Genomic DNA, 72,089 nt, shown 5'->3' on the forward strand with positions numbered 1-72,089 from the left:
CAAAATCTTACACATCTCTTTATACTAATGATATTTAGCATAAAGCATTGTTCATGGCATGGCATGTCTTATTAGCATAATGAGATTATTATATATATGAATATAACATAACATAACATAATATAATACAATATAATATAATTATAATATAATATAATATAATATAATATAATATAATATAATATAATATAATATAATATAATATAAAATATAATACCATACCATGCCATACCATACCATACCATACCATACCATGCCACAACATACCATACTATACTATACGTATAATACCATAAACATGGCAAATCTTATTAGCAAGAGACAGGCAAAAGGAGAAAAAAAATCAGTAAGAAGTATTAGGATTGGGGAGGTTTTATCCCATTTTGGAGAAACTGAGATCCAAAGGTTTTCATTGATTTACTGAATATACATAACAAATCACTGACACAAGTGCACAACTCTTTTCTATCCTGAAATAGAACTCTTTCCCCTTGACCATAGTTTACCTTACCTGGTTAGATGCATTTGGGTAAACACATAATGAAAAATCAACCATCAGTATTTGAAAATTGAACTACTTAAGCATACTTTTCCCTAGATTTAATTAAGTTCAATTAAACATAATTTTGTTAGTCAGCTATTATATGTATGCTGGGAATCTGCAAATGTAATAAATAATAATAATAGTCTAGCATTTGTATAACATTTATAGTTTACAAAGTAGTTAACAAGTATTATTTCATTATATCTAGGATAACAATCTTGGAAGGTAGGTGCTATCAGTATCTGTATTTAACAGATGAGGATATTGAAGAATGCAGAAGTTGTGAGTTGTCCATATCATGTAGTTAGTAAGTATCTGAGATTATATTGAGTTTCAAATCTTCCCTGATTTTAGGTCTACAGCTCTGTGCCTTGCTCCACCTAGCTACTTACAAAAGGTAAATAGTAAAAATAATACCCCCAAGACAAAACACATGGGAAACAGTCCCCAACTTTAAGGAACTTATGTTCTGTTTGGATGACATAGCAATGTAAGAGCTACCTATTCCCTTCAGAAACTTTATTGTTTACCTGGCCTCTAGGCAAGGGGTTTAACTGTTAATTAGGCATTCTCCAAAGACAATAAGGAGAACTGACAATGACATTCTATCATGTTTTCTATGTGCATATGACCATACAAGTAGGCAAGTTACTTTCTCTACTTCCTTTTCCTGCTACCTTGGCCCATTTCCCTCTTGTCCACCTTTCCTATTCCCAGGAATGACTGCTCTATTTTTGCCATTTTGTGATTGAGGGTTCTCTGGTGGTCCATTAGTCATGATAGGACAACTCAAACTGCACATTATTGCCATTGGAGAGTTCAGATGGAATGACCTGGGCCACAATGAGAGTTTTCCTGTTTCATGCTTGGTTTTGTTTTTTATTTATTTTTTTCTTTTAAGTGGCACTTTCAGTCAGGTAAGTGTCTATTATACTCAAACCTTCAAATCTCCTGGAAAGGTAGGTAACTCTTCCCTCCCAATTGTCTGCTTGTTTTCAAAGCTTTCAAGTGGCACCTGATTGTAGTTGTTATCCTGAATGCTCATTATTTTCTGAGTTTATGCTGATCTTTGTCCATTTCAATTTTAAATAGGACTTCCTAGGCTAATTTTAGGTCTAAAGACCTGAGTCTGCCTATTCAGGATTCTTTGTGTGTATATATGCTATTTCCAAATTAAAAGAGAACCTAACAGAAAACAAATAAACAGTCTTTAATCTTCTGTAATATTTTGTATTTGACAGGTCAATCAATCATGAAGCACTTATATCTAATATATGCCAAACATTATTTTTTTTCATTTATCTGTAAATATCTTCTACATATCTGGTTATTTACATGTTGTCTCCATTAGAATGTATGCTTCCTGATGTTAGAGACTTTTTTGTCTCTCTTTCTCAGATACTTAGCACAGTGCTAGCACCTAGTAAGTGATAATAAATGTGATTGACTGGGCCATAGTCTGCAGCCTCTATTTAAACATTAACTTTATGCTTCTGAGTGGCTCTGTATTGCTTTAGGTTAATTAGTTGAGTTCATGGCTTGCCAAATATCTATCTGATCAAATTTTTTTCTTTATCTGAAAAAATATTTAAGTCCAAAGCATAATAAAATCATTTTTAAAGTGTAGAAAACTATACAATCATATGGACAAGGAAAGTGATCATTCAAATAATGTTACATTAATCCTCAAAATAAATCAGAAATAATGAAGCTAACATAAACGAAAACTAGACTGGCTAAAATTCTGAATGCTAATAGTATTTATAAAAATAGCATTTCCATGGTGCTTTAAAGTTTACAAAGCACTTTATATATATTCTTGTTTGATCCTTACAACAATCCTGGGAGATAATTGCTATTATTATCCCTCATTTTACAAATCAAGAAACCAAGACAGACAGAGGTTAAGTGACTTGCCTGGAATAACACAACTAGAAAATATCTGACGTCAGATTCAAACTGAAGTCATTCTAACTTTAGGTCCAGTGCTCTATCCATTGAACCATCTACCTCCCTCCTCAGACAAATACTAATGTGTTAAAGACAACATTCTGTTTTGATGAGAAATAACCAGAAAATCTTTTTGCTTTCAAATGTTGTTAGCTATATATCTAAAATATCTGATTCCATTCTCGTCCCTCAGCATGTACAGTATGATGCGTCCTTTGATGATTGAGGCATTTGCAAGATCATTTTTCTGAACATTATTTTTATTTTGTAGGACCCCAAATATACAGGAAAATGAAATGGGAGAAAAGAACTAATCCCCATTGACTCTCAGGCATACTTATGAAATTGCTTTTTAAAAATAATATATGAACTCATTGTCTTGTCATTTGCTTCTTTCTCATAAAAGTAGAGTGCACAAAAACAATAGAATTGATTGTTGTGATTATTTGGGTTCTATTTAATTCAGGTCTCCTTGTACCTAGGGTTTATTTTTACAGTTGGTACTATAGACGAAATGCCTAAAGGAAATACTGTAATAGGTTAACTGAACAGAACTTGTTAGACTGAAAGTCAGTTGGCCTCTATTAAACATTCTCCCTAAAATTTTCCCAGAGAATAGTATATAATGCTATGGTTTCTCAGATACTGATTTCTAGGTCTTCATGGAGACTGCCACCCTTTAGAAATGAACTGGATTATTTGAGTTAAAGGGAAGAGAAAACAAAGAAACACACCAGATGTGCCAGCTCAAAATGGGTTAATAAGTGGACTACACTAGAAAATCTCACTCATTGGTACACTCAGAACAATAAATGAAGAGGCACGAAAGGATATATATTGAAATATTGTATCAGCAAAATCTTCAAATGCTACTATAACCAATAATCAGGTACTTCAAATTAGTTTCTGTTTGTCAAGTATTTCTGACCACTTACTCTGAACTTAGTACCGTATTTTGAGTTTCTGTATAATGGTATCCAAAAGAAGACAATTTACCTTTTCTCTGCCAAGTACTCTCTCCTGTAGTTACTCCATTAGCCTTTGTGAGAAAATTTTGAGCAGCACTAATAAAATATGCTAAACCAACAGGTTGTTAGTTCTGGGAACCAGAGTGGTGGGTGGTTAATTTTATTTGAATGAGTGTCAGGGATATTCCCCTTGTGTCTTGCTGGACTTCTGAGAGAGAGCACAAACAGAATAATTTTAGAAATCTCTTCTTTGTCAACCAGAGATAAGGAATTGGATGTTGATACTTTTACTCTATTGATAAAAGCCCCTGAGTCTGTGCAGAATTGCAGAATTTTAGAGATCAAGAGGACTACATTGGCTATCCAGAACCTCTCAGACCTAAAAGAGAATCCCTGTTACAACATGCCCAATATGTTGTCTCATCTTAAAGACCATCTATAAGGGGGAAAGCACTTCCAAAGGGAGCCTGTTTTATTTTTGGACAGATCTAATTATTAGGGAGGAAATTTTCCTTTTTTTTACACCAAGAATTCTCTCCTGGAGCTCCAGCAACAAGTAAGAAATCTTTGATCTCAATTGGTGTGCCTGAGGTGCTTATGGCAAAGGTTTTAATCAATGGTACTTTACTTCCTCTGAGAAAACCAAAGAGATATGAAAATTTGTGGTGAGGGAATATAATCTTACTGTCTTGCTACAGGTAAATGATCTTGCTAAGGGAAATACAGGAACACTTGTCTTCTGTGACAAACTTATAGTACTCTATGATAGCATCTGGTAAATTTACATGCATAATTATAGTTTATGCCATCAATTCTAACCCAGAGCATTTTTTCAAAGTCTTATTCTCCAACATCTTTTTCTCTTCACTTCCTTATTCTCCCTAACAGCCACCAGTCCACCACACCAACAGAATTGATAGAAGAGTGAACAAGAGTAAGGAGTGGCATTATGAAGTTGTGGCATAATAACAGATTACATTTGTATGGTACCTTATGACTAACAAAGCACTTTATATACATTGACTGTTTTGATCCTTTAATACCATTGTGAAATAGTTACTATTCTTATCCCTATTTTAAGGATCAAACACCTTAAGGTGGAAATTGTACAGGGTCACATAACCAATAATAGGCAACATTATACACTAGAAAAGAAAGAAAATCTGAAGTCAGAGGATGTGGTTCCAAGTATCTGCTTTGCCACTTAATACACATATAAACTTGAGCAAATCATAAACTTTCATCATCAGTTTCCTCAATAAAATGAAGGAATTGGACTGCATGATTTCTGTATTCTCTTCCAACTATAAATCCTAAGGACCTTTAAGGGTCTTAGAGGGATTTGATTCCAAATCTTCCCAATATACATCCCCTCATTTTATCCACTACAGCACTATGCATACTCACTTTGTTGTGGGAAGAAAACGACTCATTTCATTAATAGCTTATTTGGATACTATACTTGTACTATATTCAGTAACTGTGATAAATCTATGAAATTTTATTTCTCTCATATATTCTCATAAATACTGTTTGGTATGAGGAGAGAATCTCAAAAGAGAGTAGCAATTTTAAGTTTGAAAATAGTTCCATATACAATATGTACGTGTATATCAATCTATCTCTGTATCTGCACATAGACACAAACACACATATATGTATGCATGTGTGTATGCATATATATGTAAATGTTTGTTTGAACCTTACCCCAAGCCCTGTAGGATAGGAGCTATTATAATTCCCTTTTTTCAGATGAGGAAAATTAGATTAAGAGAAATTAAAGAAATTAGCCAAGTTCGCATAAAGAATAAATGTTTGAAGGAAGATTCACACACAAGTCTTCCTGACTTCAAGGACAATACTAGAATAACTAGATCTTATATATTCATAGTATGGTGGTTTTTACAGGTTGGGAGACCTTGGTGTTTAGCTCAGTTCAATTTTTTTTATAACTTAGAGATAAAATACTGCTTTATTCAGTGTTATAATCGTTAAAAATCAATTTTCTAGTGGCAAGACTCGATGGAGCCAAGGTCAAATTGCCACAGTGGCTGACTGATTGGCAGCCTGTATTTCCCAGAATTAACTTGTGAAATTTGTCTGAGCCTTAGGGAGCATTTTAGATGAGTGAATTCTTTTGTTTTTAGCTTTTTGGAGGGCAGGGCAATTGGGGTTAAGTGACTTGTCCAAGATCACAAGGTTAGTAAGTGTTAAGTGTCTGAGGCTGGATTTGAACTTCCTAACTACAGGGCTGGTGTTCTATTCACTGCACCATCTAGCCTCCCTGATGAGTGAATTTTTGATGTTGGATTTGGTTAAGCATGTATTTTAGCCCTCTAAAATAAGAGGTTAATAAAAAATGTGGGTTTCGTCCCCTCCTACAGTGTTAATTAGGCCAAAAAAGCCCTATAAATAACCCCAAAACAAACAAACAAAAAAACAAAATAAAACCAAATCTGTAAACCCTACTAGGTTTCAAACCAGTTTGTTGTAAACCTCTTACCTATCAAACACTTTAGGTTCAGGTCAACTGGTTCCCTTTCCATACACCTACTTCTCAGCTCACTGTCCTTGAGAATGTTAACAATTTGGGCTGGGAATATTTAATGGAAGTTAGGAATGGCTGTAAATAAGAATTAATTAGGGCTAGCTTTTTTTTTTGACAAGAAGGAAGAAATTGCAATTTTCTTCCAAAATTTCTATATGGTTATCTGGCACAATGCCATGCAAAGAAAAAATATACTTTTTTCATCTATGAAATGAAGCAATGTGGGCTCTGAAATTTTAAAAATAGATTTTTTTTCCTTCTTGCAGTATCTTTTGATACATCATAATTTTATGTTTGTTTTTTGTTGCGAATATTTGTTCTCTCTCTCTTTTTTTAAGTGCTCATTGGAGGTAGAAGAAATGGTGTTTGAACCTGTGCCTGAGATTTCTTCAAAGGAACTCCTAATATGGATACTTCCTCTACTGATGCAATTCAGCATCGTTTTTGTAATTTAGAATAGTAGTATCAGATATCTAAATCTAGCAGACAATTCAAAGGCCATATGCATAAACCTCTTCATTTTACAGATGAGGAAACTGAAACACAGAGTGATTAAGTGGTATGAGTATATAGGGATATACCCAAAGAGATTTAAAAAAAGGGAAAGGGGCCTATTTGTACAAAAATATTTATCGCAGCTCTTTTTATGGTGGCAAAAAATTGGAAATTGAGGGGATATGCATCAATTCGGGGTTGACTGAACAAGTGGTGGTATATAATTGTAAGTATATATATATGTATTATTATGATATATTGTCCAATAAGAAATTATAAACAGGTTTTCAGAAAAACTTTTCTGAGATTTATATAAACTAATGTGAAGTGATCAGAACATTGTATACAGTAACATTATTAGATTATAATATTAGAAGATATAATAAATAATAAATATTAGAAGAATCATCAGCTGTGAAAGACTTGGCTACTCTAATCAAGACAATGATTCAAGACAATTCCAAAGTATACATGATGAAAAATTCTATTCACTCCCATAAAGAAAGAACTTATGAATTCTGAGTGCAGATTAAAGCATACTCTTTTCACTCTATTTTTCTTTTGTGTTATATTTTTACAATAGAAATAAGAATACACATGTATATATGTACATATATATGTATCTGTATATACACATAAATACATATATATACATATATATAATGTCAAAATATAAAATCTGATCCCAGATAGACTTTCTACCCTACTAAGCTACTACTTAGATAATTACTTGAAAACATTAAATGATTTTTCTTTTTTTAAAAATAATTTTTATCTTTTGTTTCTTTTAAAAAAATTTCTACTTACATGTAAATACATTTTTTAACATTCTTTTTAAAATTGAGTTTCAAATTTCTTCCCTCTCCTTCCACCTCATTAAGAAGGCAAGCAATTTGATATAGGTTATACATGTGAAGTCATACAAAACATATGTCATCTTGTAAAAGAAAACATACACCAAAAAATAAACCCAAGAAATATGAAAAAAAAGTTAAAAAAGAGTTATTTCATCTGAATTCAGCCTCTATTAGTTCTTTTTCTGGAGGTGGATAGCATTTTTCATTGTAAGTCCTTTGGAAGTGGCTTTGTTCACTGTATTGCTGAGAGTAGCAAAGTCATTCACAGTTGATCATTATACAGTATTGCTTTTACTGTGTCTAGTCTTTGCCTGGTTTTGCTCACTTCATTTTGCATCAGTTTGTGTAAGTCTTTCCAGGTTTTACTGAAATTATGCTGTTCAACATTTCTTTTAGTGTAATAGTATTCTATTACAACCATAAACCACAACTTGTTCAGCCATTTTTCAATTAATGGTCATTCCCTCAATTTCCAATTCTTTGCCAAGACAAAAAAAAGCTGTTTTCATGCATTTGTTTATGAGGATTTTATGACCTAATGTACAATCCTTTCCTGTATATTTTGCTTTGAACTCCTAAGTGTCATTAAATATCTATTTTTTCCCCTAAAGGATTTTATTCAGTTTTGTTCAGCAGGTGACTTTACCCTCCAGAATATTGTATTCCAAGCCTTTTAAACCTTTAATGTAGAAGCTCCTAAATCTTGTTTTTTTCCTGACTGAGGCTCCACAATATTGAATTGTTTCTTTCTGGTTGCTTGTGTTATTTTATCCGTCAACTGAGAGCTCTGGGATTTGGCTTTAACATTCCTGGTAGTATTCATTTTGGAGTCTCATTAGGTGATTAATTAATTCTTTCAGTTTCTATTTTATCCCGTTTCTAGGATATGAGTGTCATTTTCCTTGATAATTTCTTAAAATATGATATCTAGGGTCTTTTTTATCATGGCATTCGGGTAGTTCAATAATTTTAAAATTATTTCTCTTTGTTCTATTTTTCAGGTTAGTTGTTTTTACAATGAGACATTTCAGGGGTTGCTAGTTGGTGCAGTGAATAGAGCACTGACCCTGGAGTCAGGAGGACCTGAGTACAAATCTGCCCTCACACACTTAACACTTAGTAGCCACGTGACCTTGGGCAAGTCATTTAATCCCAATTGCCCTGCCCTACCCCCTCTAAAAAAAGAAATAATATAAAAATGCAATGAGGCATTTCATATTTTCTTCTATTTTATGTCATTATTTTTATTTTGTTTTATTGTTTCTTGATGCCTCATGGAGTCATTATCTTCCACTTGCCCAATTCTGTTTTATAAGGATTTCTTCTCTTCCAGGAATATTTATGTATCTTTTCCATTAGTCCAGTTATGCTTTTTAAGGTGTTCTTTTCTGCAGTGGAATTTTGTTGTCTCTTTTACCAGTTGACCTGCTTATTTTTTCATATTTTATCTTCTTTCATATATATTTTTTCCCTTTTTTTACCAAGCTGTTTATTCTCTAAAATTATTTTTTTGCATCTCTCGTTTATTTTCTTATTTTTTCTTCTACCTCTCTGATTAAATTTTTTTTATCTCTTCTAGGAATCATTTTTTTAGACACATGAATTCACATTTTTCTATGAAGTTTTTCATGTAGATGTATTGACATAGTGTTCTTCTTCTGAATTTGTGTCTTGATCTTTCCTGTCACTATAGTAACAGGTCAGATTCTTTTTCAGTGTTTTCTCATTTTTCAGCTTATTTCTTGAATTTAACTTTAGGTTACCTCCAAGGGTAGAGGGGTCGCTATCCTGTGATTCAGGGTTTTTTGTGATGCAATTTTTTAGGCAAAGTTTGAGGAGTCTGTAAGTTTTCAGGTCTTTCAAGGTTGCATGATCTAAAGAGAGGTGTGGCCGCTGCACTCCTGACCTATATTTTGGTCTGTGAGTGACTACAAGTACTCTTTTCTACCCTGGAATTGTGACTAGCTTCCCTGCTTCTGATAGTGTTCCTCTTTCCTCTGGGACTGTGACCCATAATCATGTATGGACAACAGAGTCCTTCTCCCAGTGCCAGCAAAAGGTTCCCTTTCAATATTCTTCTTACCAGTTGTCTGACCCCTTTACCTTCAGTGGGCTGAGACTTCTTGAAGTCACAGCTGCTGACTCAGACAGGCATGGCCAGTGCTGGACTATACTCCACTCTCATTCTAGTGAGACAGAACTTGCCCGCTCACCTTCTAAGTTGTTTTGGACTAGAAAATGTTTCATCCTGTCCTTTCATTGATTGTGCCATTTCAGAATTAATTCTGACGGTTTATTTTGACATTATTTTTGGAGGGGAATTTGTGCAGAACTCAGATGAGTCCATGCCTTTACCATGTCTCTGCCTTTCTAAGTGATTTTTCCAGTATCATATGCTGTATGAATCAAAGCAAGATTTAAACCCAAGTCTACTTGAATATAAACTGAGTCTTGGCTTCTATCCACTATGCCAGTCTCCTTTCTTGTCCAACATTAGGATCCCTAAAAGAGAAGAGTTGAGTCTGCAGTGACCTCCATGCCAATGAATAATCCAGTCTTTTTTTTTTCCTCTGTGCAGTTTCTAAGAAAATTTTAGAGAAAAAAATGTATATCTACAGAGTTCTTGTGTGGAATTATTTTCAAAGTTATCTGTAACCTGAAAGAGTTCTTTCATGATGATAAAGAACATTGTAAATGTAATAAATCCAAAAAGAAAATTGTTTAGTTGCTGACAGTGAGACATCTTTTTTGACTCTTTAATTATCTGCATGGTATTTGAAAAAAAAAGGATTTAACCAAAAGGCAGGAAACCTGCATTTCAGTAGAAGTAAAGGAAAAGCAATATATCTTTCAAATGATTTTGCATCCAAATACAACTTTCTAGTGAGACTGTGATAAGAGGTGGTCCAAATTTTCTTTTTTTTTTAAATTTTTTTTATTAATTTGTTTGTTTCCTTTTAGTTTACAGGATTCAATTCCACAATTCCTTGAGTTTCACACTTTGTCCCCCTCCCTCCTCTCCCCCCCATGGCGGCTTATAGTCAAGTATAGAATCTGTAAATACTTTCACATTATACATTAGTCAGGTTATAAAGACGGATTGTACCAGCTGGAATGAAAAATGGTAAAGAGGACATAAAACCAAATAAAAGAAGGAAAAAAGATCAGGTATTTTGCTTCCACTTGGATATAAACTTAGTTCTTTCTACTTCTTTCTCTGGATGCACATATTTCTCTCCATCATGAGTCTTTTTTGGGATTGACTTATATCACGGCATTGCTGAGAAGAGTCCAGTCTATCAAAGTTGGTCATCACACATACGTTGTGTCTGTAATTGTTTACAAATTTCTCCTGGTTCTACTCTTCTCACTCAGCATCAGTTCTTTTAAGCCTCTCCAGGTAAATAAGACTGCCTGCTCCTTATTTCTTATAGCACAATAGTATTCCATAACATGCATATACCACAACTTGTTCAGCCATTCCCCAATTGATGGGCAGCCCCTTAATTTCCAATTCTTTGCTACCACAAAAAGAGCTGCTATATACATTTTTGTACATATGGGTCTTTCTCTCATTTCTATGATCTCTTTAGGATATAACCCTTACAGGGGTATTGCTGGATCAAAGGGTATGAAAGTCTTTATAGCCCTTTGGGAATAATTCCAGATTGCTCTCCAGAAAGGCTGTATAAGTTCACAACTCCACCAGCAATGCATTAGTGTTCCAATTTGCCCACATCCTCTCCAGCATTTGTCATTTTCCTGTTTTGTCATCTTAGCCAATCTGACTGGTGAGATGTGGTACCTCAGAGTTGTTTTGATCCCTTCCTATAGATTTCAGTCTGCCTGCTATATTGCCAAAGAGACTGGTGCCACTACACAACTATTCCTCCCTAGGTTACAAAGATTACCCTTGGTACCCCCTCCCATATTTCACTCAGTCTTCATTGACAGACTCATCTTAATAGATGGAAAAAAACACAGGGAGATCATCCAGCTGAAGACTAAAAGACTGAGAAAATAAAAATTAAAAACTTTTTAAGAATTGTAGAGCACCCCTGACTCAACCATTTCCAAGCCCTTGCATGCATTGTCCTCTATACATGTAATGTACTTCTTCCTCACCACTCTAATTTCCTTTAAGCCTCAGTTTTTATGCCACCACAAACCCAAGGCCTTTCCTGCTAATCAGCGTTATCTATATTTATCCCCAGTTAGCGTCCCCTACCCCCACAAGTTAGTGTTCTCTTTCTTTAGAAATCACTTTGCATCTATTTAGCTTTTATCTATTTGTGTAAATGCACAGCTCCCTTGAAAGAATGTAAGCTTTTTACAAGGATTTATTTAATTTTTTTCTTTGTATTCATAAGGCTTAACACAGAGACTGGCAAAAAAAGGCACTTGGAAAATACTTGCTAAATTAAAATCAATCAATTTATGGTGCCTACCTCACCTGGTAGGTAGGAAGCAAACACTGTAAGCTATAATAGCTAACATTTATATAACTCTTTAAGGTTTGCAAAGCACTTTACAAATATTCTCTCATTTGATCCTTAAAACAACACTAGGATTTAGGTGTTATCCTCCTTTTATGGATGAAGAAACTGAGGCAGGCCAAAGCTAAGTGACTTGCCAGCATCACACAGTTAGTAAGCACTCAGAAGCTGACTTGAAGTTTTGACTTTCCTGATTCTAGGCCCAGTGCTCTCTCCATCGTACCACCTCAGTGCATATAAGATATGATATAGGTATGATTTATTATATAATCTCTCTAGTGATTTACAGGGGAAAGGGTGCCAATCCTGCCACTTGCCTTTGTGTCCTTGGACAAGTACCTTAAATCATTCTGAACTATAGTCTTTTCATTTAAGTGAGATCCCTTATGTAGTGCTGGCCTTAAATCCAAGTAGACCAGGTTGAAGTCCCATTTCTGTCTCTGTGACCCTGGGCATGTTATTTTATCTTTCACTTCTCTGAGACTTTTGTGAGAGAGAAGGTACTGACTTGCATTTGTAGAGAAAATTCTTTGCACAAATCACCACACAGACCCAGCCTCAATCCCTATCCTAAAATGCAGGACTTGGTCTTCATTACCTCCAAATTCCTTTCTAAGTCTAATGATGATCCTATATGGAAAGCTCTGTGAGAAATATGCACTCCAAAAGTTACATAGAACTATCAGAAGCCCCAGTTTTATGAGTATGCCTATCCTAGTTCCATTTCTCCTATGTGGGCAGCTTTATTTATCTTTAACCTGCTACTTCATAAAAGTTCGCCCTATTCACCACCACTGCAGTGGCCTAAAGCATTTGCAAACCAAGCATGCTTATACGGCTCTCCTACGAGAAATCATCCCCACAAAGGAGAAAATGAAGGCTTTCTATCCCCTATCAATTCTACTTCACTGAAACCTCCAAATAATTCTTTAGCATTTTGTATCTTATTTTGTATACTCCACATTCTTCATGGAAGAATGAACCTGAGAAAATACTGCAGATCAGAATAGGCAAAATGCAGTTTTGTTCTTTGAATGGAGGCACTGGGCTGTTGTTCTAGCCCAGAAAATAAATGTCTGCTTTGACAGCCCCTGAATCTCATCAGCTTTATGCAAAGAGAGCAGGGGTGGGGTAGGGAAGAGAAATATATAAATAAAAATAAATATATAATGTACATTCAAGTGCTCAGTATACAAAAAGAAAGATACTTGTGTCTTACTTAGAGAAATGACACTGCTGAATATTCATGAGAGATACATTTATCCCCCCTGCAGGCACAAAATATTTGTATAAATATGAAATCTGTGCATAATTATATGAAAGCAGACATCCCCCAGAGGTTAAATATGCTAACTTAGCAAGAAAGGTCCTGCCCTCCTGTAGATTTTATTAAATTAATGCAAGTGTTTGAAAGGATGTAAACACTGAGGAAGAGAAGAATTGTTTAGGGTAGTCTAAAGGGGTAAAACTAGGAGTAATGAGACTGAACTAAGTAAAGAAAAGTTTAGGTTGAAACATTTTTTTTAACCATGCTGTGCTCTGCTCCCCAGTGATGCTGTTAGAAATGCTTTCAGCCTTAATTTTAGAGCCTAATGAAATCTATTAAGCTGAAATTACCTTTCTGGGAAAGTGGCAAAAGCCCTATTCCTTGGCATGCTGTATGTGATTGGACTTTTAAGATTTTTCCTGTCTTTGGTGTGGCTGGATTGCTAAAAGGGAAAGAGGACCATATGTCTAGTTTTCACAGTTTTGTTGTTGATTGGTATGTGGCCTTGGACACTTGATTCAATGATTTTATATTCTTTATCCTGACTCTGAATGCTCAGCTTAGTTCTGCCTTTCAGGTAAAGGACTGTTCTATGTTGTGCTCACCAAAGTCAGTGAAGAATAAAAAAAAGACAAAAAACAAAAAACGCAAACCTACTACCTTCCAACTTTTCTTATTTATGGGCTTCCCCATGCCATTGATCAATCTCAAATATAAGAGACTGGATTTGAGACTGGATCTATGATTTCACTGGGATAGGGAAGGCCCGGGTGAGGCAGTTCATTCTACCAATCCAAATTGACGCCTTAGGAAATGGCTGCCTAGGACACTGAGAGCATCAGTGTTTTCCAAGAATGGCACAGCCACTCTCTGTGTCATCTATGGCAGTTTCAAGTGTATAAAGAATCACATGCTTTCTTGCCCATGTACCAAAATGAGCAGAGAAAACTCTGTCTGGGGTCACGGGAGGCTAAGAAGTTCCCCTGCAGAATATAAGAGGATGACTTTTTTCTCATTAATTTTATTTGCCTTTTCCATCTCTCCCTTTTTTCTATTTCCTAAAACCATGTTTTCTCAAATCCTGGTATTCTTTCCTTTACACAGGCTTTTTCTACAGTAGCTACATTCTACTGTATAGTCAGTAGATTCCCACTTGTCTCTTTAATATTCACATTGCTGTTCATAAGGGGAAGAGTAAGAACCCATTGGAAGGATCTAGAGTTAGAAGTCCTTTCTTTACCTCTGTGTGACCTCTTGGTCCTCTGTGACTGCTTGGCCACAATTTTCTGTGGGAACTTGTCACACAGGTGACCATATCATGACCTTACCAATTTGGGCCTCATTTTCCTCACCCTTAAAATAAGAGTCAAACTAAATGACCTCTACAGGATGTTTCATGTCTAAATATCAGTTCCTATGATGGCTAGCCACATACCTATCTTTGCTACTGGAGAAAATAACTCCCTGAAACCATCATAGAATCCTAGAATGCTATTACTCTAAATGATTGAGAGGCCAAATTTAGTGAAATCTCCTTGTTTTACTGAGGATGCTGAAACAGACAGAGGTCAAGTGACTTGTTTGAGTCTCACAGCTAGTTAATAGTAAAGCTACTTTCTAGCCCTGCACACTCATTAGTGAATTACACTCTTTCACATGTAGGCATTTTGACATTCGTGTCTTCTTATGAGTTAGCATTTTGACCTTTCCTATTGCTGTACTAGCTTTCTATGGTCAAGGCGCTTTTCTGTTTCTTACTCATTTTCACTCTTATTTCATGACTTTTAAAGTTAGGTTCTACTCCTGGGACACAGGGGGCACTATCCCAAGCTTCTTCTGTTGGGGGGCGGGATAGGGTCACTGACTTTCCATGCCATCTCAGGTGCTTGTGGTTTGCCCACTGTATTGCAGGTGGTTTGTTCTACTTAAGCTTGTTATCTCAGTGTTACAGAGCTCACAGTTTGCCTTCTGTGCTGAGACTGGAGGCCTCTGTTGGCCTGCTGAGCCAGCATTGAGGTGTGTTGGTTGCTGCTGTGTGCTGTGTCTAAGAACCTCCTGTGGGCTTGCCTGGATACTGTCTGTACTGGCCTGTGCTCCCCTTTTACACAAGTGAGACAGACTTTTCCTGAAATCCTTCCAAGTTATCTTAAGCCAGAAAATTGTTTCACTCTATTTTTTTGTGGGTTCTGTCAATCCATAATCCTTTTAGAGTCTTGATGTTACATTGTTTCTGAGGGAAACTGGGGAGAACTCAGGCAACTTCCTGGATTTTCTCTGCCATATTGGCTTCAGCCCTCAAATATACTCTTTTTCAATGGAGATTGTAGGTCTTTTAAAAAACCTTAGAGTTGGAAGAAATTTCAGAATTCATTCTGTCTCACCCTTACCTGAACTATGAATGTTCAAACCAGCTCTTATTGTTTTGGTGTTAAACTATACCATCTTCATATGCAGAGGACAGTGCTAATCAAAAAACTAGTTAATGATTTAATTAAATTAGAAGATGTAATATGGCTGTCAAAGGAATATACAGCTCTTTTCCCTGCTATAAGAATGTGACTTAAGTTGTTTAGTTATTTGTGAGATTGTCAGAATGTTTAAATAGCACCAATGTTCACAAGTAAAGAAAATTAGGAATAGTTGAGGAATGTTGGAAAATTTTTGAGGTGAAACTGAAAGACATCAACCACATCTTTCCATGAAATATCCAGTACACCTGTCAGAGATGTAGACTTGAATGTATTGGTCCACTGGTCTGACCCAATGATGCACTTGTGAAGAGCTAATCAGTGAAAATATGTCAGGAATCACAAGACCATCTTGCCTCAACAATTCAGCTGAAGTAGAACATTTAAGTAGAGGAGGCAATATTACCAAGTCCAGCGTTCCTATTGACAATTGTTTGATTATCTCTGAAGGAAATAATGAGAGGCAAGAGCTTGAAGTTAATGAAAATTTATCTAATTCAAAACCATATGAATAGGCAATAGACCCAGAAAATTTTCTTTTATTTGGACCAAATTAAACCATCTGAAGTTTTTAAAGTATCATCCTATTCAACCTTTGGAAATGAAAGCTTACCTTTTAATGGAAAATCTACATTTCATCATAAAGGTGAAATATGGTGACCGTAGCTAAGTTATTCCAAAGAGAAGTAGGTTCAATTTTTTGATTACAGACATAGCCCGGCCTAAAAGTAGCATAACGAATTATGGAACTATTAGCCACATTTTGAAGCTTTTTATATTTTTAGCCAGGGCAGTCTCTTGGGGGAGTGGGATCCCCACATTATAGCCGGAATTAGCAGTTTGGTATAGTGGTTTGAATATTGGTCTTCCACTAAGCAATACCTGGGTTTTGAAACTCATCTCAGTCACTTCATAGTTGTGTAAACCTGAACAAGTTAACTAACCTCTCAGAGCTACAATTTTCTCATTTGTAAAAATAGGATAATAGCACCTAAATTATGATTTTTGTCTCAAGTGAGATAAAATATGTAGTATTTTGCAAACGTTAAAGTGATACATGAATGTTCGCTCCATTCATATATAGGCTCCTTGTGCATAGGGGATATTTTGGTATAGGTAATTGTATTCCTAGTGCCAAAAACAGTGTCTAGAACATAGAAGGCACTTAATATATACTTGAATGATTAGCTACTATTTATTACCTGTTCAACAAAGTATCACTTTCCATTACTTTTCCTAAAATGATTTTCTAAACCTTTAAAGAAAAAAAACAACTTCCAACTATCTGGTAAATTTCCATTTTTTTTCTGGGTCCTTACATCTCTCATCCAGGGAAGCAATTCCCATGGGAAAAGCACCAGCCATTCCCACCAATTGCAAACCAACTGCCAATCACAGGACTGGTAAATCAGCCTAGCAGAAGCATTAAGGTACTCAGAGAAAGAGATAGGAAGTAAGTCAAACCACCACTGCCACCACCTTGATCACCATCTGTTCTTAGACCCTGACAAAGACATCTCAAGACCTTGAATCAAGAATCTTGGCAATAGCATTGCTTCTAACCCAATAACCTTAGACATCATCCTTGGCAAACAATCCCTGTGGAGATGCAGCCTGGTAAATGTTCCTGTGGTACTGTAGCCACAGCTACTGAGGACCTAGAAAAGAAAGTTGTTCTCAAAGAAGTCCTTGGAATTTTCAAATCATTCAAAAAGTAGGAATCAATACACTTTTATCAGTGGAAATGACATTAAAGAAGGGGAATTATCATACATGCTTTGCCAGTGCACCCTAAGGACAATGGGACTTTTCTATCTTATTTGCTACTGAAATTTTCTGTGTAATCTCCTCTAATAAAATGTGAGCTCTGTGAAAGAAGGAACTATTATTTTTCTATTTGTATCCTCAACTTCAGCACAATGCTTTGATTGTAATATATACTAAATAAGTGCTTTTTTCATTCATTCAGTAGTCATTTTTTACTCTGATATCTCATAATGACATGGAAGTAAACCTATTTTCTGGAAGTGTATATAGAACACAAATTTTACCGGATCCTGCAAAACTGAAAAGGCTTAGAACAAAATGGGACCAACCAATTTATCAACCAATGAACATTTATTTAATTATCTACTATGTGCCAGGCATTTTCCTAGGTGCTAGGGATACAAAAATTTAGATGGCAATGACCTTCCTATCAAGAAACTTACACTCCATAGAGAAATACACAATAGAAATACACAATAGAAAATACACAATTCTCCATAGAGAAATGCACAATAGCAGCACTTTAATAGAGTCAGTTCCTAATGGGTCACTAGAGCCAATTGTTAAATTTTCAGTGTGGGCATTTCAGTCTTGGAAATGAACAAATGCTACCTATCAGAGCTTTCTATTATTATTATTATTTTGCTTATTGTATGGATTTAAAAATGCAGAAAATGTTAATCATTCAGATTAAAATTTAAAAGATGTGTGTATTTTCTTTTGGAGAGCCACTTATTAAACATTTACCATCACACTCTTGAATTTAAGCATATACAAAATATGAATAAAATAAACACAAGATAATTTGGGGAAAGTAGGTACTAGAAACTCACACAGGAATACATTTGGCAATTTTGTAGTCAACCCCAAATTCCAAGAGTTGGAGGGGAGAATGAAGTGCTTTGTAATCATGAGAGTCAGCCTATACAAAGGCAGAGAGATGCAAGATGGACTATCTTATGAAAAGAGTAGCAAAAAGATCAGTTTGGTTAGATCATAGAATGTATGAAGAGTAATACATAGTTACATATGTGTGTATAGTGTATATTTTAAAATTTATTTTCAAAGATCAGTCATTTCTCCTTTTAACTCTTTCACCTATGATGATAGGTAGCAGAAGGGAAACACGTATCATATCATTATATTTGAACATAAGAATTTTACCCTTGTTTAGTTTGTTGTCATTGCACATTCATCTTTATAATGTTTTTCTTTACCCCTTTCTTTGTACTTCAATGTTTTTCATGAACTCTTGTCTTTTCATTATGAATGCTTGGAAGTATTTCTAATTAATGAAAGGTCCATTTCCCTACCTCTCACATTATATTCAATTTTGCTTGGTAATTTATTATTGGCTATAATTTTTTTATTATTGGTTACAAGCCTTTGCCTTGTGGAATATCATTTTTATCAGTTTTGCACTCGTTTGTCATGGTGGCTACTGAATAATGTATGATCCTGACTATGGCTACTCAGTACTTGAATTCTTTTTTTTCTAGCTGATTGGAATTTTTTGTTTGTTTGTTTTACTTAGAAACTTTGGATTTGGGCTGTGATGTTTCTGGGAATTTTCATTTTGGGGTTTCTTTAAGGAAGTGATTAGTAGATTCCTTCTATTTCTACCTTGTCCTATACTTCTAAGAGATCTGGGCAATTTTTTTTAAAGCTATCCCAAAATGTGATGTCTAGGTTCCTTTTTGTTCATGACATTCAGATGTTCTAATGATTCTTATTTTTTTCTCAAATTTTTTTTTTACCACGTTAGCTATTTTTTGTTGTGATCTTACCTTTTTTCCTGTCTTTTCAGAATTTTGATTTTGTTTTGATATTTTTGTGGCTAGGACACAAATTATATTTTCTTCTATATTTCTACCATTTTGATTTTGTTTTATTATTACTTTTCTGTCTCATTGAGTCATCATTTTTCTATTTGGTTCATTTGAATTTTCTAGGAATTTGTTGCATGGGCAAAATATTGTACCTCATCTGCCAAACTCTTTATTCTCTTTCCAATTTTCTCTTTTATACCTCTTTCTTTTTCATTTATTTTTTGATGTGCTCTCTTTCCATTTATACAATAGGAAATTCTTCAAACTCTTTTTGTTATTTTTGATTTATCTCTTGCAGGAATTCTAGTTGGGTGTGTGCCCATGCTATGTTTTTCTTTGATTCATTCCATGCTTAGAGATGTTTTGGAATTAATCTCTTTTACATTTATGTCTTTACTTTCTTTGGCACCGTAATCGGGATTCATTTTTTATTTGGCCATTCTTCCAGCCTTCTTCCTGACTTCAGACTTATTGTTAGGGTTAGACTCTCTGGCACTTCTGGAGGAAAGGTCCAGGCTGCTTCTATTACTGCTTTTTGGGTTATTGATTGTTGTGTAGAATTTTGACATACAGGCTTTCGGTCCTGCTCAAATGGTGCAGTACAGTGTAAAGCCTGTTTTCTGATCCCATTGTCTGAACTCTGCCAATTCCTTAATTGGGTTTGGGTCTGATAAGTACTAGATTGTTGTTGAACTTTGCCACTATCAGCTGATTGGGAATCTCTGTTGATTTAGAGCAGCAGAATTATAGACTCCTCTTTCATCTAGAATTCCTGACCTGGTTGTTATTTTGCACTATTGCTCCTGCTGCTTGGGGGTGGGAGGTGGGGTGCTGCACTTTCTCCTTTCTCATTTTCTCCAGGGCCTCTCTGCTTTGGAAAGCAACTGCTTGAACAGGACCTTTTCTCATTCTGTTTTGGATCTGCCACTCAGGACTGAGTCATGGGAGACAAAGCTGTGAGATGGAACCTGTCCCTATCACAATACCTTATCAGGTCAGAGGGTGTCCAAGTTTGTATTTTTTGCCCAGTTCTTTTCCTAAGTGAATGAATGCTTTCCAAAGCATGTTTCTGGCCTGATCCAGTCCCCAAATGTCTACAGACCTCTTTGTCTCTCTATGCTGAACTGTGCTGTACTAAAAACCCACTGCAACTTTTTCTCAATTTCTATATCAGGATTTGGTCTCTGATGTATTTTCTAGATCTGTTAGGAGTTTTTGGAAGGGAGTTCACAGCACTTCTTCTAATCATTGTACCATCTTGGCCCTGCCTTGAAGGGAGTGATATGTGATAAGCCTAGAACGATGTTTTGGAATTAACCTGTTAAAGATTTCAAATGCCAAACAGAAGAGAGTGAATTTCATTCAAGAAGTAATAAATTTCAATTTATTGAGCAGGGGAGTTATAGGGAGTGACTTGATCATATCTGTTCTTTAAAAATATCTCTTTGGCAGTTGTTTAAAGGATGGATAGGATTGAGGAGAGACTCAAAGCCAGGGGGTGATTATATTAGTTTAGGTAAAAGGTGATAAAATAGAAATTCTCAAAATAATGGTGGGAGGTAGGTGTTGTTATTATATCCATTTCCCAGAAGAGGAGTGACTTAACTAGGGTTGCAAAGACAGTCCTAGGCCAGATTTGAATTTAGATATTCTTGACTACAGACTCAGTGCTTTACTTACTTGGCCTCTTACTTGCCTAAGTGATAAAATGGAATGGTGGCTTGATGAGTGACTAAAAAAGAGTTGGATATGTGACCTCTTTGAAACTGTAGTTTGAGATATTGGTCATTATAATCTCGTGTTTCATCTCAAAGGAACAGGACAATAAATTCACCTTTGAATTCTAAGGATCTTCCCAGTACAGGAATGGAATACTTATTTGTTGTTTTAGCATAATTCCCGCTAAATATGAAGAGGCTCATCAAAACCAGAAGTTTGATCAACAGGTGAATTAATTAATTTTGATTATGGCAACCCATAAGTTCAATAACATTACAAATAGCTTACATTTTTATATTGCTCAAATAATTCTAGAGTTTATAACTTTCATTCAGCATCTTGCTATTTGTGGATTCTAGCTCCCCTCAGCCATCCAGTATTCATCTTGAGCAAGTGCATCTACCTCTCTGGAAGTCAGTTTCCAAATCTGCAAAATGAGCACTTAAAATACATTATTTCTATGGACCCTTCAGTATGAGCTAGTGGAATAAAGTGCTAATCTTGAACTCCTAACACCTGAGTTTGAATTCCAGGTTTCTTACTAATTAGCTGTTTAATCTTGGAAAAGACTTTTGATCTTCCTGAGCCTTATTTTTTTTCATCGGCAAAATGGGGATAATCAGTTTCATGAAGTATTGTGAATATTGAGAAATATCTAATAGACATGCTAAAAAATGATCCTTCAAGTTCTCTCCCTGTATTAACTCAGATCATCAAACATAAAATCATGGGACTGTAGTCATTCAATTCCCAACAGAAATGTTCTCATTCATCTATGATTTACCATTATGGCCTCAACTCTTATAAGCTTGACACTGCAGTCACTGAATAAAATCTGTGCCTTTGTGAAATTGTCATTAGTCCTATTAGCCACTGCTAATGTTCTTTATACAAGGATCCATGAGATGAATTTCTCCATGACTTCTATACTTTCCAGTTCTAAAATTTCATAAGCCTGTAGTCCTTCCTTCCATTGCCATCTCAGCATTCTTATTTGAAGATGACTCAAACGCTGACGTGGTTCTAAGCATCTTCCTATCCTTTCTGCACTTGACTGTGTTTGTGTGTGTGTGGTGGGGTGCTGGGGGTGCAGGGAGTAATCCTGTGCTTTTACTGGTATAGGGAGAGTTTAATAAGGATACTACTTCATCAAATAGGCAGTCTCTCTTCAATTTATAGTCTCAGAGAGCTGCCTAAGGGACTAAGAGATTAAATGAATTGCCCAGTGTCACTAAACCAGTATGAGTTAGAGGCCAAACATGAATCTATACTTTGTTTTTCAGTTGTGTCCAACTCTGTGACTGAATTTAGGGTTTTCATGGCAAAGGTACTAGAGTGGTTTGCTATTTCATTCTTCAGATGAGGAACATCAGATGACAAAACTGAGGCAAAGAGGGGTAAGTGATTTGGCTAGGGTTGTATGTCCAGTAAATGTCTGAGACAAGACTTGAACTCAGGGAGATGAGTCTTCCTGACTCTAGGACTACCATACTATCCATGGCACTACCCAGTTGGTTCTCTATTGACTACCTCTGATGTCTTTCCCCGTTATCTCCCAGGCAACGCCCTTATTGTTTTATCTTGTATCTTGAGGGCTCCTTCCACTTTTGCTTCCCATAGTAGTGGTACTTTTTTGACAGGGGTGTGCTGGAAACAGCTTTAACCAACTTGCTATAACCCATTGTTAAATTTTCAGTGTGAACATTTATTCACCAGAAGTAGGCAGTCACTATAAATCAGAGCTTGATTTTCTTGACAATCTAGACAATGTAAATAATGAAGTCCAAATTTAAAAATGTATATGCAAACATTCTATTTTGTTAAACATTTCCCAGCACAGTCAGGCATTTATCTATAAACATTGATTGAGCTCAGCAAGAGTATATTAGGAGGTTCAGGAAATGAAGTCATCACCAGACTGAAGACCTGGTTCTTATAGGCTAATAATAATTATAATTATTTATTTTAAGATTTGCAAAGGGCTTTACATTCATTATTTCATTTAAGCTCACAACATTTCTATAGGATGTTGCTTCTTGATACCTAATCTATTCACTATACTCTGCCTAATCTTTGCTGAAATTTTAAAGAGCAAGGTAAAGAAGATTCCTGGGTGGGGTGTAAGGAAGTCAGTGATTGCTATTTTGCCTGATCACTGGTATTTTCCTTCAAGTACTCAATAAGGATTTCTTCTAGGTTTATCTTCCTGCTACTCTGAGCAATTTATTCAAGTGATACTGATCCCAACTACTGTATATTTGAAAAGAAACCTTAATGGGAAGAAGCTGAATACAATAGATGTTTATCCAGCCCTTGAGTCATTGGGGCACTCCATTATTGCCCTTTAGCTTTGTACATTTCTGGTAGTCTCTGAAGGTTATGACAGGGGGGAGAGAAATTTAATCCATTCCCTTTCACACAACTATATTGTATGTTAGAATAACTCTCATTAAGTCATTGTAATTCTCCTTAATTTCCTATGAGAATAAGTATGACTTTTTCCATTTTGATGAGTAATATGAGATTCAACTTTACAGCCAGTAAATTCTAGAGCAATATTCCTACCACTTGTGATTTATGTTTTAGTGTTTTTTTAATAATATACTCAAGTAACTTGTGTGACATTTTCATTACATTCAATATTCTTGGGGTTAAAGAAGTAGCTGGGATACTAGACAGTATCTCTGTAAAGCATAGGTACAGTAAGTATACTTTGACAGAAAATTTTTGTGTCCATTTTAAATTCAAGAAGGTTATGAAAGAAAAAAAATCTAAAAAGTGCAATGTTTTATTTTTCTTAGAGAAGAAGAAATTTCTATTTTTTTTATCAGAGGACCCTTATTTGTGAAAATTTTGAACAATTGTGTTGTTTGTGTTTTTAAGTTGTTCCCTAAATTTAAAGCCTCTGTAGGGTGGGCTCATTTTGACATAGTAATTTTGTAGCATCCAAATCTTATTGTACATTCAACGAAGGTGCCTTGTTGCAGAAGAAATTCCTTTTAGATTGTTCAAAGTGCTTAGCCTCTGAACAGACTTCTTCATTTGTTCTCTTATTCAGAGAACTCTCAGCTTTCCTGTGTGGCAAGGTATTCCATCGCTCTAAGCATTTCCTTAAGGCACAAGCAGAGCCATCAGAATGGAATTGTGGTTGGGACATTGCCTCAACCTGGTTCTAAATTTGGTTCTGTGAAATTTAAGGTGCATAGACATTTATTGCATGTGCCCTTTTGTCAGAGAAGGAGGTGAAGGGAGGGGAGCATGATCACATATCATGGCTGAGAAGAAGGAAGTTGAAGTTTGTATTCTGTCCAGCTATTGAGATGGCTAACAGTTGTAGCACCAGTCATGGCTGCACACCTGAGGACTGCTGCTGTGAAAAAATTTTAAGGTCTAATCACATACTATAATGAACTCTCGAACTAAACATTATTCAGTAAAGAAAAACATAACATTCATAGCAACGTCCTTTGGCAAAACACATTCAAAACATACATGCATAAATACATACATATGTGTACGTATGTGTATGTACATGTATATGTACATATATATCAAGTGTACATATATATCAGTGTGTCTGACTGTGAATGATAAGATCAATATGAACTTGAAGGGTTCTTATATGAACATATGGTGAAAATATCTTTCCTAACCCATAGGGGTCCCTCAAGCTTCAAGCTAGTATGTCCATTAGAGAATCTTAGGGATAGTCCGATATCATTATAGTTTCAATACCTATCACAGTTCTGCAATTCTCCCAGGATCTTATGAAATCCAGGAATGTGGGGAGAAACCCTTTAAATTACAAGTGATAGCACCATTTTTTCAGCATATACTTAATTGCCTGACATCATTTGTGACTTTTATGATGTCGGGAAGAGAAGCTAAGCATCTCTGAACTCAGGTTAACTCAGGGGTTGACTCTCAAATAGGCAATGGGCCCATCAAGGTACTTTGACAAGCATGGTTTCTTTCAATGTAGATGATGATCCAAGTTCAGGGAATGAGATGTTATGCTCTGCAGTGGACTACATGTGGGAGGGGGAGACAATGGCAAAATTCCTGTGATATGGTACAGAAGATGATCTATAGCCTAATGAAGCAGAAAGGGAAAAGCTGTAAGAGGTACAGGGTGAATATCAAAATTATGCCACCTTAAAAATGCTGATATAAAATAGCATGTAAAAGTAAGGAAATAATTAGTTCAGGACACGGATGGGGAGAAAAAGTTTTGACATTGGTTTTCTACTCATAATATCCCTTACTTTCTTTAGAACTGAGGTTTTAAAAAACAAATATGATTATATATTTTATAGATTTGTATCTAATGACAGTACGTAATGTCAAAAGAATGTCTACTAAAGTTAAAAGGATTACAGAAATTTTTTTGTATGGGTTCACTCCTACTATTGTCATATAAATGGTGCAGAATATAGTATATCAGGCCTAGAGGGAGGAAGACTTAGTTCAAATCCAGCCTCAGACATGTATTAGCTGTGTAATCCTGGCCAAATCACTCTGTCTCATTTTCCTCAACTGTAAAATGGGGGTAGTATTTGCACATAACCTCCCAGGGTTGTTACAATGATCAAATGAGATAATACTTGTAGAGTACTTGGCAGAGTACCTAGCTTATTAAAGTAAGTACTTAATAAATGTTTGTTGGGGCAGCTAGGTGGCACAGTGAATAGAGCATTGTCCCTGGAGTCAGGAGGACCTGAGTTAAAATTTGACTCAGACACTTGACACACTTACTAGCTGGTCCCAATTGTTCTGCTTTCCCCCCTCCAAATACATACATACATACATACATACATACATACATAAGTGTTAGCTTCTATCCCTCTTTCCCTTTTCCCCGTATTGGCAAGGCATTGAGCTGCAGTAGAATGGAGAAATAAAACTTTGTTACCTATATACTTTATGTTCCAGGGAATTCTCTTGCAGCATGGAAGAAAATCTTATTTTCTTTCAGGCAAAAAAAAAAGAATGGATTCTTATAAAGTGCCAACAACTAACTAACAAGCTTCAATTTATGAAGGAAGTCTAACTGTGCCCGAAATCAGGTGCTTGTTAAGCATTTAGGGCCTTCCTGAAGAATGTCTTCTCAGGTTAAAGATCTTTGCTTTTGGAAGCAAAGTATAAATTTGAATTTGAATTCTGGCTTTACCAGTGACTTTGGGAAGGTCACTTAGCCTAACTGTGCCATAGTTTCCTAATAGGTAAAATGAGTGTTCTGAAAGAGATGACTTTAAGGTTAATTCCAGTGCTAAATCTATGATTATAGAGACAGGAGGAGCCTGATGGACTAATAGAGGAATCTATGGAATCCTAGTAGTTCCTGAACTAAACCTCTCAGTCTCAGCAAAAAAATGGAAAGGTTCATGGAATGAATGTATCAAATGAGATTCTTTTTTTTTTTAAAGCAATCTGGGTTAAGAAACTTGCTTAAGGTTGCACGGCCAGTTATTTCTGGGTGTGGTGCTGAGTATCTGAGCCAGGATTTGATCCAGGTCATCCCAACACTGTAGCCGGTGCTCTTACTCACTGAGCCACCTGGCCGCCCCTAAGCAATTGGGGTTAAGTAACTTGCTCAAGGTTACACGGCCAGGTGTTTCTGGGTGGGTGCTAAGTGTCTGAGCCCGGGATTCGATCTCCAGGTCGTCCTGACACTGGAGCTGGTGCTCTTACTCGCTGTGCTACCTGGCTGCCCCAAATGAGATTCTTTAATCAAATAAAAACATTCTTCCATCAAGCAAGAATGGGAGCTAAGGAACAACAAAGGACACAGTCATGATGTGGCCCAATAAACAAACCAAGAAATCTTAAACTTTTTCTTTAAGTGATACTGTGGGTTACATGAATTTTTCAGGTTCAGACAAGAAGGTCAATTATGTATTGAACTCAAGTTACCTCTTATTAGGGCTTGAGGAGGAGTAGAGATTTTCAAAGGTCTTTGGAGGCAGTGGGGCCTATCAGACCAGAGAGGTGGTTGTTTGACTCTTTAGAGACTACATGTACTTATTCCTTATGTAAGAGAACCTCAACCACAGGGCATATTTATTTTAAGGATTATATGAATTTCTGTCTGGATACCTCATTGGTGAAAGTTCCAATTTATTTCAATTCTACTAGTGTACTTTAGGAAAATTGATGGAATTTTACTGAACTTTCATGTTTCAGCTTGATTTTGTGAACCCAGTGGGTATGGACCAAATAATACATGTTATTCCCTTGTGTCCTTACTTGTCTTGACAACATGAGACAAAATGGTTCATTTTCTCAGTATTGTAAATGTATTAGGGAAGCATACTGGTCCTTACAATAGAACAAACAGCTATGGATAGAAAACATACGTTTCATCAGTAGGCTCTCCAAACAACATGTAAAACACAAAACCTTAACTGTAGTCTCATTAGGCAAAGGAAAACTTAGTTCCTTCCTAAGCAGAAATTATGAGAGTGATATTTTTGAGGCTCTGAACAGCAGGTGTGAGAGTATAACAGCAATAACATTTTACCCAATAAAAACACTTAGAGACAGCAGGTAGGCATATAGAGGTGGCCTATTTTTGTACATTAGCTGAAATTTGAACAGCTATGGCTTTAAGAGCAAAACAAAAGAAAATAGTGTAAATCATCAAATCCTTTCTGAGTTGATTGGACCTTTCTACTAACATGATGATCCTAATAAACAGACACATATCAGACATGAGAGGGCTGCTTCCTTTTCTTCTATCTTTAAGATAGCAAGACCAATACTGTGACCAGTTTGATCCTGGAAACTGTTGTGGACTAGAAAGATTCCTTGGAGTCATAAGTCCTCGGTTCCAGTACTATCTCCAACAACTAACCACAAAACTAGGTGTCATGCTAAGCCTCCATTTCCTTATTATAAAAAAGAGATAATATTCATTCTCTTGCCTACATTAAAGGGTTGTTGAGAATAAAGCATTCTATAAACCTTATGAGGCAATAGAAATGAGTCATCATTATGACTAAATGAACAGCTCATTAGAGTTTTGAATAAAGTAATGGACTTGTATTAAGGTATCATTTAGTCTGCCAACAAACAATAAAAATTAAACACTTATTCTGTGTTAGACACTGTCCTAAGCATTTACAATGTTTCTGTTCTGGTAGAAATCTTGAGGATCTTCCCCTCTCAGAATGACTTCTTTTGAGAAGGTGAATGAGGTCATCGTTGGCCTCAATTCTTACGTAGCCTTTAATCACTAAATGGGTGTTACCTCAGAAAAGCTGAGAACTGTGAAAGACCTTAGCTTAAAAAGGCCAAGGCCATCTACAGCATCTGGTGCCATCACCACTCATTCTGGACTCTGGATGACTCTGGAGGAGAGAGTGAGGATGCTGATTTTACAGAGCCCTGCCTTACTTAAATCCAATTCACTTGCAAGTCAGGACATCACCCTCCTGATGTCTTTGGACCTCTTTTGAACCTATTCTTTAAGAATGAAGGAGAAACAACAGAAATCTGGAAAACAAGGCAAGAAACAACATCAACAAAAGCAAGAACACTAGCAACAATAGTTGTCCCTGCCTTTGACACTTACTAGTTGTATGAATTCAGACAAGTCATTTATCATTTAAATGAAACAGGAAACAGCCTAGGCCTTATCTACTGAGTTAGAGACAGGTTTTAATCTGCTTTGGGTTTTTTGGGAATTCCCTATTCTTATGAAATCATGAAATTCAGCGGCAGCAGCAGTAGTAGCAGTGCTCGTGGTGGTGCCTGCTATACTGTCACCATTAAATTAAAGTATTTTGAGTTATCATTATTGTTGTTGTTGTTGTTGTTAATGCCTGGTACATAGTAGGTACTTAATAAGCTCTCTTGGACTTATCATTTTTTATTTGTTCTTATTAATATTTGTGTTCAGAGCATAGTAGAAGTTTAATAAATGTTTCTTTGTTCTTTTTTTCATTATTATAAAGAACAGGGAGGTAACAAACAACATGGATTAAGTTACAGGGAAATTAGCATAGTTTTTGACCCCAAAGTAAGTGATCCATTGAATTATTTAGGGTCAAAATATCAAATAAAAATGCTTCTAATTGAAGGGAAACAGACTTGATTAGAATATAATTTTGACAAGTTAGTACAATATTGTTAATAGAAAATCAATAGAGAAAATTCAAAACCTTATCCTTGTTCCACTTTAGAATGTGAAACTCACTGTGCTTAAAAATAAAACAAAACACCTCCAATCACATAATGTCTCTTGTAAAACTTTGTGATCATTACTGATGTCTTATAGAATAAAACTGTAATCAGCTAAGGGCAAATATATTAGCAAAACCATATGGATGTGGCAGCATTATATGATCAATTGACTGCAGAAGTCTGAGGGGAAAAAATTATTCAGGATGCGATCAGTTCCAGACATTGAATTCTTGGATCATTGGTTCTTCTCTTCTAAGCTTCCACATGCTTTTTGAGCAGCCCAGATTGATCATTCCAAATGCTCACTCTGGCATACTGGCTAATACTGCTATTGCAGCAGGAGCAAGTTCCTTAAGAACATCTGGCACAGCAGGATCTTGAGCAACAGGCTTGTTGGCAGTTAACTCTTCTTGACTTCAGTCCTTCCAGTTCTTCCTATTTTTGCAGATTGATCCAGATGTCAAAACTTAAAATGTTGCTAATTGTCCAGCTAAATCACTGATGATAACATGCAAGAATGTTCCCCCAAGATCAGAAGCATAATGGTAAATGTTTAATAACCCTCTCAAAAAAATGCACCCACAAACACTTTTAAGCTTAAACAGCAATATTAACATTCTCTCCATGTCTTTATTAAGTCTGGACAGTCAAGAAAATATGAAATTGAGCCCTGAGCTGTAGCATTCACCATTTTTTAAAGGCATTCATGCTCAAGTGGAAAATTTAAAAATCAGCTCTAGCCTGCTAGTTCAAGCTGGTTCTAGCATATCCCTGTCCAATGTCCTGATCAGAAGTCACAGAATAGCATGTAGTTGAATTCATGAAACTTTTGTAAAGAGAACACTAGGGCTGGCAATTTCTACCTAGATAGGTAGACTTTGCATTAATACAGGCCTAATAATACTCCTGGCATTCAAAGACCATCCAAGCTAAATTTGGAAATACTCATCACTCAGCACCTGGCCACCAGATGTCTTTTTTTTTTGTCCCAGACACAAGCTCCTCAGCAAGCTTGTCTACTGAGTCACAGAGGGGTATGATATGTTTCTGTGAAGAAATTAGCTCCAAAGATGGAACAATTAATCTCTTGAAGTATTGAACTAAGTATGAAATAGTCCCAGAAGGCAATAAATATTCAGTATGTGCCTGCACTGCTTCTGTACATAAAGGAATTAGGCTTAAAAATTGATAGGCAATTCATCATCCAGACCTTATATTGGCCATTGGCTACACAATCATGATGAATTTAATTGGTACTGCAAAATACAATCAGCCTGGCTTGATATGCCTCAGCTACACAGCTGAATGATACTTCTGGAAACTGAAAATACTGCTTTGGTTTCTTGTAAAAATGAGTCCTAGAAAACTGGTCTAATGACCACTCATAGTCCACTGTTAAGTATACCTCTGGTATTTAGATATAGCCATAATCTTTACTGGATTCATAAAATACTGTTCTGTTCACATTAAATTCATCTTTTTTTTTAGCATGGGTCAAGGTTGAGAGAAAGATTGAAGAGAAATAGAGAGAAGAAAAAGGGGGAAAGGCAGGGAGAAAGAGGAACAGGCAGTGAAAGAAAGGTGAAGGGACAGTGAAAGGGAGGACAAAACCAAAAGGGGAGAAGAGAGGAGAGAGACAGAGAGATAGAGAGACAAACAGACAGACAGAAAGAGAGTGAGAGAGACAGAGACAGAGAGTCAGAGAGAGACAGAGAGACAGAGACAAAGAGAGACAGAGATGGAGAGACAGAGACAGAGAGAGAGACAGAGACAAAAAGAGACAGAGATGGAGAGACAGAGGGACAGAGAGAGAGTGATAGAGAGAGACAGAGACAGAGAGACAGAGAGAGAGACAGAGACAGAGAGACAGAGACAGAGAGAGACAGAAAGACAGATACAAAGAGACAGAGACAGATAGAGAAAGAGAGACATAGACAGAGAGAGACAGAGAGAGAGATAGAGACTGAGACAGAGAGAAAGAGAGAGACAGAGATAGGGAGACAGAGAAGGAGATTGCTCATGTTGCCACTCAATTACTTGACTTTTGAGCTTTATGCCACAGTAGAACTCTGCTTCCAGAGAAGAAAACTTTGTCCCAAATCGCTGGGGTTTCTCAGCTGCTGGAGCTATTACTTGGGTGCTCTCTCAGAAGCCTCCACTGGCTCTGGCAAACTGGTCATGCACCACAGGGCCTCCACCCTAGACAGAAATCCAGATCCAAGCATGTTAAGGCAATAACAATTACCCCTCAGACTGGTCACTTGGTCCCCCTACAATCTGCAGGCCAGGAACTCTGAAGCAGCCACAGGGCAGTGGCTGCATGACCATTGCCCCTCAGCTGCTTTTTGCCCTGGGGGCAGAGGCCAGACCACACTCCTGGATGCCCTGTTCCCAAAGTCCACTGACCTCATTTTGTCTTTGGCATTTATGGGTTGATAATTCTAGAAAGTGCCACAGCTGCTGGTGATCTACTCTCCCAATGTCCCTCTAGCCTGGGCTGGTCAGGCCACCCTAAGGCTAAAACTGAGGATTCAGGCATGGACCTGGGCTCTGCTCCCAGTGAGCTGCAATCAACCCTTCCTGCCATTCTGCTGGGCTGTCTTCAGCAGGAGGTTTGTTTCTGTCTGTCACTTTGTGGGTTCTGTAGCCCTACAGTTTGTTTAGAGTCATTTTAATAGGTATTTGAGCTGGTTATGGGGGGAGCACAGGGAGTCTTCCTGCTTCTATACCGCCATCTTGGCTCCTCCCCCTCAGTGAATACGTTTTAAAGGTGCTTGTGAAGAAGTATGCAAATTGAAATCATTGCAAAGAAGTTTGGGGAAAATAACTGAAAATCTGAAGAACAATCTTCAAGTACATTTTTCTGCTAAGGCCAATTTCTTGCTGTCCCAAATACAAAGTAGTCTCATTGGTAGAGAAGGTTAAGGTGAACTCTTTTCCACCTTCCAGTTCTTCAGGGCTAAAGAGATATTCCTTTAACAAAAAGAAAGAAAAGAAACATGGCAGGTGGGGCAATAAAACCAAAAAGGAAACTGAACACTACATAATTATAATCACCAAGCTTGGCACTAAAGAAAACATGTAAGATTGAACCTCACTAACTTCTTTGCAGAGATGATAGACTATTGAGATGAAACATATCATATATTATCAGACCTTACTGATATATTGGTTAGTTTTGCAGAACTGTTATTTTTTCTTTCTTTTATATCTTTTGTTATAAGTTTCATTTTTTAGAGAGGGGAAGGGGAAATGATATTTTGGGAAATAAAGGTGATCCCCAAATAAGAGATGTTAATATTTAAAAACCTGATTTTGATGAAATGATTTCTAAGAAAATAATATTCAATGAATGAATAAATATCTATTAAACACTTAGTATGTACTAAACTCTGTGCTTAGTGCTGGAGATACTAATAGCAAAGTGTAATGTTCTCTGTTTTCAAGAGGCTCACAATTCCATTAGAAGAAATAAATACAGTAGAGCAATCACCTCAGGGATTTGCTGTAGTCAGTTCAGCTTCGTTCTCTAGAGCCCATTGTTAAATTTTCAATGTGAGTATTTATACTTCAGAAATCAAAAAAACTATAAATTGGGGCTTGACACATGTTTTGTTGTCTACTTACACTTAAAAAATGTGATGGAAAATAGTAATACAGATATATATATATATATATATATATATATATAGAGAGAGAGAGAGAGAGAGAGAGAGAGAGAGAGAGAGACAGAGAGACAGAGAGACAGAGAGACAGAGAGAGAGACAGAGAGAGACAGAGAGAGAGAGACAGAGAGAGAGAGACAGAGAGAGAGAGAGAGAGAGATTTAAGTAGATGGTTCTGCCATTTGTGCTGTTGCTGTACCCTCAGGACCAATAGGATCAACTAAAGTTGAACCCCAGTTATCCAGAATATATACTGGTAGTGGTCATATGGGAATAATAAATGGTTGATGCTAATATGGGTGATGGAAAATCATATTAATACAGATAGATATAGATGTATTTAATGTAGATATGTATATATTTATCTATGTCTGCCTTAGTACCATTTACCATCACCCATATTACCATTAACCATTTAACATTACTGTATGACAATTACCAGTATACAATTTGGGTAATTAATTGTCAAACATTTACCAGCAAACCCCAGGTTTACCTTTAGTTGGGCCTGTTCATCCTGAGGGTACAGCAGTAAAACAAATGGAAGACCCCAAAGATCCTTCATGGACATCAGAAGTTTACATTACAATTAATCAGGACTGGAGGGTATAGTGTTAAGGCAGATGGTTGTTCATTCAAGTAGCATCAAATTAATTTCTATGAATGTAGAGATTAGTCATACTGGTAAAGCATATATATGTCCATCTGCTGGGTTAAAAGTTGTTGTCTTTAAGCAGAGTATGACATATGTTTTCAGACATGACTATTGTGTTAATTTGCTTTGCTAGACTATAGATATTTGTTACAAGGGAAGTTGTATGGTATCAGGGAGAGGAGGTGGGAAAAGAGAGAGCAAAGAAAAGAGTACCAATAAAATAGTTCTAAAACTACCTTCTGGAAGATTTTTTTCATTATAAAAAGCTAGAAACAGCTAGGTAACAAAGATTTAGTTTTGAAGTCAGAAAAACTTGAGATTGAATCTGACTTGAGGCACTTATGAGCTGTGTGACCTTTGCAAGTCACTTAACCTTTGTTTGCCTCAGTTTCTTCAACTGTAAAGTGGAGACAATGATAATACCTACCTCCAGAAGAGTTTTGAGAAGTTACTGGCATGTAGTCAACACTATATAGATGCTAGTTAGCTTTTTTTCACCTATTCTTGCTTTAGTGTTTTGGGTGTATTATCATATTTTATCTGCTCTAGTCTAGGAAGAGCTGCTTGTTACTTTTTAGGTAGGCTGCTTGTTACTTTGCCATCTGGTAAATATTCTTATTTAATATATTTATTCATCACTTGGATATATATTCACAGAAAACATATCCCTCACATTGGCAATGACTGTAACCTGGAAGAAATAGTATACATGTTTAATGACATAATGAGTGTTCAAAAAGATATTGACTAACAAAAATATTGGCATTATTCTACTGAAATGTGAAATAAATATGAATTCTTACACTTGTATGTATATATATACATATAAGTGTGTATGTGTATATATACATATGTGCATGTGTGTATGTACGTGTATGTACATGTACACATGTATAAATACACACAAATAGGTATGTATGTACATGTGTATTTCATCATGTATTTGTATACATATATGTGTATGTGTATAAATATTTTCTTTAATTTTTTAAACATATTATTTGGTATCTATATTTTCCTAGTGTTACCTATTAAAACAATTTTAACATTCATTTTTAAAACTTTGAGTTCCAAATTTATTCCTTCCTTCTCTACCCCCTTTATTTGAGAAGGCAAACAATTTGAAATAGGTGATACATGTGTGGTTATTCAAAATATTTCCATATTAATCATGTTCTGAAAGAAAACAGATCAAAACAAAATCTTCAAGAAAAATAAAGTAAGAAAAGTATGCTTCAATGTATATTCAGACATCATCAATTCTTTCTCTTAAAACTGATAGCATTTTTTTTCAAGAAATTGGGGTTAAGTAACTTGCCCAATGTTACATGGCCAGTTATTGTTTTTTTTTTTTTTTTTGTGTGTGTGGGTATTAAGTATCTGAGGCCGGAACCGATCCTGGGTCCTCCCAGCTCTGGGGCTGGCCTCTTACTCACTGCGCCACCTAACCACCCCAACTGATAGCATTTTTCATCACAAGTCCTTTAATCTTTGATCATTGATATACACACATTTTAAATAAATTGATTCTGATACTTGCTTAGAAATTCCAATGCTCAGTTGATAAGAACCATTTCTATTTATGGTTTTTACTTTCTCTTATGACATCTATACATGGTTCATTCATTCATTCAATAAGCATTTATTAACTGTATTTACTCTATTCAGAGCTCTATGCTAAGGTAGTGATTCTCCAAGTGTGTTCCAGTGATACTGGAGGATCTTTGAGACCCCATTATGGGACCCACAAAGTGAAAATATTTTCAGAATTGTATTAAGATGATTTAATTTCTATTATATTAAATGTTCATATGCAGAGCTAAGAAACACAGTGGATAGAGTGCCAAGCCTAGAGTCACAAAGATGAGTTCAAATTTGGAAATTTGGCTCTACTACTTACTACCTGTGTGACCCTGGACAAAGCCCTTAACCTATTTGCCTTGGTTTGCTTCTCTGTACAATGAGCTGGAGAAGGACATGGCAAAACCACTTTAGTTTCTTTGTCAAGAAAACCCCAAATGGGATCACGAAGAGTCAGACAGAACTAAAATACCTCAATGACAAAAACAACAATGATTAACCACAAATTCCAGACTATTCATGATGGAACATTCTACCTACATTCACATATGGAGATAATGGACTCAGAGTAGAGATTTAGACTATCTATCTATCTATCTATCTATCTATCTATCTATCTATCTATCTATCTATCTACCTACCTACCTATCTATGTATCCATCTATCATCTATCTGTCTGTCTGTATATCTAAACATACATTTGCTTTTCAGTCATTTCTGACTCTTTGTGACCCCATTTCTGAGTTTTTTTTGCAGATATACTGGAATATTTTGCCATTTTTCTCTGCAGCTTATTTTATAGAGGAAGAAATAAAGTCAGACAGGGTTAAATGATTTGCCTAGAGTCACACAACTAATAGGGATGGATTTGAACTCAATTCTTCTTGACTCCAGACCCAGCACTCTATGAACACCCACCATTTGTAGTACATACCTAACAGTACCATTGCTAAATGATATAATCCAAGTGACACAGTTTTCAAACTATGGGAAAAGGGGAAAAAATTTAGCAGAGAAGAAAAAATGAAAATAATAATAATTGTAAGATGAGATAAGAAAGTCCAGTGAAGACTTGCTTAACATGAAAAAAAAAAGTGAAATGTTCCTAAGCAAATAAGTGGGGCAGAAAAATTAAGACACATAGAACAAATGGAATAATTACTGGAAGAGGAAGGAGGAAAGGGGAGCAAGAGAACTGTTAGAGGGTTATTCCTAGCAGATTTTAGTGTGTTTCTATGAATGGAAAGACTCATTCAAGCAACAGACATTTTTGAAGTGCTTGCCATATGCTAAACACCATCCTAAGTTGTGGGGATACAAAGAGAAAGAGGGAATAGTCCCTGATATCAAAAAATTTACACTCCAGGAGCCAAGATGGTAGAGAAGTGAAACACTCAGAGAAGTTCTCCCAAATTCTCCTCCAAATAATTCTAAAAGAATGCCTCAATTCAAATTCTGGAGTGGCAGAACCAAAAAAGGGTGAGGTGAAACAGTTTTCCAGCCAAAGACAACTTAAGAGGTCATCAGGGAAGTTATTTCTGACTAGGGAGGTGGCAAACACTAGGAGCACAGGACAGTGAAGAGAACACCTTGAAAAGCAGAATTGGCCAAAGGGAAAAAGAGGTACAAAAGCTTACTAAAGAAATAATTCCATAAAAATTATAATTGGGTAAAAAGAAGCCAATGAATCCTTTAGACACCAAAAATAAATAAATAAAAATAAAACAATATAAAGAGAATGAAAAAAATAGAAGAAAATGTGAAGTATCTCATTGGAAAAACATCTAACCTGGAAATAGATTGGAGGAGTAATTTAAGAATGCTTGGACTACCTCAAACCATGATAAAAAAAAGAGGAGATCCTAGACATTATAATTCAAGACATCATCAAGGAAAACTTCCCTGATATCCTAGGACCAGAGGGTAAAATAGAAATACAAAGGTTCTACCTCTTAAAAGAGATCTCCAAATGAAAACTGCTAGGAATATTACAGCCAAATTTCAGAGCTCTCAGGTCAAAAGGAAAATATTGGAAGCAGCTAGAAAGAAACAATTCAATTTTTTTGGGAGCAACAGTCAGAATAACAGAAGATTTAGCAGCTTCCCTATTAAAAGACTGGAGGACTTGGAATATGATTTTCCTGAAGGCAAAGTGGCTAAGAGTACAACCAAGAATAACCTACCCAGCAAAATTGAATATAATCCTTCATGAGAAAAAAAGGATATTTATTGAAATAGAAGACTTTCAAGCATTCCTGAAAAAAAGACCAGAGTGAAATAGAAAACACTGATTGTCAAATGTAGTACTAAAAAACACAAAAGAGAAATCATAAGAGAATCGATAAGGTTAAAATGCTTATATTTTTAATGGAAGGATGATAATTACAGCTTCTAAGAATTTTAATGTTATTAGGGAAGTTAGAATGAGTATATATATATATATATATATAGGACATGGGAGTGAGTCAGTTATGTAGGAAAGAGGGATATGTTGGGAGAATGGGAGAGAGAGAGAGAAGAGAGAGAGAGAGAGAGAGAGAGAGAGAGAGAGAGAGAAGGGGGACAATTATGTAATATAAAAGAGGAGTACATGCATTAACGAATTAAAACCTCACAAAGGGTTAACCTTAACCAAATGTAAAAAAAGCAGAAATATTAAATGCATCATTTTCTAAACCATGATCTAATAAAAATCATACTCAATAAAATACAGTGGAAAGATTGTTTTAAAATTATTTGGAGACTAAATAATCTAATCCTAAAGAATAAGTGGTTCAAAGAACAAGTCATAGAAACAATCAGTGATTTCAATAAAGGGAATGACATCAACGAGACAACATAAAAATTATGGGATGCTGCTGAAGAAATACTTACAGGAAAATGTATATCTCGAAATTCTTCCGTCAACAAAATAGACAAAGAGCAGATCAATAAATTGAGAATGTAACTAAAAAAGTTGGGAAAAGAACCAATTAAAAATCCCCAATTAAATACCAAATTGGAAATCCTGAAAATCAAAGGAGATATTAATACAATTGAAAGTTAAAAAAAACTAATAAAACTAGCAGCTGGCTTTATAGAAAAAAATAGATAAACCCTTGATTAATTTCATTTAAAAATAATCAAGAAAACCAAAATACTCATATCAAAAATGCAAAAGGTAAATACAGTAACAATGAAGATGAAATTAAAGCAATTATTAAAGGTTGTTTTGCCCAAATACATTCCAGTAAAACTGGCAATCTAAGTGAAATGGATGAATATTTACCAAAATATAAACTTCCCAGATTAACAGAAGAGGAAATAGAATATTTAAATAATCCTATCTTAGAAAAAGAAATTGAAGAAGTTGTTGATTTCTCTAAGAAAAACATCCCCAAGGTCAGAAAGATTTAAGTGACATTATAAGTGAATTTTACAAAACATTCAAAAAAAATTAATTCCAACACTTTATAAAGTATTTGGGAAAACAAAGAGAGCATCTCACCAGATTCCTTCTATAACAAAAATATGTTTTTGATACCTAAAACCAGTGCAATAAAAACAGAATAAAGAAATTATAGACCTATTTCACTAATGCATATTGATGCAAAATTTTAAAGTAAAATACTACCAAGTAGATTACCAAAATATCACAATACAACATCATATACTAAGACCAGGTAAGATTCATACCAGGAACGTAGGGCTCATTCAATATTAGGAAAGCTATAAGCATAGTTGATCAATCAATAACCAAAAACAAAAATTGTATGATTTTGTCTCAATAGATGCAAAAAAAAGTTTTGAAAAAACTTTTAAAAACACTAGAAAAGAGGAATAAATGGAGTCTTCTTAAAATGACAAGTAGTATGTATATAAAAACATCAGCAAGCATTATCTATTATATTTACAAACTTGATGACTCCCCAATAAGATCATGTGTGAAGCAACAATGTCCATTAAAACTGCTATTATTCAGTATTGGACTAGAATTGCTGGCTATAGCAATAAAACAAGAAAAAGAATGAGTAAGTAGCCAGCAAAGAAACAAAACTATCACTCTTTGCAGATGTTACAATGGCCTACTTAGAGAACCCTAGAGATTCAACTAAAAAAACTAGTAGAAACAATTGAAAACTTTAGTAAAGTTTCAGGACATAAAAGAAAACTACATAACGCATCACCATTTCTATATACTACTAACAAAACATGACAGGATGAGATTGTGAGAGAAACTTCATTTAAAGTGATTCCCAAAAAAATATTTGGGAGTCTACCGAGATACTTTTCACACAAAGGAAAACTTAAAGAATTGGAGAAATATTAATTGCTTATGGGTAGGATGAGCCAATATAATAAATATGACAATTCTACTTAAGTTAATTTATTTATTCAGTATCATACCAAACCAACTATCAAATAAATATAAATGTAAAAAAAATGACAGAATTCACTAGAAAGAACAAAAGTTCAAGAATATTGAGGAAATAGATGAAAAAAATACACAATGCAAATTAGTAAATAGAACATAGTAATTTAGTCTTTGATAAACCCAAAGAATCAAGCTTTGGGTGGAAGAACTCAGCATTTGCAAGAAAAAAAAGCGCTAGGAAAATTAGAGGGTAGTTTGGTAGACCCTAAGTATAGACCAACATTGTATACCAAGATAAGGTCAAAATGGGTGCTTGATTTAGATTTAAATAGTGATATCATAAGCAAATTGAGGGAGCACAGAAAATTTTACTTGTCAGATATACTAATTTGGGAAGAGTTTATGACCAAATAAGAGAGAACATCATAGATAATTTTGATTATATGAAATTAAAATTTCTATAGAATGAGTTGACTTATAAGAGTAGTTAGAAAGTGAATTGTCAACAGAGGATTGGCTTGTTTTGATAAACCATAGAAAATGTGAATTAGAAACAGCAGTGTTCCTAGAATTAAACAATTAGAGATTTAGAATGTAACTTAAAGGTAGTGTGTGTGTGTGTGTGTGTATTTACAAGATGCTCATGATCTCCTGTAGCATTATCTGCATGTTATAAGCTAAGTTATACTTGAAAACTGTTATCATCTTCCACTAGTGAGTACTTTCTTCTTTTTGGTAAGGAATTTCCCTCTTATATTCAGCTGAAGTCTGCCTGTCTCTGGGATGATACTCCCCTTTATCTTGTATTTTGAATAGCCTAATTCCTCCTTTTCATAGTATGATTTTACATTTTTGATCTACTTCCTCCACTTGTTCTCAGATCTGTCAATATCCTTCTGAAAAGGTGGTTACTTGGTAATATTACCTTTTGTATTTTACAGGCTCATCTCTGAAAACCAGATAAATGCATCATTTTGTAGACAAAAATATGGGTTGTTATCTACCGTTTGTTATGCATACGTAATTTACTTCTTTGCTTTGTTTCTTGTATGCCAAAAGTGGACAAAAATAATTAATTGTATATTAGCCTCCATAGTTGGCATAGGATAATATTTCCTTAGGATTATAGATACAATCAATAAAAGTGACATAATGGGATTACCTGTTGTCTTTTCGAAAGTATATGGTATTATGATATCTTATTTTAATTTTGTTGTTATTATCATATTCAAACAGCAACTAAAATCCCATTGGATAAAACCTCAATAGGTTAGGATTTGACTAGTGCAAGAAACTTTGGGAATTCAGAATAAAAACGGCTCTCACTTGAAATACAAAAATCTCATTTCATTTTGCAAACTTGAATATATACAGTTCTTGTTTTCAAGATTCCAGGAGAAAAACAAATCTGGTTTAGTTTGTGCTGTGAAATACAGTGTATGACCCATTCTCCCCAAATCAAGTATTTGCCCATTTCTCCCAAAATTTTCTGTATATTTCTCCAGCCTCCACTGCCCAAGTGTGTTCTGGTATTCCTGGAAGTTGCCATGAAAATCAATTTGAGATGGGGAAGATGATAAATTATAATATGGAGATATCTAAACATATCATTTCCTCAAGAAAACTGTCAATTATAGTTCAAAGAAATCAGCTAAGGGAGAAAATGTGGGTGAGGTATGATGTTTTTTGTTTCTGCATCCCACAAATACCCTGCTGAAGTCAGGAGGATTCAGGGCTGACTGATGACTGCGGAATCAGGCTTGCCACAACTGAAGCATTGGAATGGTTTGAATAATTCTTAGCATGACTCCTTCAATAATTAATGTGTCGGTTATTTTAAATGTTTCAGTGCCACCCCCTTCTCTCTCCCAAAAAGCTCACACACATTGTCAGATCTTCAAATTATAACGCAGAATGGATGTTTTGCAGTGATTTACATGGAATTAATTCCATCCCAGAGTTCTGGTAAAAATTAGAAGCCATTTGAAGGCTGAGCTCTGGTGGTTTATGTGTCACTAGATTCCCTCAATGGAATCATTTCCTTGTAAATCTTTGAAACCCATTTATTATTCCACATGCACTCTGAGGCTCTATGGCTCAGATGGCCCTTAATTGCATTTCTCATAGGCAGTCCCTGTGGAAGGTTCGTTTCAGCTAACAGCTAATAGTGATGTGCCATCATCACTAAAACAACTAGCCTTGATTTAATTATTAATAACAAAAGTCATGTGTTCTTCTCTGACCTATTCATGCAAGAATGGAAGTTTATTACTTCATTAATCGACAGTGCTCCAGCCCATCAAGAAGGATTTTATTTGGAGTAGTCTTATGGGTAAACTGATGAAAGGGATTTCACATAGATTTTGTGATGAATTTTCAAAATCTCCTCTCTCCATCAGAATTTTAATATGTGATATCTTATTTTTCTATCCATTAATTTAACTCCTTGTGGATAAGAAGGGCAACTTTTCTGTTTTTTGAAGAAAGAGAAGTTAACTTAAGCTGTAAAATAAGATTAACTATTTATAAGACAGGCACATATACATACCTATATACATATATATGTCTATTGTGTTTGCTTGTGTGTAGATATATCTTTCCTTGCCATTTGTAGCAAAATGATTTTTTAATATAGAATAGAATAAAGAGGCCCCTGTTGCAGAGTTTGAGGCCATATACAGACAAACAGACTAGGTAGATAGAGACATAAAGCATTTATTAGGAACTTACTATGTGTTAGACACAGTGCTAAGGACTGAAAATAAATATGCAAGCATATCTTCTAGGAGGAAAGAGCAACCCATAAAGTGGAACATATATTCTAATAGGGACTTGGAAGGGACAATATACTTCTTATAGAAGTTCAGCTCAATTCTCAATTTGTGATTCTATGAGAATAAAGAAGGTCCAGGAATAAGAATTTATAACTGATAATAGCTTTATTTGAATTGGGAGTCCTGATAGTAGTAGCCAGGCCAAGGAAGAACAGTCAAAACATATAAGGACTGTTTTATTTCCCCTTTCCTTTACATATTTTTATAGTATGTATAAATATACATACATACATCCATACGTATGGATGTGTGTAGCCATATCCACCCTCCACACTTAAAATACAGTGTTGATTTTTTTAATACAAAGTAAATTAATGAGACCCCTGTATCAAAAACTGTGGCCAAGACAGAGAGTCCCCCCAAGGCCTTAGGCAGAAACAGAAAAAATTGCATGTTAACAGTTAGTCAGTAGCTTACTCTCTTTAGCAAACTCACCCCTAATGTAACCCTTCTCCAGAAATTGTTGTTTCTCATCCAATCAATAAGTACAATGTAAATTGCCATTTAGCTGTTGTCTTCTCTTGTTAGAAGTTAAGCTCCTTGAGGGCAGGTACTATTAGCCTTACTTATATTTGAAAAGACTGACTCCCAAACTCTATGGTTCCTCTTCCATGCTCCCAACTCTTGCCTGAATTCACCCAACTGCCACGTGGATTTACAGGTAGGCAGCTCCTAGCTCACGGTTCAGCTCTTGGTCCAACTCCACACATCAAGCTTAGCAGAGTAACAACAATACTCACACACATTGCGGGCATTATCATCAATTCATTTTCTGCCTGTTAAATCAACATAGAACAACCCACAGGGTGCTTCTGTCTGACAAAGTAACACAATCAACAGATAGAATCTTTCTATCTGACAAAGTAACACAATAAACAGACAGAATGGTTGTCTGACAAAGTAACACAATCACAAGTCAACAGAGTGCTTCTGTCTTACAAAGTTACACAAACACAAATGTTTTCCCCCTCAATTCTGCTCAGTCCCAGCTTGTGCTCAAGCTTTTATATCATCAGCTTCTTCCTGTTCTGCCCCTTCCTATTGCATCAGCAGTTTCTTCCCACCTCCAAATCACAGGCAGGGCTCAAAGCCACTTGAAGAGCTGAAACAAGCCCCTTGGCTTGCCATTACACTAGCACATAGGTGTTGCTATATAAATTTATATTCACTTTCTCATCTTTTATTGTGAAGTTCAATATTCAGCATGTTGTCTGTGTTTCACATCTCTTTTAATGTTACCTGGACAAATTTTTAAAATGTAAGTACTTAGCATTTTAAGTAGAGTTAATATTAGATGCATTTGTATCTGTAAAAATTATCTTGTTTTGATTGTTCATAATTTAGCACCCTGGCATAACACAGCAGCAGAGTCCAACCACTGAAAAATGCTAAACATACCATTTGTTTCATGGAAAATATTCTCTACAAAGTTATTGGTGGTGTCTTAGTTTTAAAATCTGATGACCTTTTCTCAATTTTCAACCTTTTTGACTTCTCTGTAGCATCTGCAAAATATGTTGTGAAGTAGCAACAGGAAGATTTGACAGCTGATTGGAAAAGTGTGATGGGGGAGAATGAAGAGACCAGAATAAGGATATGGTAACATACCTGTAAAAGTAGTTGGTGTGGCCTTTGACAGAAATGGAAAACTTCAGAAGAGTGTAGGGTTTAGAAAGAATAATAGTGAGTTCAATTTTGGATACACTGAATTTAAGATGTTTCTGGGACGTCTGGTTTGAAACGTTCAATTGGCAGTTGGTCAAGGTTAAGAATGGGACTGGATGCATAGATCTTGGCATCATCAGCATAGAGATGATAGTTAAGCCCACAGGAAATTATGAGGTTCTTAAGAAGCATAGTGCCTAGGAAGAAGAGAAAAAAAAATAACCCAAGATAGATACATAATTAAGGCCATGATAGTTAGTAAAGAAGACTAAAACAGTGGTCAGACTGGTGGGTGAACCATCAGACTAATACCTAGAAAACACAAAGAGGACAATGCACATGTACAGTAGGAGAAGGAGGTAAGTTCTGTCACATATAGCATATTATATTTAGCGATGAAAGGTTTAATGGTAACTCTGAAGACAGCTGTTTTGGTCGAGTGATAAAGTCAGAAGCCAGACTACAAAAGGTTGAGGAATGATTGAAAGGAGAGGGTATCATTGATTTTCTGATTTCAATAAGGGTGGAATTCCTAGGTGAGGAAACCTTTGCTACCAATGCAAATCAGCATCTTATCTGCAATTTGTAGTCTTAAGGCATTGTGTAAATCACTGAGAGATTAAGTTAGTCAGTCAAGATGCATTTGTTAAGCCCTTAATATATGCCAGGGATTGTATTAAGTGTTAAGTGATTAACCCAAGGTCTCATAGTATGTATCAGATTCAGGACTAGAATCTAGAACTTCACAAGGTTTCAAGGGCAAATTCATGTCCACTCTCCATGTTGTCAAAAACGGTATTCTAATTCTTATAGCCACTTAATTTTAATTTTCTTGACAATAGGGAGCATGTCAATCTTTGTGTTTGTATATGTAGGACTTCACTCAGTGTACATAGTAGGTATTTAAAAATTGCCTTTTTATTGATGTAACAATTTCACAAACTATGAATGCTCACTTAGTTTCAAGTTTTCTTCTATCACTCAAAGCGCTGTTATGACTATTTTGATACATATCAAATCTTTTTTCTTTCTGATCTCATTGGTGTAAATGACCAGTAGAGAGATTGCTGATCAAAGATTAATAAGACTTTAGTGACTTTTCTCATGTAATTCCAGATCGTTTTCCAGGATATTTGAACTAATTCAAATCTTCACTGGTGGTACAAATTTTTTTTCTTTCTGCATTGAGGTGATTTACAAATAGTACTTTGCCACAATTTGTCGCAAGGCAGGTGGTTAAGGTGTTAGTAGTCATTGCTGCATTAGCTTGACTCCTGGTGTTGATGTTGTTTTAAATAACCCATTTCTCCTTTTATCCAGGAATAATTATATTATGGCACAAAGTTTGATTCTGTGAAGAAATAAGTGTCTTTTCATTTGTCATTCAAGAACCTTGATCAGCACAGCAGTGGCCAACAGCTTGTGGTGATAGCTTTAAATAGATGCCTTTGCTTGGCTATGACAGCACAACCCTGATTCTCACAGCTCTGAATCCCAGGGAATTGTGAAACCTCAGAATGAAACACATCATTTATATGTGACCTTTTCTATATTCTCCTGTCTGCTTCCAAGTTGTTTCTGAGATCTAGCCAAAGCGTATTAAGACAAGGTATATAAGCTACCAAAGTCATCCCTTAGCTAGCTATGACAGACACTGATTGAATGGCAATGATCCAGAAGATCTTATTGCCTTTTCCACAGTACCTTTTTATTGGTCATTCCCATTTCTTTCTATTTTTAATTTTTAGTAAAATTTTAAATTATTAAAATTATTAAATTAAAAATTTTCATTTTTAATGACATGAAAATACCATGTACTTACAGCTACTCATAAAACAATACCCTTGAAAATGTTATTTTGATGGATGGGAAGATCACACAAGGGAAGATCAAGTCACAATAGGATTTGTTAAATCTTGTTGTCTTTATGGTCACTAACTCTAGACCTGATGGGGGTAGTTATGAAGAAAGCACAATGAAGTGAAGTGATTTGCAACTGAGAGCTATTACTATTTCAGTATATCTTAACTGTGAGGCAGCATGACTTAGTGGTTACAGGGCCAGCCTTGAAATGGGGCAAACATGGGTCCAAGTCCCTTTTCTAGCACACACTTTAATGTGCAATCCTGGACAAGTTACATAAGCTTTCCATACTATAGGCAGCTCTTTACTGCTGTAATTTGTGGAGAGCTCAGTGTTCTAGGCAACTCTCTAAGACTTAATTTGCAGAAAGGGTGCCAATATGCTTTGGTACAGTGGATTTCCTCATTTTGAATTTCCCTATAATGTTAAAGTCATGGTGCCAGTATGTATCCATATCCATATTTCTGAACTTAGGTGGATGCTGCAGAGGAAGATTTTAGTACAACATAAGAGAAAATCTTCCAACAATTAGCACTATCCTAAAGTAGAACAGATTATTTAAAAGAAAGTGAATTCCACATTGTATGAGTTCTTTATGTGGAGTCAAGATGTTATACAAGAAATTCCTGTTCACATCTAGATTCTTTTAAGTGATTTCAGTAGTTTCTTTAAATTGAGAGATTCTCTTAAAAAGGATTGATGATTTCATCATTTGGGGGTACACATTTATGCAGTAAACAGTCTCTTCTCCTTTTAGGAAATGACCTTTGAGGAATGCTGTGCATAGAAGAATTTAATTGTTGACTGACCACCTAATCCCAAGTCTCTCTGTATATATTTAGGTTATGACAGATATATACTAGGAAAAGGTAAATAATTAAAGTCTTTCCAGCTTTATAGGACCTGCTACTCTGTTGCCTTTGTGTCAAGGGTCACTTCTATGACATAACAAGGAACGAAATGATTAAATTAGTGGAAGGAAGAGTTACTGTTTTAAGTTCACAACACAGTATCATTAGGTGAAAGAAAGATAAGCTTCAGTTCCAGCTGCCCCTTCCGGCTGGGTTATCCTGTTTGTATAACATCACTCTCCACATGTACACACTGATTTAATGCTTCTTTCTTCGTTTTTTACCTTCTTTTTCTCCTTTCTCCTCTTATTTTCCTCCTTCCTCCACTCCCATTATCTTCCTCTCTCCTCTCTTTTTCTCTCTCCATCTAATAAGAGCAAAATGTTGAGCTAGGAGTATGTCACCCCTGTGAAACTGTGTCACCTCTGACAAAATGAACATTCAGGAAAAATTGTCATTCTTTTGTTAACTGGGTTACTGTAGGCAGGAGGGATTAATTGTATGTTTTGTAATTTCTTACTCTTAATTTGTACCTGTTCTGACCTTTACTGCTGTGCCAGGCTGTGGAGCTAGTCCATTAAACAGCCCTGCTGTGGTGTTTCTGATGTTGAAAAGTATAATGTGTTTCAACAATATATATCCACAGGCACCTGATGAAAATTGATTGAAGGAAGTTGGTTATAGAATGATTTTTTTACAAAATGGAATACTATATGAAAGAATTATATTTTTAAAATCATATCTTTCATCATTAAAATTCTAACTTGATACAGTGATCCTCTATATTTAATGACCTAATTTCATGAGTTTCTTTAATAATCATTTTCATGTGTTTGTTTATTGCTGTATATAAGATTATATGAGCCACAGAAAAGATTAAGAAATATAGAAATATAGGACAGTATAGTAACAGGGTAACTTCTGAGAAGCCCTGAAACAACTGTATTACATGTATACATATATCTTTATGTATATAATTTACTAACAGTATATAAGTATTATTTTTAATTTCAATTAAATTAAAATCAACTTAAGTGCCATGATACATCATAGACTGTAGATTTCAATAGCATGGATTTTCCTTTTATTTATCAATCAATAAAAATAATTTATTAGGTGCCTACTAAATATTAGGTGGTATGCAAGGCATTGGAGCCACATAACAAAAATGAAATAGTCCCTGCTCTGATGGAGCTTGATGTACTGGTGTCAACTACTTTGAATTACACATCAACTTATACTTGCAACTTGGGTTCCTTGAGATGGCAGTTATTTAACACAAATTTCTTTGTGGCTTCACATTACCATTATGCTTACCTGTGCTAATCAGCCAGCAGATACACTTAGGTCAAAACAAAGACATTTCCTTGAAAAGTAAGCCTAAATAGAACATTTATAAAATGCCTCCATATCACTGTAGCAGCAAGCACCCCAAGCGTCCTCAGGGTTTGCTGCCAATACAGGTTCTTGGATCTGCTTTGATAAAGCAAAGCGACTCAAAATGGGTTAACAAGCTTACTTTAATCAGTCAAACATATATCGTTTACCTCGTTCAGGGGAAAAAGGTCAGCACCCTGAACTTCAAAGTATACAGGCAGAATTATCAAGACAGAAACAGATTAAGTAGACAGCTTTCCAAACTGTCCAACCATTACATCCATACCAAATCAACATCTGGGTTTCAACATCTGGGTTTTTCAAAGCCAGGGGGTTCTGGATCATGGCTTCCCAGAATCCATATCAAATCACAGAACACTTCTCAAAGTGAGCCCCAAAACAAAGCTACACATCAGGGCTTATATAGCCTTCTCCGGCCTCAGAGAATGTAACAACCTTATTGACTCACTGGCCAATCAAGAAGTATCTGCTGAAAAACAAGCCTCCCACCCCAGGCTCCAGGTGCACTTTAGCCTAGGGGCAGGGAAGATCTTTAAATTTACATTCCCATTACAATCACCTCCTGGAAATGTGAGTAGAAATGAGAAATAAATAATGAGATATTAATTCAAACATCATAGTTTTCTATAAAAAATCATCCATGATAAGAAAAATTATGACATAGGAATAAACGTATGGTATTGAAATTATTTTAATATGGGTGTGTATACTGCTGACATATATCATCAGGCTTCTGAACCTACTTGTCCTTAAAGTCAAGGCATTCTACAGGAGGAAAATTCCAAACATATTTCTTAACATTTGGCAATAATGTTTATTCTACACTTTTTATTCTTAGTTTCTTAAGAAAATTTGACTATAGTAGACTCCTTCCATGGAAAAAGTTTTAATGATGGAATTCCCAATGTGTGTGCCTTTATGTGTATCAGAATAATGAATCCATTACATGGTTTTTAAAATAGCTTTTATCATACAATACAAATTCAGAAGTATTCAACTTTCATGCCCTCAAGGTGAGAGCATGTGACTGAAATCAGGGATAAGCATGAAGAGAATTATAACTTATAAGAGGACAAATCTTTGTACCATCTAGAAGAGGTTTAGGGATAGGAAGATGCAATTAAAGTAATACATACATTTTCCAATAATAATCTGAGAAGGGGTGGCTAGGTGGCACAGCAAATAGAGCACTGGCCCTTGGAGTCAGGAGGACCGACCTGAGTTCAAATGCGGACTCAGACACTTAACACTTACTAGCCATGTGACCTTGGGCAAGTCACTTAACCCCAAATGCCCTTAAAAAAAAGCAAAAATAAAATAAAGTGCAGTTTCATTTTAAAATAATAATAATTTGAGGACATAATAATTCTGTCTTTTTTTAGCATCACTTTTAAAATTATAATAGTAGAATTAGATGGATCTTATTACATCCTCAAGATGAGAAATTTGTCAATTTTTAACCATACTCATGGTTCAATTTTGAGAATTTTAATAGAGAACATATCATAATTCTTACATATAAACTATTTAGAGCATATCTCTTGTTTTTTTCAAAATATTGTCAATCATTATTTTCAAAGTCTTTAACACTGATCTTTATTTCAGCAAGAGCAGATAAAATTAATCATGGTATGTCCCCAGGGCCAATTCATTGTTATCTGTTTTTACATATGATAGGTTTCACAGTCATGATTTGAGAGATTTGAATTTTAATTCGAAACTGATTTTACAATGATACTGATTTCAGTATTCTCTATTTTGGAAGGTACGAATTCTCGAAAGAAATTCCTTTCTACACAATTCAATAAAGTGCCTAGAAGAAAAGGAGGCATTTCTCTCTCAAATAATGAGATTGAATCACATGGTTCCATTCAGGTCTAAATATATGATCTTATATTTGTTTCCTCTATTACATCACATAATACCTTTCAACTAGTACATGCTCAATTAATTTTTGTTGAATGAATGAAAAAGTTTACCAAAGCTGAAAATCACCATTGTATAATAGAAAGTATGTTGGATAAAAATAAATAAAAACAATTTTATTTTGTTATATATTTATTTTGCTATACTGTTGCACTGAGCAAAAGTCTATCCTCTTTGAGTCTAATTTTCCTTTTCTCTAAAATGAAGGGTCTGCTCTGAATATTTTCTAAGGTCCCTTCCAGCTCTAAAGTTATAAAGCTATAAAATTTGACTGTGGAAAGAAAGAAGCACATCCTGAAATGCAAGTATAGAGGGAATGGTTTCTTGTTAACTGTATTTATGAAATATTAAAAAGAGAGAGAAAAGAATGATTTGTTCATTTTATTAAGGAAATAATCATAATTACAAGGTCATTTACATTTAGCTTACATTTTACTTAGCTTACATACATTTCCCCATAGATTCAAGTCAGGCATATTTTTCTCTTTTAGAAACATTTTTTTTAGTTGTTGTAAAGAGTTCCTGTAACCAAAAATGGTGCTTATTATAAAAGTGCTAAAGGTGTGACTCTTTAATGATGTGAGTTCTTTTCCCACTCCCCTTGTCCTGCTCTCACCTTTCAAATTTGCTCAAAAACACATTAACTATTTGATTGTTTAACTGGTACCAACGCATTCTTTTCCTGGTCCAAATCACAGCCTCATCATGACACTGGCATGGCTGCATAATGACAAGATTAAGGGAGGGAGGAGGAAGAAACCTACACAAAATGTTGCTTTTACAAATGATATATTAGATTTTCACTACTGACAAACTCATTGAGAGCCCATAAATTTGCATAAATTTTTACTGATGTGACCTAATTAAGGAGGGAATTGAATTTCATTAAAATGTATGTGCCAGAGCCTCATTCTAATAAATTGCTCCTAGCTGGCTGCCTTTCATGTCTTGCTGAAGGGGAACTTTCTACAAGCTGACGCATTGCACATTTTGACTCTGGTCCTCTGACTGCTTCCAACTGCATCAACATGTTTTCCTTTTTGCTCTAGTCAAGTCATATCCATATGACATGAGTGGTATCTATCTTTCACTCCCCCGGGACTGATCTCACAAGCAGCATTCTATACTTTTATATGTTTCAGTTATGTTGTGTGTGTATGCACTCATACATTCATGTACATACCCCCACACTTTCTTCAATACTCTGAGTGGATCACTGCTTTTGACAATTTTAATGATCCATCCCAGTATGAAGATCCCATCATGTGGGACTATTAGCCAAGCCACATCTCATAAATTTGACATAGGAAGTCCTCCCAATATTTTAGCTGCTTTCCTCAAGTTCTCTTGACAATCTGTACATACCATTAGAGAACACAGAGCATTCATCAGTTGTCCCTAAGTCTGGATAAATTTATACTACTTTGAGGATAATTTAATAATGTTTTCTTACTTTCATCATAACTAGCTTTATTCACAATATTTATCCTTTCCTTATCTTTCTGAATTAATTGACAGGTGAGGAGGAATAATGTTCAACATTGAAAGGTAGTTAAGGCACATCTGTTCACCATGATTTAACTCAGTTTGTGTTCCTAAGAGTTACATAAACCATATCTGTTATTCTAGCTGAAAGCCAAAATTATTCATTAAAACAGCCTAATCTATAACAGCAAACTTACCAAATAAAGAGCCATGGGAATCTGTGCTTCAGCTACACTAATGCTGGAAGAAGGGCTCTGATACCAGAGAAGTTAGCAGCTACCCAGACCACAAGCATCCCCTTCTAAACTTCTCATATTGCAATTTCTGCCCCAAAATCCTCAGTTGGGACCCACCAGTAATTGTCAGTTGAGAATGTGCTCTCAATAGGTTGTTTTGCACTCGAATTATTTGCTTCTGTAACTTAGGAGACAAGCAACTTGTAAATTACAAATTCTTCCAGTTCTAATAGAGTCTATGCTGATGCACTATTAGTTACTTGTTCTCATGATAGCACAGAAGAATTGATAGAGGGATTGCCCTAGACCCTGGTTCTGCTTTGGCTAGCAACTGACTGCTCTGACAGCATTTACTTAAACTTTCGATGTGCTAGGTAACTTTCTAAGACCATAAGTTGTGGAAAAGTTGCAATTTCCACACCTGGAAACCTGCATGCTAATGAAATTACAGGCCTCCACTCATTTTATTTTATTCTCTTCATATGTCTTTTAAAATATATTTTAATTGCAGAATTACAAGCAAAATGTTCAAGTATATATATTTTAGCACAAATACAGAATCCAGGCCATTTGTAGACGTGGTTGCTTTCTATACATAACTCATATATTGTAAATTGTCTAATCAGTCTTCTCAAACATGGAAAATCCTGACTTAAGCTAGGAGATGTGGTTTCCAGTCTTAGAGCCAGTGTTATCTAGGTAACCTTAAACAGTCACTTAATTTATATTTCCTCCCACCCTTAAAACCTCTCACTTGATTCTATCTTCCCCTAAAGCTATCATCATAAATCTCTACTCCCTTTCATAGATAAATTACGAGAAAATAATCTGTCTATAGTAATAGCCTCAACTTCCTCTTCTCTGGATTCTTAAACATTTTCAATCTGGCTTTCATAATCCTTCACTCAACAGAAATTGTTCTCTAGTTATCCTTTAATTATCAAATCTTGTGGCCTTTTTCTTTCCTCATCCTTTTGAATTCTCTGCAGTATTTGTCATTGCTGACCACATTATCCTTGCAAGTAATGTCTTCTCTCCGAGTTTTCATGGAACTGATCTCTCTTGGTACATCTTCTACCTATCTGATCCACCTTAGTTTCCTTTGAAACCCAAGCCTCTATCTTATCACATCTTTTCTCTCTACTTTCTGTTTTGTGATCTCATTAGCCTCCATGGATGTAATTGTTGTTCTTAGAAAACTGATCCCACAACTATATTCTTGATCTCTCTCTTTAGCTCAAGTTCCACATTGCCAGATTCCTATTAGATATTTCAAGGTGGGTAATCTACAGACATTTCAAACTCAGTATGTCCAAAACCAAACTCATTATTTTCCCCCACCCCTAATTCCACCCTTCTTCTAAATCTCCCTGTTTCCGTAAAGGATACCAACATCCTTCTGTTTGCCAAGGTTCATAATGTCAGAGACCCCACAATTCCATTCTCTTTTACCCTAGGTGTTAATTCATTCTATAAGTCAATAAACATTTATTAAGTACCTTCTATGTGCTAGGCTAAATGTCAAGAATACAAAGAAGGTCAAAAGACAATCCCTGCCTTTGAAGAGTTTACAACTTAATGATATTCAAGCAGTTGCAAAGTTTATTCAATTTTACCTCTACATTTCTCTTATTAGTCCATTTTATTTTACTCCACAGTCACCATCTTAGTTGAAACCCTCATTATCTTTCACGTAGAATTTTAAAATATTTTCTTAACCAGTTTCCTGCCTTGAATCTCTACCCTCTCCAATGCATCCTCCATATATCTGTGAAGGTTATTATTTTAAAGTACATCTCCTCATGCCACTCCTCTGCTCAATAAAATCTAGTGACTCACTATTGTCTCAAAAATCAAATACAAACTGCTTCATTTGACTCTTCAAAGCCTGATACTAACTTCACTTTTCAGTGTTACCATACTTTACTGCCCTTCATGTACACTTTGGTCCAGTTAATATGGTCACTTTGCTGATCTTTACATAAAAACTTTCCTTTACTCTCTCCACACCTTTGCACAGCCAAGTCTATAAGCATCTCTTCCTCAAATGTGCTTTTGGAATACTTAGTTTTCCTTTAAAGCTAAGCTGAAAATGTCACCTCCTATATGAGGTCTTTTCTGATCTTTCATTTCCTATTGTCTCCCTGCCATATAATCTTGTACTTCTTGTGTATGTATTCTGTAAATACATATATATGTATATACATATATGTTGTCTCTCCCAATAGAACATAAGCTCTTTGCGATATTATTTTTGTCTTTGTACACTCAATAGCTCATTCTTAATTTGTTTGATTTATTTAATTGATTGATTCATATATCAACAAATAAATATTAGACCTATCTTTGTAAAATGAGAACAACATTTAAAGGGATGATCTCTGAAGTGCCTCCTAGTTGTTCCCTGGGGTGTTACTGCAGATGCAGAAAGCTGAGTTCTGGATGTTACTCATTTGCTTTTGGCAAAGGCCATCAGTTTTGTGAGTGAGGTTCTTTGCAAAACTATACCAAAATTTCACGTGTCCTGCTAATGGTTCCTGCAGATTGAGAGCAGTAGAATTTTTCAAGAGTGACAGGAATTTTACCAAGCACAGAAATAATTGAAGCAAGAGATTTTTCTTCCCCAGTGTCTTTATCTCATCAGAAATATCTTACACATAAACATAAGGTTTTTTTTTTATTTCCTTTTAGTTCCTCTGGTAGCAAAAAGAGTGGGCAGGATTTGGCAGGAAGAAAGATAACAAATCAGTCACGTAGAGCTGTGAAAATTGGCAACAACAAGCTATAAATTGCAGAGCAAGGTCATTTGTTGCTTTTCCATCTCTTCACCGCATCTCTATTATACATTTTGACATCTTTGTCATTCATCCCCTCTATCTGTTCTGCTGTTACACTATTTCCTTTTTACTCTTTTGACCTTCACTAGGAAATGCACTAATTATTGTGACTGTTCAGTTGTTTCAGTCATGTTCCGCTTTCCATGAACCTATTTGGGATTTTCTTGGCAAAGATGCTAGAGTGGTTTCCTATTTCCTTCTCCAGCTCATTTTACAGATAAAAAAACTGAGGCAAGCATGGTTGAGTGACTTACTCAGGGTCACCCAGATTGTCAATGTCTGAGGCCAGATTTGAGCTCAGGTTTCCCTGACTCCAGTCTTGACATTCTATTTATAGCACCACCTAGTTACACTTAGAAATGTGCTTTTAAAAATGTGCTAAAATTAAAAACAAACAACCAAACAAAATCAAACCAGTGTTCATGATTTCTGCTGTTAAGGCCATATTGCCTAGGGACAAGAAAAGGAGTCATTGCAGTTCTTGCCACTAGAATGAAATTTTAGGAGTCTGGTCTTTTCACACACTCCTGACACAGTGATATTAGAACACGATTTCACATTTACATCGTATTTAGAGTTGTTAAGGAGCTTTCCTTATAACACTGAGTTAAAAAATTGTTATTCCCATTTTTGCAACAGAGAAGCCTGAAGTTCAGGAAAAATTAAATAAAAATGGCAGTATAGTACTGTTAATAATACTAATTTAGAGCCAGAAGATTTAAAGCTGAAAGAGATCTTAGATGCCATTGAATATAACTCCATTTTTCAAACAAGGAAACTGAGGCATGGAGAGGTTAAATGACTTGCTCAAGAGTGATAGAGCTAGCAAGTGCCTGAGATGGTATTCTTTCTCATGTTTTCATGACTCCCAAGTCCAGTACTTTCTCCAATATGCCATCTAGCTGCCTTTTGCATATTCTTTAAACGGATTTGAACCCTTCCTCTGCCTCTTATTACATATATGATCTTGGACATATTACTGCCTATATGGGCCTCAATTACTTCATCTGGTCTCCAAAGTATTTTCTAGCTTTGAATCATTCAATCAGACAAGCATTTATAAAGTACTTATATATAAATCCAGTGACTCAAACAAACAAAAAAAGAAATAGTGTATACCCTAAAGGAACTTTAATAATAATAATGATAACAATGATTATAATTATGATAATAGACACATAAAGATGTGGCTAAATAATAATCCATGTGAAGGTAGCACTTTACAGGGGAAAAAGCATAAATCGTGATTTGGGAAAAGTCTTTTAACTTCCCTGAGTCCTAGTGTACTCATGTGTGAAGAGAAAGAGATGAACTAACTGGATTCTGACATCCTTTCCTTCTCTAAATCATTGATCCTACATTCATTTGCCAGAGAGGAAAATGTACATATATAAATCAATGGATCTGTGATTGTACTGGTGTGGGAACTCCCTCTTTTCATGCATACAGAAACCCCTATATATCTTTCCATGCTACTCATGTCTATACACCTAGTAAATGACATAGACAGCACTCAAAACCAGGTTCTATGACTTAAAGAGAAGCGTTTTTTCCACTATACCATGCTGAATCTCTAGTTGCTCTGACTGGTCAAGCCAAGTGGCCATCAGAGTGGACAGTATAACCAACAGTCTTTTCTTTTTAATAAGCAATTATTTCCTTTGTTATTCTATCTAGTTTCTAGTTCTGTGACCCTGGACAAGTCATTTGACCTACCTCAGCCTCAGTTTCATCATCTGTAAAAATGAGGATAATAATAGCATCTACCCTGTAAGTTTTACACATTCATGGCAGTACACTGACTGGGGACCTACAATTTTACCTTAGTTCATTAGAAGCTAAACTAGCCATGTATAGGGAAGTTTTCTGTACTCTTTAAAAAAAGCTGTGTTTTTACTCATCACCTTCAAGTAATACTTTTTATTTTGATGTCATTACCTCAAACTTTGGTTGAAACATTTCTTCCCTCTTCTTTTCACCGATATAACATACAGTCTTTTTATACAGTAACATTTATCTTTTCTCCTAGGAGTCATTTTAGTAGGAAGAATCTCAGTATACTCATATCATATTGATTGAACTGAGTGTTGAATTTCAGGATGAAAGGATATTTTATCCAAAAAGTTGAGATGGAGAGAACTCAGTCTCTGAAGATATGGGAACAGACCTGCATTGAATTACTTAGTTCATTTCTCAAAACTTCTTACAACATATCTGCATTTCTTTGTCCTGAAAAAGATCTTTTTTTGTTGTATTGATAACTTTTGCTTTTACATTGCATTCATTTCTAAATATGTTCTAGTATCTTCCCTTTCCTGAGAGATTTAATATGTAGTTAGAATTGAAAGAAAAGAAAAAAGCTGCTAAGCAAAACCAACAGTCAAATCCACTGCATCTTATGGTTTATGCTTTATTCCATAATCATATCTTCCCTCCAGCCTATTCTGGTATCTCATTCTCTCCAGTCAAAAGAGGAGATGCATTTTGTCAAGTATTAAAGAACCAAACTTGGCAAGTATAATTGCAGTGCTCATTTTAATTTTATTCTTCTTCTATTTACTCCATTATGGTCATTGTATATACTGTTTTCCTTCTACTTTCATTCTGAAATAGTTCATATTGGCCTTCCTATGTGTTTCTTAATTCATTTTTTGGCTCAAGAATATTTCATTACATTCATGTATTACAATTTGTTTAACCATTTTCTGACTGATAAGAACCTACTTTGTTTTCAGTTCATTAGTATGACAAAAAAAAAGATCCTATAAACATTTTATATACAAAAACTTTATTTTTACTCCTTGATTTCCTTGAGGAATATTTCTAGCACTGTTATCTCTGAGTCAAAGGTTAAGGCTATTTTAGTCAGATTTTTGGCACAATTTGAGATTGCTTCCCAGAATGGTGGCTGCATTAATAGGTCTACCAATATTGCATTAGTGTATCTGTCTTCCTACATGCCCTATAATATTGATTATTTACATATTTTACTACCCTTATTAACTTGCTCAATGTGAAGTATATCAGAGTTTTCATTTTAGTTCCTCTTATCATTGGTGTCATAAAGCAATTTCCCCCATGATTGTTATTAGTTCGCAATTAATTTTTTGAAGACTGTTGCTCTACTTTGACCTTTTATCTGTTGAGGAATAGCTCTTGACCAAAGTTTTTTCACACTGACATCAATAATAAATCATACCCAATTCCCAATGCAAAGTTATAAAGTCCTGTTGTAAATAGAAAATTGAGTAATTATAACATTTATAAGCTTAATTTTTTCTTAGAGAACAATTTCTTTATAATGTAATTTTTATCAGTATTGTGTTTTCACAGACCCACTGAATATTAAGTGGCTATACTCCAGAAAACTCCTCGGGTTTCATAGGATTAGTCATTCTTGGAACATGCTTTCTCTGCTTCAGATACATTCCTCCTTCTCTTCACTAATTCTGTCCCATCCCTCTTTTTAAAACTTCTTCTCCCCCACATAATGGCTTTTCCTGCTGGATTGTCCTGCTTTCTAGTCAGCTTGACCAATTGTCCCCTTCCTCCATAATTGCCACCTTTCTTCCTATGACATAAGAATTGGGAAATAAACTACAGGCTCTTGAATGAGTGCCTTAAACTCCTTATAAAAACTGAACCTTGTCCTGTCTAACCCTTTTGTTTAGGACTAATGAGGTGTTCCTGAAATGAGCTATGAGACAAGACAAGAGGCTAATGTAACCTCAACATCGGTTCAGGAGAGCCACCTCTCTCTGGGCTGTAGAACTGTATGGGGAAAGAAATAGAGAATACTCTTTTTGGTCCATATTTTCTCAGCTGGATTTAACTACAAATCTAATTCTTTTTTTCTCCAAATACTCTGTAATTCCTCCAGTTTCTAGAGAAGAATTAGAACTAAAATAAAGAAACCAAAACAAAGAAACAACACAACCTACAAAGTTCTCCAAATGGAGACTTATCTTTAATCAGTTATATAGCAGCTCATTTCAGTATTGTATAAATGTCAAAAGATGTACATAATAAATATAAAAACAGTTTGGGGCATGATATGAGCAAGGAGGAGCCTTGAATTAAGTTGTTACTTCAGTGACACTTCCAAATGCTTTCTTTATGGTGACCTCTCTTCTGATTTTATGGGAATCACTTAAATGTCAAACAAGTTAAGTGGTACATTTCATTAATGAAAAATTAATGGAGAAGACCTTGGGCTTGTATTCAGTATTTGTTTACAATCCATATAATTCATATGGAGAACATCAGTCAAATAAGGGCCATGGAAAGGGATTGGTAACATTGTAAATGGGTTTTTACTCTCTTTCTTATAGTTAAGGAAAGTGCAGGGCTGGGAAAAATACACATAAAATAGATTTAATGGGTCTTTGGGGGGAAGTGTTACAAAACAGTGTACACAAGTTGTAAATATCCCATACAAATGCTAGCCTGGCCACATTATTTAGGATTGGAAATGTCAGTGTTCTCGTGTCATAATCAAGATGGGGCCAGTTTTTTAGAGGAGATTTACTTGATAATAGAACTCCTTGGTGTTTTTTGGAGCCTTGCTACTATAGAATACTTGTATCTATTTAAGTATCTATGATTTTATTCCCATGCTGTACTCCTGGTATGGGAATTCTTTACAGTGCAATAGGACACATCTTGTCTGTGATTAGACATATATATATATATACACACACACACACGTATGTATATATATATATATACATGGACTCTATATTATATATGTGATGTATATTTATATAGGATGTATATACTACCAACATTTTTGAGATGTATAGAGGTAAAGTGACTTGAGCAGGATCACAGAGATTGTATCAAAGCCAGAAGTTGAACCCAGATATTTATTACTCTGAGGCCAGTATTATATCTACTGCCCCATCCTTTAAGATTGAGCAAATACCTTCAGTTTTCCTAAAGTATCCATTTGTCTATTCCTAGTAATACTCATGAAATCCCCTGTAATGACTGGCATGTGAATACCTAAGATGCCCAACATCAAATTCAACTGGGTATCATGACTCATTTTCCATGGTCTCTAGGAAATGACCTTGGGAGATAGTTTACAATAATATTGTTTTGTTAATACAATTTGCAGTAATATTTTTTTGCAGTAATTAGGGAACATAGTGAATAGAGCATTGGACTTGCAGTCAGAAATTTCTGAGTTCAAATATGGCCTCAGATACTAACTGTGTGACCTTTAGCAATTCACTTAATACCTGTTAGACTCAATTTCCTCATCAGTAAAATACAGCTGAAAATATCATTATCCTTCCAGGGTTGTTGTTAGTATAAAATAAGATCATGCCATGTTTATAAAGCAGTTTGTAAACCTTAAGTCACTATAAAAATGTAAATGTTACTATCATTAATCTACTTGCCTATTCTCCCTCCTTCCATATCTCCTATCATGGTCATGGGTCAAATTCATGTAATACCTTATATTTTATTAGACTATTTTTTCTTATAACAATCCAACACACTGACAGTTTTCTTTTCAGATATAAATGAAAGCTATTGCCCCCATCCTGTACAAATGCTATCTTTTCCCCCAAGAAGAAATTCTTACCTTGTTTCTATCAGTGGCAGAGGGATTAAAGTTGAAATCTTGAAACTTTAAATTTTAGGTTTCTCTTATCTTAATTGTATTCCCAGAAATTGAATTCATCAGGAGCCCATCAGTTATTTTGGGGCTCCATAAAGCCTTTCCTTATTTTCTTATGCTGTTTCTTATTATTGATCTCTGAAATCATTTAGTGGAGAGCATATAATCCTATAAAGATTCATAATAGGCTATAGAATTTTAAATAGTTTTATATTTAATTGGAACATAACTTGGTACTTCCCAGCCATTTCCAGATCATGTTATCTTACTTTGACCATCCTCCTCAACTCCTTCCCATAAGAAACACTTGGAATCTTTGTCCCTGGGTTTTGATAGGTTGTTAGCATGTGCCTTGACATTTTTTGGAACCAGGACTCCATGTCACTTTCCAACTATGATGGGGTGCTTGGAATCTATGTCTGTAAAATCTATTTGTAAACTCAATTTTTAATATCAGTTTGTAAAATCAATTTGTAAAACCAGTCTGCAAAATCACATTTCCCCCTCCCCAGCCTCAGAGCATTAACTCTGCCCCTTCCCCCTGCCAGCACTCTGCCCAGCAACAACTCATGAATTGTTTATCTCTGCTTGGAACAATAACAAGCTACACCTATGAATCCTTCACTAAACCATTTATAAACTTAGTCAATTATCCACATACTGAGTCTCCATTAGCCTTGGTTCCCAACATCCATCTTGTCAAACATGACACTGATGGGTGGCAGACTAGGCACTTCTCAGTCAGCCCTTGACCGCTAGCTGACTTAGGGATATTTCAGGCCAAAAACCACACCTCCAGGTAGCCCCCGCCCCACCTTGGGCTATTTCCCAGTGAATTATGGGCAATACACCTGTGCAGTTGACATTAAAAGTACATGTTCCTTTAAGCACTGACCACTCCTTAACTCCTCCCCAATCCCACCCTTATTCACCTAGTTAGCATAATTGACATCTGATTAATTGCCTAGACTCCTTAAAAACTATGCCTATGTCTTCTTTAAGTTTACAGGTTCCCTAAGAACTCTTGCCTGCTGGACAGCATAACAATAAACTTGCAGGTCCCCTAAGGACACGCTGTAAAGTGTAACAAGAAACTTTTACAATCCTGACTCCAAGTCTGCTTGGGCCTACTGAATTCTTTCCAGACTGAATTGCAGGGATTCTGGTCATTGATAAGGATCAGAGTTGCTGTATAACCTATTGCCATCCCCCCGTCAACCATGTCCCCATTATTCTACAATACATATACTTATTCCCCAATACCAATTCCCTTTCTAGCTACCCTTTATGTGTTATTATCCTCCATTAAAATCTATATTGCTTGAGGAGAGGGACTTTTTTCTATTTTTATCCTGAGCAGTCAGCATAGTGTATAGAATATCTTTAAGCACTAATTAAGTTCTTTATCATATAATATAATGTTTACATAACGTACAAATATATATTTATATATGTATGGAGCTATCTATACATCTAGGCAGCTAGGTGTCACAGCAGATAGAGAGTTGGGCCTGGAGTCAGGAAGACTCATATTCCTGAGTTCAAAGATAGCCTCAGACACTTATTAACCTGAATCAGGTCACTTAACCCTATTTACCTCAGTTTCCTCATCTGTGAAATGAGCTGAAGAAGGAAATTGCAAACCTTTTTAGTATCTTTGCAAAGAAAACCCCACATGAGGTCATGAAGAACTAGACATGACTGAAACAAATTAATGACAGCAATCTTTTTATCCATATTGAAAATATTCACAAAGTTAGAATTTGTTCCCTTACCTAGCTCATTTGCTATAGTACCAGTATATAAACAGAGGTCATGAGTTATTAATGAGTTAATAAGATATTTGCACCCTGACATCCCTTTACATTTATGAATACCTGGGGAACAGTGCCATTAGATGAACTGTGATTGACTAAGACTCCAGGAGATTCTTCAAATTTCATTTGATTTTAGTCAATAGAGGAAGAAGCCACCAATTGAGGAAGAACCTAACCCTTCATCTCTAGAAAAGAAGAAGGTTTTTCTTTTCTTTTGCTCTCCATTAACCATGATATCTAATAAGGGAATCACCTGACCAGAGGAAGACATCCTATATTACAATTTTTGAGATTCAGTCTGAGAGAGTTTGAGACAGGGTTGGAGGAGAAGAAACACGTGGTCTCCAGTTAGACGAGGATACAGAGAAGTGAAAGAGGAAACAACTTCTAGAAGGGAGACCTCTGGCAACAGAAATATAAGCTAGCAATAAATTTAAGACAGAGTTAACCCTGGAAAGTAAGAGATAGCAAGACAGAGAGGATTGCATGAGGAGAAAAAGTGGTTTTCAATGCCCTATAGTTCTGAAGTTATAAGTTGTCTTAGCCATCTGCCACATGTGCTCCCTCCATGTGTGCTGAACTACCATTGTACTCAAGATTTTTGCTCATTCTTCCCATTATTGTCATTTATTTTAAAGGGGGAAATTGTCTCAGTTTTTTTTTTTGCATGGGGTTGAGGATGTCTTATGGCTTTTGTTCTATTTCATCTTAATAAATGCTTTTGCTAAAGGCTATTTGTGTCTACTGGCTAATTGTTAGTTGGAAACATACAAATTAGAGTTATTTTCAGATTTAGAAGTAGCTAACCCCAGGGAATCCCTAGAAACCAGAGATAGCAGTCATTCTTTGGGGACCTAACCTTACAGCGGAGACTACTCTAGAGGGGGGTGCCACATAATAAGAGAGGAACAAATATAGACAAGGACGCATCATTATTTTCGATTACTGGCCAGCACAGACATGACGTTGGATTTAAAATGTGTGTGTATGTGTGTGTGTGTGTATGAATGAAATATATATATATATATATGAAAATTATATATATGTAAATTCCTTTTATTTTTTTATCTAACAAAATCTATTTTTGTCTTCCCCTACCTTCCTCTAATACTAAGGAAATAAATCTTTATAGCCAGTGCACAGTCAAGCAAATACATGCATAGTCAAGTAAAAAAAATCTCTTAATGGTCATGTTAAAAATGCACATTTCATTATACATCCTTGAGTATTTGCCAGGGGATGGGTAGTATGCATCATAATTAATCCTCTGGAATTTTGGCTGTTTATTATTTTGATTAGAGTGCTTATGTTTTTCCACTTTTTTATCCTAGAAAATTCCCTACTTTCTCCCATCAGAAATGCTGTTTATCTCCATGTTGATTTGGGAGAAAAGGAAAGAGAAAAAGAAATGGAGTGATAGAGAAGGGAAAGTAGGAGGGAAGAAGAGGAGCAAAGTAGGGCAAAGGAAAGAAAGGGACAGAGAATAGAGGAGGACAAGAGAAGGGCTCAGAGAGAGGAAGGGAAAGGCAAGGCAAATGTAGAAAAGAGGAGGAGAGGAAAAAAGAGATAAGGAAAAGAACAGGAAGGAAAGAGAGGAGAGGGGGCACTGAAATAAGTGAGGACCAGTTTGAGGAGGCTCTAAATGCCAGCATAAGAGTTAGAACTTTATTCTCTAAGCAACTTATAGCCATAAAGCTAGTGAATAACAATGTCAAGGGTGTCATAGGAAGATGAACATGACTGCAATGTGAAGAATTTATTGGAGGAGAGAAAGACCACAAGGAGAATGTTCACTCTGATTCAATTCAATTCAATTCAATTCAATAAATCTTTACTAAGCACTAACTCTCTGCAGGGAAGAAATGACATGATATAGTATATAGAAAGCAGGTTTGATGCCAGGGAGACTTGGGTTCAAGTCAAGCCTCTGATACATAGTGTCTGTGTGACAAACCTGGGTAAGTCACTTAAAATCTCAGTGTTCTGAGTAACTGTCTAGTAATATGTATCAGCAATGCAATATTCACAATGTCTATGGAAATTACAGATATGCTGATGAAGTTATCAGTCACAAAATATATCAGGCTTTCTATATGGGGGAATAAGCTGGAACATTTATTAAAATACCAAAAGACTGAGTCCCCAAACCAGAAAGTCAAAGCCATCAGAGTAGTTAAGAAATTGGCACAGGCAGATAAAGTAGAAAGCACCTACATTCTCAAGCCTTTAAAACAGAACAGGCTACCTCAGGCAAAGGTCCTCCTCTCCCCACTCATAGCAACCACCCAGCATCCAGGAAGCACTCTCCCATCATCTCCAGCCCCTGGCAGTCCTCAGATGGAGTCCTTAGCAGAAATTCTGGCTGACTCAAAAAGATGTTCGCGCTTCTGCTGCCGCTGCCGCTTCCTCTGCTGCCACCATCGCCGCCACTGCTAGCCACCACTAGCCACCGCAGGAACTCTAGCTTGGCTTCTACTTCCTCTTGCTCTGCCCCTTCCTGCTCCATCAGCAAGTCCAATGGGGCATGGAAGATCTTTAAATCTCATAACCCTTATATTCAGTCCCAAGATTTTTCATGTCCCTTACTTGGCAAAAATACAGTAGGAATAACTGGTGTCAACAAAATTTCACAACAATATAACAAGAATAGCACACAATAAACACAGAAAACCATATTTTAGGTTGGGGCTTGAGCACAAGCTCCCCATGATTCCCCCCACCCCAAACAAATGGAGCCCCAAATTCTTGTGGTAAGGGGTGAAGGTCTCTTCTTCTATGGCTACTTGCTGCTGAAATCGGATGTAGAGCTGTTCCTGTCCTAAGGGGTCCCATTTGAGAGGTCAGTTCTTAATATGCTTGATGCCAGGTCCAAGGGTGACACATCACAGTTGCAGACAGTGTGTGACATCCAGCTTAAGCTATCAGGCATCTAAAGGTGGAGGGTACCAAGCCTGCGGAAACAAATATAGCAAACAAGGTGAACAGACAAAAAGTCAAGTAGAAGCAAAGAGACAATAACCAGATTATTGTAGCCTCACTCACGGTAGAATAAATGAGATAAGGGTACAATTTTGTAATCATCTTCTCCAGAATAAACAATAGTTACAGTGTTATCCCTCCCTGCAGCCTTTGGAACATTGTCTGGCTTCTGTTTTACCCATACTTTAGTTCCTGATTTTATTCTATCAGTAGAACCAAATCCTTCAGTTCCTCTGACAGTTATTTTGGAAGGAGGGTCAGTTTTTACAAGTGGCATTGTTTTACAAGGAACGATAATCACTTGAACTATTCTATCATTTTTGTGAATCTGTATGGGCCCTTCACCTAAATTATGGAATGTTGCAACAATTTCTCCTTGATAATTAGACTCTATTACTCCAGCCAATACATGTATTCCTTGAGCTGCTAATCCTGATTTGGGTAAAACCTGTCCAAAGTGATTTTTAGGGATTCTTATGCATATCCCAGTGGAGATTTTTCTTATTTCTTTTCTGTCCAACCAAAAGTCCTCTAAACAATGTAAATCATACCCCACCGAACCAGGTGGTCCTGGGTATGGTGCTGGGACATCTGGCCTCAAGGTCCAATACTCAGTATTTGGGATCTTATGTGTTTCTTGTTTTCTAATTTGAAGATTGGGGGTCATCATTCTGGCTAGAGGTGTACTTCCTCCCAATGGTCTATTATTCAAATTACGCAAAGCCATGAACTATTTATCCTTCCAAAGTTGATATGAATTATTGTAACTTAACTTTTTCAACTGTTCTTTCAGCAATTCATTCATTCTTTCAATTAACTCAGATGTTTCTGTATAATATGGAATATGATATATCCATTCTATATTGTTTAGTATATAGTACTTCTTCATTTCATTGCCTTTGAAATGTGACCCATTGTCACTTTGAATCTGCACTGGGGTTCCATAATACAGACTTATGAGATCTAGAGTTTTACAAGTGTTTTTCTGGGTTGCATTCTTATAAGGACAAGCCACTAGTACACCTGAATAGGTGTCAACACAAGTACATATAAATCTGCATCTTTTATCCAGTGGTAGTGGACCAATATAATCTATTTGCCAGAGTCGGGCTGGGACCTTTCCTCTTGCTATTTCTCCAGTTACTACCAGAGGAACAGTTTACTCCTTTTCCAATTGACATATATGACATTCTTCTGCTATCTGTTTTAACAGTGAATGAGAGATACTAATACCTTGATCTTGTGCCCACTGGTGTGTGGCCTGGACCCCCAAATGGCCTGCTGTTTGGTGGACCCATTTTGCTAATACCGGATCATCAGTTGTTGTCAAAGTAAGGACAATATGTTCAGTAGCAATCTTTGCCAGTCGATCAGCATGAGCATTGTATTCACGTTCTGGTGTGGTGAAGGCCACATGAGCATCTACATGAAAAACTGACAAGTCAGTGACCAAAGACATGTTCCAGATATCTTCCCATAATTCTTTGCCCCAGACTTGTTTGCCATGAATTTCCCAATTTTCATTTTTCCACGTGGGCATCCAGGTAGCTAACCCATTAGCTACCGCCCATGAATCAGTGAATATATGACACTGTTCTCCTTGTTCTATTTTGATGGCTTGATATACAGCCATAAGTTCAGCATATTGGCTACTTCCACCTATCCCAGTACTTTCCAAAGTCATTCTAGTACATGGGTTATAGGGCACTGCTTTCCAATGTCTTTTTTGCCCCAAATATTTTGCTGTCCCATCAGTAAACCATGCATGTCTCTTTTGTTCCTCAGTTAATACATCATATCCCTCATTCCATTTTACAGTGGACTGTACCAACTGTTGCTTTGGCTCAGGGGGTGTGTCATTCCTCTCAATTTCTATGTTTGCTACAGATGCATGTAGAGCAGAGACTCCGCTTTTGCCTGTTTTCACGCTATTTTGAAAATACCACTTCCATTTGATTATACTAGCCTCTTGGGCATGTCCAATTCTGTGAGAAGCTGGGGTACTCATTACCCAGGTCATAATTGGGATTCCAGGTCTTAATATCACTTCATGGCCCAGAGTCAGTTGTTCAGTATCCACCAAAGCCCAATATGCAGCTAACAACTGCTTTTCAGAAGGTCTATACTGGACTCCAGATGAAGGGAGTTTCCTACACCAAAATCCCAAAGGTACATTTCGGCTTTGTTGTTTTTGCCATAAGCTCCAGTTTGCATAATCATTTTGTACAGTCATTTGCAATTCCACTGAACCATTTTGCATGGGCCACAAATCTAGGGCCAATTGTATGGCAGCCTTGGTTTCTTCAATATCTTTACTCTGCTCAAGTCCCCAATTGAATTCATATTTCTTCTGTGTGACTCTATATAAAGGTTTTAAAATCTGTCCCAAATGTGGAATGTGGTGCCTCCAATATCCAAACAATCCTATGAACTTTTGGGCCTCCTTCTTATTGGTAGGGGTAGGAAAATCCTGAATCTTTTGTCGGGCTTGAGGAAGAATCTCCCGTAGCCCCTTGTTCCATTGTATACCCAAAAATTTCACATTTTGAGCTGGTCCTTGAACCTTTGCAGGGTTAATTTCCCACCCTTTACTTTTCATATGCTCAATTAGAAGGGTCAAACTCCTTTCCACTACTTTCGCATCTTTTCCCTGTATCATGATATCATCAATGTAGTGGGTAAGCTGTACACCAGGTAGCTTTAATTCATCCAACTGTTCAGCCACAATCCTGTGACAAATAGTGGGGCTATGTATGTACCCTTGTGGCAAGCGAGTAAAAGTATATTGTCTACCCTGCCAAGTGAAAGCGAAGTGGTCCCATTGTTTAGGGTCTATTGGGATGGTGAAGAAGGCATTTGCCAAATCAATAATGGCATACTAAGTCCCATCATATGTCTGGATCCTTTCTATTAAGGTGATGGTATCTGGAACAGCAGCATACAAAGAAGGAGTCACCTTATTCAACTATCTATAATCCACAGTCATTCTCCATATCCCATCTGATTTTCTTACTGGCCAGACAGGATTATCCCATCTTGTGGTTGTAGGGACTAACACTCCTGCTTCAACATATTCCTTTATAGTACTGGTAATTTCATCTTGCCCACCTGGCACACGATGCTGTTTTAAAGTAATTACTTCAGAAGGTTCAGGTAAAGTGATTGGGTCCATTTTTATTTTTCCCACGAAAATTGTATTAATTCCTATCTTCCTTACAGCAAATTGGTATCTCCCTTCAGGTAAATTCAGAGTCATGCCTCTCAATACATCTATTCCAATGATGTATTCAGGAATGGGTACAACAACCACAGTATATTCTTTCTTAGGTAACTGCCCAATTTTCATTGTTATATTAACTTGTCTGGCTGATATTTCAGCCCTTCCTAGACCTGTGATGGTAATAGGAGTTCCATGTTTAAACTTATCAGGGTTTCCATAGATAAGTGTGACCTCAGCCCCAGTATCAAGAAGTGCCCCAGTCACAGTAGTTGATCCATTCTTCCAATATATTGTTAAACCAATATGGGGTCTGCAATGTCTTCTGCATATTTCTTTTATCTGGGCTGGGGCTTGGCCTATCTCCTATTCCCCCTGAAGGTGGGGCAAACTTGTATACAAAGATTCAGATTCAGAAGTACCTGCAGGGGTGGTTCCTGTTTCCCTATTCATTCTAATGCTAAGTACCTTTTCTTGGTACAGCTTATGCAGCTCTTTAGTTGAAATACCATCTATTCTTCTAAAGTCCACCACTGCTCTCAATAGAGCAGTAAATAGTTCCCTTCTTGTTGGTCTATTTTGTCTCTGAATCCTCTGGCTGTTTACTCTTCTCTCTCAAGGCAATTTGTCTTGTCCCCATTCCCCTAAATCACTTAATTGTGAAATCTTATCCAGCACCTCTGAAAGAGGGTGCCCTATTTCTCCAATTAATAGAGTCAGAATTAGGTGCTTATATGCAGGAGGAGCCATCTTCACTATGATATTTATATGAGGAACTCCTAAGGGGGGTATCATAATATGCATTTGCATCTCCAACCATGTTAGCAGTTTTCATTACCTCCTCCTTTAGCTTTCTCATACAGTCTTTAAGTGAGTACCAGGGTCTGTCTCCCCTAGGCCACATAGATTCAGTAGGATATTGCTTTTTGCATCCCTCTGCAGCTAAAGCTAACAGATTAGTTTTGTTGTTACCTCCTTGCATATGGTGATCCCTAAAAGCTTGGTGTACAAAAGGATTCTGACTGATATTTATGAATTTTAAGCAGTCCTCATTGTCCAGTGTTATTCCTCCAGCACCTTTATCAGTGATTCTTACTATTCAAGACACTGAAGATTCTTTGGGTGAATCTACTCAATATATCAGTGATCTCCTGTTGAGTGAAATCCTCAATTATCTCCCTGGACTCTGTTTTGCCCCGGTGGTTCTCCTGTCTTCTTCTTCATATGGGGAGAGCTTCTACATTAGAAGACTCCTCATCTAACCTTGCTCCATTCTCCACACCCACATTCTCCTGGAAGCTGTCAGGCCAACTCTGTCCAGCCTGTACAAAAGCTGCATGCACATTCGTTCTGCTAGTTTTTTGTTTCCTTTTAGCTACATGAACAGTAGCTTGCTCCTGGACCACATGAGTCCCTCCAGTTTGCTCTTCTGAGTGCTGTGACACAGAAGAATCCTCAGGCAAACCAGCTGACTTCCTAGCCATCCGAGCTCTCTCCTCCAGCAGCTTATCCCTACTTTCACACATAAGGTGATAACTTGTTAGCAGGACCCAGCCTCTCCTGCACACTCCTGCCAGTTCTTTGCCTTTTTCTATGGGTATTCCTTGCAAACATCTTTCCAAATCTCCAGGTTATCCCTCTTTTAGCCTTGGTTCCCAGTTTTCACAGGGCTGTGTGTTTTTGGCCCATTCTCTGGCTAGAGAGGAATAAGGCAAATCCTCCCATCCTGGAATAGCCATTTCTCCCTCTAAAGCCCCACTGCTTCCAAATAGAGGACTGACATTTTGTGATCCCATCCTCATCTCCAAATGTATCAGCAATGCAATATTCACAATGTCTATGGAAATTACAGATATGCTGATGAAGTCATCAGTCACAAAATATATCAGGCTTTCTATACAGGGGAATAAACTGGAACATTTATTAAAATACCAAAAGACTGAGTCCCCAAACCAGAAAGTCAAAGCCATCAGAGTAGTTAAGAAATTGGCACAGGCAGATAAAGTAGGAAGCACCCACATTCTCAAGCCTTTAAAACAGAACAGGCTACCTCAGGCAAAGGTCCTCCTCTCCCCACTCACAGCAACCACCCAGCATCCAGGAAGCGTGCTCCCATCATCTCCAGCCCCTGGCAGTCCTCAGCTGGAGTCCTTAGCAGAAATTCTGGCTGACTCACAAAGGGGTTCATGCTTTTGCTGCCGCTGCTGCTGCTGCCGCCTTTGCGGACACTGCTAGCCACTGCAGGAACTCTAGCTTGGCTTCCACTTCCTCTTGCTCCTCCCATTCCTGCTACATCAGCAAGTCCAATGGCGCATCTTTGAATCCTGTAACCCTTACATAATGTTAGTTTTACAGAAAATATTGACCTACTTTGATCAAAGGAGATTCCTTCCTTAGAAGTTCCCTATACCAAGGATATCACAGGTCCAGGATCAGACTCTTCACACTCTCTGCAGGGTACTCAGCTAGGTGGTAGAGGCACAAACCCATGTTTATCCAGAAGGCCACAAAATCAGTTCAGCTGTGTAGAATTAAGTGTCCTAACTGTTGGAATGGCAGTGAGATGCATGCAAGAGATACTGGAAAAGTAGAGTAAATATTACTTGGTGACAAATTAGCTAGAGATGATGAGGGCTTGGAAGAAAAAAGATGATTCTCAGGTTTTGAATCTGGGTATTTGTTAGAACTTAGTTTGATTTTAGGCATGTTAACCATGAAATTCTCTCCCAGTTTTTTCACATTTGTTTTCTTAACCAGAATGTAAGCATTCAGGGGTAAGCATGGATATCTCCAATTTATTTCTTATTTGCCATATCACCTAGCATAGTAAGGGACTCAGAGCAGATGTTTAATAAATGTTCATTAATTGACTGGATATTTTTTTTTCTGATGGAACTAATCAAGAAATTTGCTATTGCAGGATAATTTCCCCCTTTTGCCTAAGGCTAAAAGATACCTTCAGACATTTCTATTTCATAAATTATTAGCTAATTATCAACTTATTGCTACCTGGTGTCTTATTTTCACAGCAGCATTCCATGAGATAATATTGTTTTGTATTTTCTTCAAGATGAAGCATTTCAATGTCATTCACTATCACTTAAGAAAAGGTCTTGACTGCCAAAACAATATCAGTGCACTCTAAGGAAATTAGCATTGCAGCTACCAACATAAATACTGTCTGTCACCATCAGAAAGATGAAATTCACCCACAAACTTATTCAAACGAGAATTCAGCTTCATTGGTGTCACCAGATGGGGCCAATCTGTCCTGCTTAAGCTGTGGAGGACAATATCAGTGTTCCATATGTGGATTTAAGGGTGCCAAGTGCCACCTCTCTAAAGAGAAAGGCCAAGGCCTGCCAATCATCACAATCAATGTGAAGCAAAAGAGCAAGAATTCGTGGCTTTATGCTCTGAAAAAAAATGTTATCTTTCCTTCAATGATGAGGTCAAGAAGTTTTATTCAAAGCATTTTTGACAAGGTGTTCTGGAAATTTTATGAGCCTCTGTAAGTGCCCATCAAAAGTAACAGGTGATAAGTGCAGAAAAAGAAGTCAGCTTTTTTTTTTATTGCTTTTCTTAGCTATTTTACTAATAAAATAGATTATCATCTTCTTTATCAAAGTCCTAATTAGTTCTCCTTTAGGTAACTAATAAGGTTATATAATCATAGATTATACCTGGAAGGAACCTCAAAAGTCATGTAGTACATCCTTACCTACAGATGAGGAAACTGAGGCACCAGGAGGTTGATTGATTTGCTAAATGTCACGCAGGTCATAAATATCACAGGTGAGATTTGAACTCATGACATATGATTCCAGATTCAAATCTCTTTCTACTCTACCTTGCTTGTAACAAGTTAAGTGAACAAGATTAGCTAGAGAAGCCTGGGATAAGAAACATTCCCACTGGGCAGGTTATAAAGTAAGGAAGAAGACTGCAGGAAGAAATACAAAGGAATCTGATAACTTTGGTTAGTGCTCAAGTCCAGGTGTGGAG

Source organism: Petaurus breviceps, unplaced genomic scaffold, assembly GCF_028583685.1.
Source record: "Petaurus breviceps papuanus isolate PSGF00001 unplaced genomic scaffold, PetGlider_PUasm1.0 189, whole genome shotgun sequence".
Classification (NCBI taxonomy): domain Eukaryota; kingdom Metazoa; phylum Chordata; class Mammalia; order Diprotodontia; family Petauridae; genus Petaurus; species Petaurus breviceps.